This window comes from Nerophis lumbriciformis, linkage group LG14, assembly GCF_033978685.3.
Source record: "Nerophis lumbriciformis linkage group LG14, RoL_Nlum_v2.1, whole genome shotgun sequence".
In the NCBI taxonomy this organism is placed as follows: domain Eukaryota; kingdom Metazoa; phylum Chordata; class Actinopteri; order Syngnathiformes; family Syngnathidae; genus Nerophis; species Nerophis lumbriciformis.
Window position 1 is genome coordinate 23,331,376 of NC_084561.2, and position 72,089 is coordinate 23,403,464.

Genomic DNA, 72,089 nt, shown 5'->3' on the forward strand with positions numbered 1-72,089 from the left:
AGGAGGCGGGATTACTGCGAGCCTCACACAGTGCTTCTTCGCAGCCGTTTTATGATTGCTCAGCACAAGAAATACGTTACACACACAAAGTTGTTGACAAAATACACTGTACATTATATACCTCAGCTAACTAAACTATGGAAATGTATAATATAATTCATATAGCAATACGGTCTCACTGCACAGCAGGCCAGCAGTTAGCCGAGTCATTGCGCAATCCATGGTGAGGCTCAACTGGCTGCTGATCACCGCAAGTCTCTTCTCAGTATTTGAACGGCAAATGTGAAAATTCAGCGATTTTGAATAAAAAATAATCTAAAACTGGTGAAGTTAAATGGAAAATAACTTTATAGTATAATCACTGGATACATAACAATTTAAATTTTTTTTTCTTTTTACATTTTTTTTCTTTCCATGATGGCACGTGAGGCCCCGCCTCACCTGCCTCCCCTGACTGAAAGTCACTGATATACACACATATATACATACAAATGTATATATGTATATATACATATATATATATGTTTATATATATTCATATGTATATATATATACATATACATACATATATATATATATATATATACATATATGTATACATATATATATATATACACATTTGTTTATATATATACATTTTTATATCATTTATACAGCTATACAGTATATAATATATATTTATATATATACACACACACATATATATATATGTATTGTATACAATTTATTTTATCCTGCATTTCATTTACTGGGGACACATGTGGTGGACTTGCAGAGAACTACAGTGCATTTATAAAGGTTATGTTGTTTAAATTATAATAACCTGGTCAAAAAAACATGTATAACATGTACAATTTAGTTGAAAAAGAGTTGGTGGGCGGCCGAGGCTGGAGTCGGCTCTCTTGGTTGCTTTGTTGGGTCTGCTCTTGTCTCTGGCCATGCTCACCCCACACCAGCAGACGATGGCGTGGAACACGGCAGAGGTCACCACAGTGTATATGTTTTTTGTTGTTGTTTTACTTTTGTGGCTGTGTGAAGAGGTGGCTGGTTGCATCAGCTCTGCTCTTTTAATGTATTTAATGTCCTTTGTGTTCTCTGATGTTTCCCTCTTACACACATGTTTATTATGTGTGCTATGGCTATGAGTTTTTTCCTCTTGGCTTCAGTCTGGACCCCCTCTCCAGGGGCCCAGGCTTACCACCTTTCTTTGTAAGGGGCGCCGGAAGTTGGCAGACCCGTCAGCGATCCTGTTCTGTCTCCCTGTAATGTTTGTCTGCTCTTGAATGGGATTGTCCTTAAAATCTTAATTTCCCCTCGGGGATTATTAAAGTATTTCTGATTCTGATTTAAAAAATATATACCGTCATAATAATATTGTGGAAAACAATTGTGATTTGTGTTGAGCGATATGCCATTTTGGTTCATTGCAAACTACAGAACTAACAAAAAAAGGTTGAATAATTTTGAATGCAAATGTTATTGATTACTTCAAACATGTTCATAACAAAGACATTTCAATTCAAACAAAATGAATTCATAGCATGTTAATATAATAAGAATGACACAAAAGCAAAACAATGTTGAAAAGTTTCTTTTTTTCCAATCATAAAATAGCTCTAAAATGCCACTTTAAGATACAACCCATGTGCAACAGCAGCATTATCAAAAAAGAACTGTACAAAAATACAATACATAAAACTGATATTTCACACTCACATTCAATGGTCCAAAAAACATGAAATAAATAATACAACTTCAATATAAGCTTTACTTTGAAAAACCTTTAAAAAAGTATCTCACGGCCCTTTTATTACAGTATATCTTCTCAATGGACAACTATAAGAATTACACTAAATGAAGAGTTGATTGGCAACACTAAATAAAATAAATTAATTAAATGAGTTTAAAGCTTCTGTGAAAGGATTGCAGTCTACCTTGTCTGTATGCATATGTGTTATGTGAGCAAGTTCTAATGTTGTAAATGTGATGTTTTATGTGTTGTTTACTGTTTTTAATGTAACCTTGCTGCTGCCCTCTTGGCCAGGTCTCCCTTGGAAAAGAGATCTTTGATCTCAATGGGATTTTTACCTGGTTAAATAAAGGCTAAATAAAAATCAAATAAAATTGGCCTTTGTGTGTGAATGTGAGTGTGAATGTTGTATGTCTATCTGTGTTGGCCCTGTGATGAGGTGGCGACTTGTCCAGGGTGTACCCTGCCTTCCGCCTGAATGCAGCTGAGATAGGCTACGCCCCCCCCTACCCCCCAAAAGAGACAAGCGGTAGAAAATGGATGGATGGAAGAGTCGTCAGTGTACAGCTTGTATAGCAGTACCGTATTTTTCAAACTATAAGTCGCAGTTTTTTTGCATAGTTTAGCCGGGGGTGCGACTTATACTCAGGAGCGACTTATGTGTGAAATTATTAACACATTACCGTAAAATATCAAATAATATTATTTAGCTCATTCACGTAAGAGACTAGACGTATAAGATTTCATGGGATTTAGCGATTAGGAGTGACAGATTGTTTGGTAAACGTATACCATGTTCTATATGTTATAGTTATTTGAATGACTCTTATGTTAATATGTTACGTTAACATACCAGGCACGTTCTCAGTTGGTTATTTATGCCTCATATAACGTACACTTATTCAGCCTGTTGTTCACTATTCTTTATTTATTTTAAATTGCCTTTCAAATGTCTATTCTTGGTGTTGGGTTTTATCAAATAAATGTCCCCAAAAAATGCGACTTATATATGTTTTTTTCCCTTCTTTATTATGCATTTTCGGCTGGTACGACTTATACTCCGGAGCGACTTATACTCCGAAAAATACGGTATATGTATTTACTACACACAGAAAATAAGTCAACACAAAGTCAATATTTACTAAATAGCTAGCAAGATACTTGTGCATGAGTGCTGCCGGTCGAGGGTAGCTACGGTTCATTGTGGGAAACACGAGTTGACTGGTTTTCAGTGGATAACAACTCCATACTGCTATACAAGCTGTACACTGACTACCGTATTTTTCGGAGTATAAGTCGCACCGGAGTATAAGTCGCACCTGCCGAAAATGCATAATAAAGAAGGAAAAAAACATATATAAGTTGCACTGGAGCCCGGCCAAACTATGAAAAAAACTGCGACTTATAGTCCGAAAAATACGGTACTTTAAAGTGTATCCACGACTCACTTTTACAGTAGTATGCCTTGAGAAGATATAATAGTTCAAATGTGAGGGGTAGTACTCACTTTGCACCCAAGCTGGGATAGGCTCCAGCTTCCCTGTAGTCACCCACAGGACTAAGTGGTACATATGATGGATGGATGGAAGAGCTCTAACCTTGGTTTACTCCTGTATCGCTTCTCACCCCGAGTGTGAACGCAGAAACCGCTGACGTGGTTTAGCCCGGTTGTGGCGTAGAAGGTCTACATGTTTATGGTGACCAGCTGACCCGTGGTCTGAAGACAATGGTCCAGGGCTTCCTTAAGCTCTGTCAGCTGGTTGACTCCAACTCGCAGTTTCTCCCTGGGAAGACAATGAAGTCAAGGTAAGACACACACTCATCAAATACTGCAAAAAGTGGAAATCTTTTTTTTTTAATGCATCTTAATTTGTATTATTATTTTGGAGATATACTTCTTGAAATAAACAAAACTATAAAGTCATCCTGTACAATTCTTCCTCTTGGTCCATCTTACTAGACAAGCAGTTGCATGTTTACCATGAATTGATTAACTTTGACTCCGACTTTAAACAAGTTGAAAAACTTATTCGGGTGTTACCATTTAGTGGTCAATTGTACGGAATATGTACTGTACTGTGCAATCTACTAATAAAAGTCTCAATCAATCAATCAAATGTGTGAATGCTGAGAAGATGAAGACGAACTGAAATGCTAACAGGTAGCACGTTAGCCAGATAGCATCAGGTAACAAAAAATATGACCTTTAGGTACCGTATTTTTCGGACTATAAGTCGCAGTTTTTTTCATAGTTTGGCCAGGGGTGCAACTTATACTCAGAAGCGACTTACGTGTGAAATTAACACATTAGCGTAAAAATATCAAATAATATTATTTAGCTCATTCACGTAAGAGATTAGACATATAAGATTTCATGGGATTTAGCGATTAGAAGTGACAGATTGTTTGGTAAACGTATAGCATGTTCTATATGTTATAGTTATTTGAATGACTCTTACCATAATATGTTATGTTAACATACCAGGCATGTTCTCAGTTGGTTATTTATGCCTCATATAACGTACACTTATTCAGACTGTTGTTCACTATTCTTTATTTATTTTAAATTGCCTTTCAAATGTCTATTCTTGGTGTTGGGTTTTATCAAATAAATTTCCCCCAAAAATGCGACTTATACTCCAGTGCGACTTATATATGTTTTTGTCCTTCTTTATTATGCATTTTCGGCCGGTGCGACTTATACTCCAAACAAGAATGACAAACACATTTCGGGAGAACATCCGCACTGTAACACAACATAAACACAGCAGAACAAATACCCAGAAACCCTTGCAGCACTATCTCTTCCCGGACACCACAATATACACCCCCCCCCCCCCCTACCCGCTAAAATGTCACAGAATATGTGGGATTCTAGGACATGTGGGATTTCCTTTCGCACGCATGTCAAGAATACCTTGAATATTTTGAAAGTGAAATGGTTTGAATTGGATGAAAAATCGTGGTGAAGAAGGCAGTGGAAAGATAGGGTGGAATATTAATTAGGATAGTATAAAAGTGTGTCATGTGTAAATATATACTGTAGTATGTGTGAATGCTGAAAAGCAACAAGTGCTGTCAGCTAATTGACTTCCTCTTCATGCTGACAAAGAGAAACTACAGCAAATCACAAACACTAACAGGAAGCTAATAGAGCTTGACCTTGAGGCGTGCCACAAATAGATTCAGTCCTACCGGTTTGCCCTTGCTCATAAACACATTATAATGGGACTGTGTCAGTATAACTTGTCAGATGTCATGCTTTTAAATAAAGCTCATGTGCACCCTGGTCTGCCAGAGAATACACTACAAAAAGTCAGTGTTCAAAAACAAGAAAAATAAATAAATAATTAGGGGTATTTTATTTGAACTAAGCAAAATTATCTGCCAATAGAACAAGAAAATTTGGCTTGTCGAGACTTTCCAAAACAAGTAAAATTAGCTACCCTCAAATGAACCCAAAAATACCTTAAAATAAGTATATTCTCACTAATAACAAGTGCACTTTTCTTGGTAGAAAAAAAACTGGACCTTTTTGCTCAATATTTTGAAAAATATTCTTAAATTAAGTAAATGCTAGTGCCATTATCTTGACATAATGATACGCGCTCGGCATCATGATTCTTTTTTTCATGCTGGAAATAAGAAATTATTACTTTAAAAAAGTAGTTTTATACTTGTGAGTGTTGATGACACAGCTTTGCAACAGTTGATATTCTAGTTTCAAGCATGTTTTACTCAATATAGGTCATCAAATCTCAGCAACAAGCTGTAATATCTTACTGAGATCATTTAGGACCAAAACCCTTAAAACGAGTAAAACACTGTAACTAATTTTGTCTGTCCTTATTTGAGATATTTCATCTTACTTAGATTTCAGTTTTTGCAGTGTAAGAAGACATAGCAGGAGGGATTAGTGTTGTCAATTTGCACCTTTGGATGCTGTTTTTCAAAAAAGCAAAAAAATCTAGTGCCTTTTTTTTTTTATAGAACACTTTTGGGGAAACTATTATGAAAGTACGTAGGGCTTGCCCCAAAACCCCTGTCTGAAAAAAACTCAAAACAGCTCCATATTGCTTGTGACTAGACATGTCAATAAATGCTTTAAAATGTAATATCGGAAATTATCGGTATCGTTCTTTTATTGTTATCGGTATCGTTTTTTAAATTTATTATTTTATTTTTGTAAATTAAATCAACATAAAAAACACAAGATACACTTACAATTAGTGCACCAACCCAAAAAACCTCCCTCCCCCATTTACACTCATTCACAAAAGGGTTGTTTCTTTCTGTTATTAATATTCTGGTTCCTACATTATATATCAATATATATCAATACAGCCTGCAAGGATACAGTCCGTAAGCACACATGATTGTGCGTGCTGCTGGTCCACTAATAGTACTAACCTTTAACAGTTAATTTGACTAATTTTCATTAATTACTAGATTCGATGTAACTGTTTTTATATTGTTTTACTTTCTTTTTTATTCAAGAAAATATTTTTAATTTTTTTAATTAATTTTTTTAAAAAGGAAATTATCTTCCCCATACCTGGTTATTCAAATTAGGCATAATAATGTGTTAATTCCACGACTGTATATATCGGTATCGGTTGATATTGGTATCGGTAATTAAGAATTGGACAATATCGTAATATCGGATATCGGCAGAAAAGCCATTATCTGACATCCCTACTTGAGAAAGTGAGAGAAGTAAATTAGTTTGTAATCATATTGTTTTTCTTTTTATGTTTAAAACAATTTCAAGCACATGCGTTGTCTCTCTGGAGGGAACCTGATTTGGTACTTCAATAGGTAGGCCTGCCAGCCGAATTGTATTTGTGTCCTTCTATCGTTGCTCAATAGACAGTGTGCTGACATACTGCATGTGTGTATGGTATGCCAGCTGCACGGCGGCAGAGAGAAATGCACTTCAGAGGGTCATAAAAAGTGCCATGAAGATCACTGGCTGCTCTCTCCCCTCCCTAGATGAACTGTACAGTGCCAGGTGCCTCAAAAAGGCCCAAAACATTTGAACTGCTGCCCTCGGGCAGGAGATACAGGACAATAAAATGCCGGACAAACAGACTTAAGAACACGTTTTACCCGAAAGCAATAGTGTCGCTGAACACAAGACAATAATGACTGTGCATGTGAGCTGTGTGCTTGGTATTTTTATGTATTTTATGTGTTTTTATCTATTTATCTATGTTCTTATGTGTTATTATGAATTAGCACTAAATTAGTTTTGCTTACAATTTTGTTGTACAACGTACAATGACAATAAAGATATATTCTATTCTATTCTACCCAGTACTAATTCACATAAAATCAAAGGGTACCATATTTTGATACCTTTGTTGAATGTGTCGTCTTGTCCTGTTGCAGACTCGGCAGCGGCTCAAGCACTTGGTGGGCAAACAGGCGTAGTGTAGCAATTGCCTCTATGTAATGTTGCGATTTTCCATATCAACAAAGCAAGAATGCCTGTTAGAAAGCGCTTAAAAGTAAGGCTACACTTTTTAAAATGTGCAATGTTGATGTTAATTTATATTGGATTTATCATGTACAATGTATTGATTAGCATTAGCGATTTTACATGGCGATTTTAACATTTCCATATGACAAATACTGAGATGCATGTTGCAATCACACAGCTGGTGTGTAATCAAAGAAATACTTACAATATAAACACCTTACGGGTGCAACAAAAAGCAAGGCTGGCACATTCAACTTAATACTAATAGACTACTCTCTGAATACGGCAACTCACTTTAAACAAATGAGACTCCAAAGTAGGAACGGGTACCTTTCACATTTGAACCGGTACCGGTATCGATTCCCAGGTACCAGGAATTGAGATATTTACATATAAACAGTCGTGGTCAAAAGTTTACATACACTTGTGAAGGACATAATGTCATGGCTGTCTTGAGTTTCCAATATTTTTTACAACTCTTATTTTTTTGTTATAGAGTGATTGGAGCACATACTTGTCACAAAAAACATTCATGAAGTTTGGTTCTCTTATGAATTTATTATGGGTCTACTGAAAATGTGACCAAATCTGCTGGGTCAAAAGTATACATACAAAAACATTCATTATCAATTTTGGTGATGTAGAAAAGTTACAATCAAATCAAATTAGCTTCATGGCATGGCCTCTTAACTTCATGTGAGAGATTATGATTGATGACATCTGTCGACTTCTCTGAGCCCATTTAAATAGGGCTCATGTGATGCAGTCATTAGACGCATTAGACGGTTACAAACGCGACAATGGGAAAGTCAGCACAGATCTGAAAAAACGAATCATTGACTTGAACAAGTCAGGAAAGTCACTTGGAGCCATTTCAAAGCAGCTTAAGATCCCAAGGGCAACGGTGTAGACAATTGTTCGTTAGTATAAAGTGCATGGCACAGTTTTGTCACTGCTACAATCAGGAAGAAAATGCAACCTATCACCTGTTGCTGAGAGAAAATCAACCGAGAACCACCGAAAAGCAGGTCTGCAATGAATTGGAAGCTGCAGGTGTCAGTGTCCACAGTCAAGCATGTTTTGCATCGCCATGGACTGAGAGGTTACCATGCAAGAAGGAAGCCCTTGCTCTAGAAGCGACACCTTAAGGCTCGTCTAAAGTTTGCTGCTGATCACGTGGACAAAGATAAGACCTTCTGGAGGAAAGTTCTGTGGTCAGATCTCCAAATTCTTCAGGACAACCTAAAATCATCAGCCCAGAGGTTGGTTCTTGGGCGCATTTGGTGTTTTCCAACAGGACAATGACCCCAAACACATGTCAAAAGTGGTAAAGGAATGGCTAAATCAGGCTAGAATTAAGATTTTAGAACAGCCTTCCCAAAGTCCTGACTTAAACCCCATTGAGAACATGTGGACAATGCTGAAGAAACAAGACCATGTCAGAAAACCAACAAATTTAGCTGAACTGCACCAATTTTGTCAAGAGGAGTGGTCACAAATTCAACCAGAAGCTTGCAAGAAGCTTGTGGATGGCTACCAAAAGCACCTTATTGTGGTGTAACTTGCCAAAGGACATGTAAACAAATACTAACATTGCTGTATGTATACTTTTGACCAAACAGATGTGGTCACATTTTCAGTAGACCCATAATAAATTCATAAAAGAACCAAACTTCATGAATGTTTTTTGTGACAAACAAGTATGTGCTCCAAAAACTCTATCACAAAAAATATGAGTTGTAGAAATGATTGAAAACTCAAGAACAGCCATGACATTATGTTCTTTACAAGTGTATGTAAACTTTTGACCATGACTGTATGTACAAAACCCAAAAGCAATGAAGTTTGCAAGTTGTGTAATTTATAAATAAAAACAGAATACAATGATTTGCAAATCCTTTTCAACTTATATTGAATTGAATACACTGCAAAGACCAGATATTTAATGTTCGAACTGAGAATTTTTTTTTTTTGCAAATAATCATTAACTTAGAATTTAATGGCAGCAACACATTGCAAAAAAGTTGGCACAGGGACATTTTTACCACTGTGTTACATGGCCTTTCCTTTTAACAACACTCAGTAAACGTTTGGGAACTGAGGATGCCAATTTTTGGAAGCTTTTCAGGTGGAATTCTTTCCCATTCTTGCTTGATGTACAGCTTAAATTGCTCAACAGTCCGGGGTCTCTGTTGTGGTATTTTAGGCTTCATATTTTTTCAACTAGAGACAGGTCTGGACAACAGGCAGGCCTGTCTAGTACCCGCACTCTTGCTTGGATGGCAACATATGTTGCTCCAAAACCTGTATGTACCTTTCAGCATTAATGGTGCCTTCACAGATGTGAAAGTTACCCATGCCTTGGGCACTAATACACCCTCATTTAAACTTTGTGCCTATTACAGTCCGGATGATTTTTTTCCTCTTTGGTCCGGAGGACATGACATCCAAAGTTTCCAAAAACAATTTGAAATGTGGACTCGTCAGGCCAGAGAACACTTTTCCACTTTGCATTAGTCCATCTTCGATGAGCTCGGGCCCAGCAAAGCCGGCGGTGTTTCTGGGTGTTGTTCATAAATGGCTTTCGCTTTGCATAATAGAGTTTTAACTTGCGCTTACAGATGTAGTTTCTGAAGTGTTCCTGAGTCCATGTGGTGATATCCTTTACACACTGATGTCAGCATTTGATGCAGTACCGCCTGAGGGATCGAAGGTCCGTAATATCATCGCTTATGTGCAGTGATTTCTCTAAATTCTCTGAACCTTTTGATGATATTACGGATCCTTGATGGTGAAATCCCTAAATTCCTTGCAATAGTTTGTTGAGAAATGTTGTTCTAAACTGTTGGACAGTTTGCTCAGGCATTTGTTCACAGAGTGGTGACCCTCGCCCCATCCTTGTTTGTGAATGACTGAGCATTTCATGGAAGCTGCTTTTATACCCAATCATGACAACTACTTGTTCCCAATTACCGGTAGCCTGTTCATCTGTGGAATGTTCCAAACAAGTGTTTGATGAGCATTCCTCAACTTTATCAGCCTTTTTTGCCACTTGTGCCAGCTTTTTTGAAACATGTTGCAGGCAGCAAATTCCAATTGAGCTAATATTTGCAAAAAATAAAGTTTACCAGTTCGAACATTAAGTGTCTTGTCTTTGCAGTACATTCAATAGAATATAGGTTGAAAAGGATTTGTAAATCATTGTATTCTGTTTTTATTTACGATTTACACAACGTGCCAACTTCACTGGTTTGAGGTTTTGTACATTTATATACATATACATATATATATACATATATATATGTATATATATATATATATATATATATATATATATATATATATATATGTATATTCATATATATATATATATATATATATATATATATACATATATACAAATATATATATATATGCATACACACATACATGTGTATATGTGTATGTATGTATATATATATATATATATATATATATATATATATATGTATATACTGTACATACAAACATACTGTATATATATATATATATATATATATATATATATATATATATACATACACATATATGTATATACTGTACATACATACATATTTTTTTTTTGGTCGGGAAAAAAAACGAAAATAATGAAGCATGGTTGGTTGCATGAACAAAGGCATTTGCGGTCTTGGCAAAGCAGGAAGTGCGCAATGGGTGGAACACGCTAAACAGCCAATCACGTTATAGTATCAACTACCAAGTTTTGTTGCGCCATCTTGCTGTTTCGCTGTTGATTCTCTGCATGGCGTGAAAAGAGAAAGTAAAAATGAGTGCTGTTCAGAGTGAAGAAATTGTGGATAAAATAGGAAAAGTAACCTCGACATTATGACAGTTTTGAAGATTTTTTTTAAACGGACTGTAGTTCTTGACCGCGCTCATCTTTTCTTTTCAAACCTTGTCCGTTCCCTATACGGATGTACAGAAACAACAGGTAGGAACTAAAGTGCAGGATTGTATGAATGAGATAAAACCCAAAATACAACCGATGTGCTAATTTGAAATAATAATTTGGTCCAATAATATTTAAATAATAATGACTGCATAATAAAAATTAAATTCCATACTGAAATAAGAATAACAAACCAAATTAATGTTACACATGCCAAGTAATGTCCTGGTTAGTAAACCTGCAGAAATGTGTTCTTCTCAGGTTTCTTTATGTTTTTATTTTCACACTTTGCACTATTTTGTTACACTTTATTACCGTAAGCATTTCCTACATATTCCTTATTTTTGCACCTTCATTTTAAGAGGCTATTGTTAAGTGTTTGTGATTTTAAAAATGTTGTTTACAGTGATTGTTTGAGTGTTTTCAATGGTTGTGGTGACATTTCCTTTTCTTACTGCCTTAACTCAATGGATTATAATCAGAAGAAGGTTACATTTGAAATAAAATTGTTAAAATTTAATACATTTTTCTTCTGGCGACCATGTCGACTAATAAGAAAATCTTTTATCGTGAAACGGTTTTCAGCCACATCGCCCAGCCCTCCATCTGGCCTTCACTGCCACAAATACATTGCAGTCCAAAGGAAATAATCAACTTGTGTTTGTTACAATCCTTGAGGATGTGTGTTGTACAATCAGTTTACCCTGGAGGAGGAACAGTTCAAATAAATCATTCAAAGTATATGATCACTTATGACCACAGCCGCAGGTCCAGACAGAACGTTTCAAACACACCATGTACCTCATTAGGCAAACTGGTTCTGGCTTACAAAGACCATTGTTTCCATACACTGAGCTGTGAGAGACAAGCAACTAGCAACTCTGCAAGATGCAGGACACACGTGACCTGTTGTCCCGTGACAAAATTCGATGAAAACATCTGTGTGTGCCGATGCTCTAACTGTGCGTCTGTTTACTTGTGGACAATTGGACCATGAAAATTAAATAGGAAGTTATTCATGAACCAATTCCACCTGACGTTGAACATTAGCGCCCAGCGGCCAGAGAAGTGAGGCAATGAAAGGCCATGTTGTCCTGCTGACCGCAGGACGTTCTTGGCAACGGCTGCCGAGCAGCAGAAGCAGCAAGGGAACACGCTGCTTGTTTGCTTACTTTCTAACTTTACATAATTTCAGGGAGGAGAGGAAGGAGGGCTGACCAGAGTGTGTTGGCTGCTCACACTGTTTTCCATCCAGCATTTATTTAACCTTATTCTTCCATTTGTCAACACAAAATGACGCAACAGTTTCATAACCTGTGGTTATTTATCATCTCTTCCACTGTTGGTTTAGGAAAATGGTGGTGCACTTTCCACATTCCAGCGTTCACTGAACACAACACAAGAGGGATCATGGGGAAAAGCTTCTTCTCTTCTACTTTTTTAGAGAGCTCTGATCATAGAAGCACAGTGTCGCTGGTTGATCCACACACACACACACACACACACACACACACACACACACACACACACACACACACACACACGCACACACGCACACACGCACACACACACACAGTGTGAGTGTGCCAGGGCCTCTCAGTAACACAACGGTCAACATGGGACGGTAATGATTGAACGCAAAACCACACCACACACCAATGAGATGACAAAACTTGTTCCAAGTCTCCTACCCCCTCACGACATCTCAAACAGGACACACTCTGATCACTATGGCGACCATCTCTTGGCCAACAGACAAGGGACTATTCTCTACTAGTTAGCAGGACAAAGAAATGGCGATACAATACCGTCTGTAACAGTGGTTCTCAAGTTCCACCTCAGAAAAAACTTGACTCTCCAAGTACCACCATAATGACCAACATTAAAATACTGTAGCGTAGTAGTAATATTCATTAAAAACAATGCAGGGGTTTATCAAAGCAAATCAACTTTATTTATAAAGCACATTTAAAAATTTACCACAGGGGTAGCCAAAGTGCTGTACAATGGGCAGGTTAAAAGATAACACAAAAGAAACGAGCAAGCACACCGCAACACAAACAGAGCACCATAAAAAATAAATAAAACATAAAAACAGGTGCACAGCAGGTGCATTGTGGGACGCCAAAGCAGGATGGAGATCACTCAGTGTTAAAAGCCATGGAATAAAAGTATGTTTTTAACTGTGATTTAAAAACAGGAAGAAAGGAGGCCTGTCTAACACTCAAAGGTAAGCCGTTCCAAAGCTTGGGAGCGGCAGCGGCGAAAGCTCTGTCACCTCTAAGCTTCAGCCTTGTGTCAGGGACCGTCAATAGCAGCTGATCGGCTGATCTTAAGGATCGGGGGGGGCAGTAAGGCTGAAGGAGGTCGGAGAGATATGTTGGAGCGAGGTTGTTTAGACATTTAAAAACAAATAGTAGGAGTTTAAAATGTATTCGGTAACGCACAGGGAGCCAGTGAAGGGACGCTAGTATAGGGGTAATGCGCTCACGGTGTCTGTGTTAACAGACGAGCAGCAGAGTTCTGCACGAGCTGCAGGCGAGCGAGGGAGGCCTGGCTAATGCCTACGTACAGGGCGTTGCAGTAGTCAAGACGTGTCGCAATAAAGGCGTGGATTAATTTCTCAAGATCATGTCCTGACAGAAACGGTTTCACTTTCGCTATTTGGCGTAGTTAATAAAAGCTTTTTTTGCTGATTTGTTTTTCAAACTTAAAATCTGAGTCAAACTTTACCCCCAGGTTTGTGACACAGTCACTAAGATATGGGAACAGAGTATCTTAGTATCTTATTTAACAAGTATATACATTTTTTTGGCCACTGAAACATTTTTTTTTTAACATTTTACATTTTCCTGAGGGAACTCTCCTGAAGGAATCAATAAAGTACTATCTATCTATCTATCTATCTATCTATCTACATTACACACAGTTCAAACAGTAACGCAGTGTTTGAATATAGTAAAATAAAACACTGTATTTTAATGAAGTGATTCTTTAGCGTACCATTAGATGAAGCCTACATACCACTAGTGTACACGTACCACAGTTTGAGAATCACTGGGCTATAAGCTATCATTTGAATCTCTTGTCTGAAAAAACGTTGCCATTAAAAACTAACTAATTCTGTTTTTGGATTGTAAAAATAGCAATTCTATTCAAAGAGCAAAAAAGGGCTTTACTTCTGTGAAGCAATACTCACAGGCTGCTGCTTGAGTCGGTTTGTTCAATGACTAATGAATGCAATGAGGCGCAAGTAGAATAACAATGCTAACATTGAACTTGTTGAGGTGCAGTGGCATCAGGCAGTCAGCTTACATTTAATGCTACCTACACACTTCATTAGGTACTCATTTGCTATGGTAATTGGTATGGTAATTATTATGACAGCTTGGATAATACATTACCTTTTATAAAGATAGGAATGATTGGTTGTCCTGTACAATGTTGAGAGGAATTTGTAATGGTTTGATTCAATCAAGAATTGGTACCTCGGTTTCTATTCAAAAAGGTCCGAAAACCGAAGCAATTTTTACCATAATAATGCAAATTTCAATGCTCATAAAAATATGACCACTAAACACATTTTATATAGAATAGGTACAATGCTACATACAGGAAACCATGCAAAATACATTTAGCTGAGGAGTAAAATTTACAAATAAACATTGAATATCACTTTTACCTTTATTGAAGAATCATGTTGGTGGCCTACGTACTTTGTTAAGAAATCTAGTTTATTTATCGCCATGGAGGCGAGGACTTGTAATTTAAAAGTTGCTCAAAAACTGCCAACTGCGGATAGACGTTAGCCGCAAGTGAGCCATGTTTTAAAGCACCTTTTCCAGAGCGGCGCTTCAGTGTTTAAAGCTTCAACTTTATCCTCAGTTTTAAACCAAAATGCGTCCATTCTCCCTCTGCTATCTCCATGCTGTTATTGCTTGTAAGTACTCCACGCATGTGTGTTGCTTAACTTTAACTTGCGCCTCTGGTCATTTTACATTGCCAAAATAAATGTTAAATAATATTACATCATTTCATAAAATTACAGTAGTTGATTGTCCTACAGCATACTTGCCAACCCTCCCGAATTTTACGGGAGACTCACGAAATTCAGCGCCTCTCCCGGAAACCTCCCGGGACAAATATTCTCCCGAAAATCTCTCGATTTTCAGCCGGAGCTGGAGGCCACGCCCCCTCCAGCTCCATGCGGACCTGAGTGAGGACAGCCTTTTTTCACGACGGGAGGACAACAGGGTGACAAGAACTAAATCATCCAGACTAGAGATAAATTGTATTATTATGTTTATCTTACCTAAAAATAAATATATTTATTAATTTAAAAAAAAAAAAAAAAAACTAAACACGTTTACTATATTTTGCTAAAAACATCAAAATTAATTGTATTTTTATTTGTATTTTTTCTGACTCATTACATCCAGCCATAGAATTATACATTAAAATAAACATATTTGAAATAATTAATTTTAAATGATCATAATAATTAATTTAAAATGACCATATTTAATTATTAAAATAATTGCTTGTTTATCAACAACTTTAGCATTTTATTCATTACATTTTGAAGCTCTCAGAAGCCAAGTTTTGTTATATTCCTTAAGATTTATTTATGCAAGTTTGAAGTATCAATTATCTAAACACAGTTTTGTGTGCATATTTTCAGGATGTAGATATATATATATATATATATATATATATATATATATATATATATATATATATATATATATATATATATATATATATATATATATATACATATATATTCTAGCTGTCAATATACTCCTCCCCTCTTAACCACGCCCCCCACCTCCCACCTCCCGAAATCGGAGGTCTTAAGGTTGGCAAGTATGTGCAACTGTACAAATATATCCTTTCAAAATTTTTGTTTTTCTTTTTAAAAGGCATGTTACATGTAAAAACTGTGGTGTTTTAGGCGGGCCAACCGCAGATTAATTGGCGGGGGTGATTTGAGATACGAGCTCCATCCTGGAATGCAATGTGCTTGTAAGTTGAAGTACCACTGTATTATCACAATGCCCTGTTGAGGTACCTAAAGGTAAGGTAAACATAACATAAGACGCACATCTCAGTATAATGCAGAAGTTGCACACCGCAGAAAACTACAACAATAATAAACATACTGCAGAAAGTGAAGATTGAATACGGTATATATTTTTCACTAACAAAATATTAGTCCGCTCTAATGTAGAATGTATAGGTAACATACATCATAGGAAGTGTTGGTAAGAAAACTACAAACATTTACCGTATTTTTCGGATTATAAATCGCTCCGGAGTATAAATTGCACCGGCCGAAAATGCATAATAAAGAAGGGAAAAAACATATATAAGTTGCATTAGAGTATAAGTCGCATTTTTTGGGGAAATGTATTTGATAAAATCCAACCTTAAGAATAGACATTTGAAAGGCAATTTAAAATAAATAAAGAATAGTGAACAACAGGCTGAATAAGTGTGCGTTTAATGAGGCATAAATAACCAACTGAGAACGTGCCTGGTATGTTAACGTAACATATTATGGTAAGAGTCATTCAAATAACTATAACATATAAAACATGCTATACGTTTACCAAACAATCTGTCACTCCTAATCGCTAAATCCGATGAAATCTTATACGCCTAGTCTCTTACGTGAATGAGATAAATAATATTATTTTATATTTTCAATAATGTGTTAATAATTTCACACATAAGTCGCTCCAGAGTATAAATCGCACCCCCGGCCAAACTATGAAAAAAACTGCGACTTATAGTCCGAAAAATACGGTTATCATGCTTAGATTTCAGTGTTGTATTGTATATTTTTAAATAATATTGAATAATCTGAAGTGTCAATCCAATCCTTCTGTGCAGGCAGTTTTGGGTAGTGAATGTGAGTGTCAATGTTGTCTTTACTTGTGTCCTGTGATTGACTGGTAACCAGACCAGGATGTTTTCTGACTTTTCTTCACTAAGTTGTCTTCACCAATAGATGGGTTCTATATCCCTGCTGTTCATTACAGAATAAGCAGTAGACAATGATAAATGATAAATGATAAATGGGTTGTACTTGTATAGCGCTTTTCTACCTTCAAGGTACTCAAAGCGCTTTGACACTACTTCCACATTTACCCATACACACACACATTCACACACTGATGGAGGGAGCTGCCATGCAAGGCGCTAACCAGCACCCATCAGGAGCAAGGGTGAAGTGTCTTGCTCAGGACACAACGGACATGACGAGGTTGGTACTAGGTGGGGATTGAACCAGGGACCCTTGGGTCGCGCACGGCCATTCTTTCACTGCGCCACGCCGTCCCCGGATGGATGAAAGGATGTTTGTAGAAGTGTACCTAATGTTGCAACTAAAAAGTGTATACCAAAGTTCAGTTATAGATAAATGAACATTAGTAAAACTATGACTTATCTTTATAATTACCTTTCTCTATAGTCATTAAAAGTTTAAGTGTTTGGCAATTGTCCACAAAGACGCCTACAAGGAGTTATCTGATGCCCCGGTTGTAATGGCATCACAACTCTTCTAGCAAGCGGAGCAGAAATACAAAGCAGTCAAAGTGCAAACATCAATGCCAACGCTGTCAGCTCAAATGCTGTATGTATTTCTGCAGACAAAAGCCACAATGGCATGCTTATCACACAAGTTGTTTAAACTACATCAAAACATTGGCAACACTTGGTCTCGACAGATATTTGACTACAAGTAAACGTGGCTTCACAATTGAAATAACAAAACACTCATTAAACCTAATGGTAAAATATTGACTGCTTTCTCAAATATAGAAAAAATCCTACAATCTTGTGGGCTGTGATTATAAAATAATGCGAACCAGACTTTGAAAGTCAGGCAGCAGCATGAAGATAGGAATATACACTGGTGTGGAAGTACATAGAGCTCTGGCTTGTTTCCATGGCAGCTGCTGGGTTCAACCTGCAGTCACACATAACGCTGCGATTTAGCTGCACAAGCATGTGATGAGACTATAATAATAGATGATTTGTTTCTGCATGTAGCATGGGCACCATAATGCTTTCTTGGGCGTGGTAAAACGAACCATGGAGTGATTGTCGGAGGTGTTTATTTAAACTGGCATGTTGTCTTAATTAAACATTACACATTCAGAGTGCTACTATGTTAGAAATATTTTGAGCTTGTACTACACAGTGGCATGGAACCACACTTGCACAATGCAGAGAAATGTTTCTAATATTGAATTAGTTAACACGTGTGGTGTCAAATTTTCAGAAACAGCTCTTAGGATTTTATTGCAAAATACACCCAAAATAACACACTGTTTCCAGGGGTACTTTACCTGAGGGGGGCCCCCAAGGCTAAGGGTTTTTGAGCCCCACCTAACCAAACCTCAACACCCCTCTCGCCTCGAAAACACAGTTTTGAAAGAAAAAAAAAAAGCATGATTTTACATAATTTTTTAAAGCAACAATAAAAAAAAATATAATTCATTTTAAAGATACTTTCGTTCATGAATGCATCTCTTTTGCGACGAGCGCATGCCCGTCTGTGTAAGTGTAACAGAGGCCAGACAATTTCAAGATTAGTACTGGCAATCTGGGAGATTACCTGTGCTTTCAGCTCAGTAGTCAGTACTACTTACAGTAGTAAGTAATCTCACACTTGCACCTAGCTTGGAGCAGTAGGACAAAACAACAACCGAGATAGCGAATACACCAGGGGTGTCCAAACCACAACCCGCATGCATCTTCAATTTCAATAAACAACCTGGCTGTGCAGGGTGTTTTCATATTAAATTTGAATACCTAGGGGACTGGCAGGTGGAAATTTGTCAACATATTGAGGTCAATGTACAAACCCTGTTTCCATATGAGTTGGGAAATTGTGTTAGATGTAAATATAAACGGAATACAATGTTTTGAAAATCCTTTTCAACCCATATTCAATTGAATGCACTACAAAGACAAGATATTTGATGTTCAAACTCATAAACTTTTTTTTTTTTTTGCAAATAATAATTAACTTAGAATTTCATGGCTGCAACACGTGCCAAAGTAGTTGGGAAAGGGCATGTTCACCACTGTGTTACATGGCCTTTCCTTTTAACAACACTCAGTAAACATTTTTGAAGCTTCTCAGGTGGAATTATTTCCCATTCTTGCTTGATGTACAGCTTGAGTTGTTCAACAGTCCGGGAGACTCTGTTGTGGTATTTTAGGCTTCATAATGCGCTACACATTTTCAATTGGAGAAAGGTCTGGACTGCAGGCAGACCAGTCTAGTACCCGAACTCTTTTACTATGAAGCCACGTTGATGTAACACGTGGCTTGGCATTGTCTTGCTGAAATAAGCAGGGGCGTCCATGGTAACGTTGCTTGGATGGCAACATATGTTGCTCCAAAACCTGTATGTACCTTTCAGCATTAATGGTGCCTTCACAGATGTGTAAGTTACCCATGTCTTGGGCACTAATAAACCCCCATACCATCACAGATGCTGGCTTTTCAACTTTGCGCCTATAACAATCTGGATGGTTCTTTTCCTCTTTGGTCCGGAGGACACAACGTCCACAGTTTCCAAAAACAATTTGAAATGTGGACTCGTCAGACGACAGAACACTTTTCCATTTTGCATCAGTCCATCTTAGATGAGCTCAGGCCCAGCGAAGCCAAAGGCGTTTCTGGGTGTTGTTGATAAATGGTTTTCGCCTTGCATAGGAGAGTTTTAACTTGCACTTACAGATGTAGCGACCAACTGTAGTTACTGACAGTGGGTTTCTGAAGTGTTCCTGAGCCCATGTGGTGATATTCTTTACACACTGATGTCGCTTGTTGATGCAGTACAGCCTGAGGGATTGAAGGTCACGAGCTTAGCTGCTTACATGCAGTGATTTTTCCAGATTCTCTCAACACTTAGATGATATTACGGACCGTAGATGGTGAAATCCCTAAATTCCTTGCAATGGCTGGTTGAGAAAGGTTTTTCTTAAACGGTTCAACAATTTGCTCATGCATTTGTTGACAAAGTGGTGACCCTCGCCCCATCCATGTTTGTGAATGACTGAGCATTTCATGGAATCTACTTTTATACCCAATCATGGCACCCACCTGTTCCCAATTTGCCTGTTCACCTGTGGGATGTTCCAAATAAGTGTTTGATGAGCATTCCTCAACTTTATCAGTATTTATTGCCACCTTTCCCAACTTTTTTGTCACGTGTTGCTGGCATCAAATTCTAAAGTTAATGATTATTTGCAAAAAAAAAAAGTTTATCAGTTTGAACATCAAATATGTTGTCTTTGTAGCATATTCAACTGAATATGGATTGAAAATTATTTGCAAATCATTGTATTCCGGTTATATTTACATCTAGCACAATTTCCCAACTCATATGGAAACGGGGTTTGTAAGAAACTAAGGTGAGTGACCATTATGTGTGCTCTCTTGACATCACAAGCACAGAATATTTTTATATGATCCAATCCAAACAACCTTTCCTAGTCATGGTGCAGAAAAAAAAATTCAACCAGCATAAAAAGTCAATAGACACGTTCACAGACAACACAACCTGCTCACCGAACTTTGTGGACCTCATAAAAAAACGTCTCATCACCATTGCAAGGCATGATGGAAAAAATGCAAAACACTCTCTCCACATTTATCGATGTTTGACTTTTAGCTGCTTGATATGTCTGATTGATTGCACAGCTTTAAAGAGGTTGCCGCAGAAGTAAAGAAGGTAGGAGTTGAACTTTCACATACGGTACTCCTGATATGCATTTATAATAATATTAATATATATGTATATATACACACACATACATACAGTATATGTATATGTATATATATATATATATATATATATATATATATATATATATATATATATATATATATATATATATATATATATATATATATATATATATATATATATATATATATATAGTCGAAGTTTATGTGGTTTATCCGTTATACAGTGCTCAATACCGGGGTAGAGCAGAATATACGTTAGGTCAGGAAAAAACACAGAGGCTATATCACCCCTACAAGCCTGTTTCGCAGGTTTCCCTGCTCCTCAAGAGGTTTTAAAACTTGCGAAACAGGCTTGTAGGGATGATATAGCCTCTGTGTGTTTTCCTGACCTAACGTATACATACATATATATATATATATATATATATATATATATATATATATATTGTCCACTACTCTTTTCCTGAACTTTGAACCATGGGGCTTATAAAACGGTGCGGCTAATTTCACGGCTTGTTCTTCGCTAACAACCATGATGTTTTATATTTAACAAATTGTTTTTTAAATAAGACCGACAGAGACACTGAAACGGTGTGTTATTGTTTTTGCTATTGCACTATCTTTTAGACAAGTTCGCTTACTGCAGGTGCTGCGGATTGAAAATGTACTTCCTGTTTTGTGCCTTGAACCAGAAGTATAATCGTCCATAGGGTTTCTGCTCACTCCAAGCAACGTTTATAAGTTTTACAATATAACTAAAACAATTCATATCTACTAAACCGTCTCATGTGTGATGTCTATAGGAGTGTTTTTATACATTTTTGTACGTGCTATCGTAATGTAATCAAGCAAGTGTTGTTAGCATCAGCGAATACTAATACGTTTAGAAGTGTCTTAGTATTAATAACTTAAAATGGCATTTTTTATGTATCGTTTCAGTTTCGTAAATTCACCAAAACGTCACCGTGTTGTTATTGAGTCTGTTTAGCTGATTGGAAAGCTAGCTTCCGCAGCTAGTGGGTCCATGACAATGACTTCTGTTTTGTCTGATCAGCCGCTATACTGTCGTCTGACAGGCACAGTTTGGAAAAAAATAAGGTATGTAAATAAACATTTACAAAATCTTTCGTATCGGTATATATCTGTGGCTTATATCGTATTTTTCGGACTATAAGTCGCAATTTTTTTCGTAGTTTGACCGGCGTGCGACTTATACTCAAGAGCGACTTATGTGTGAAATTATTAACACATTACCGTAAAATATCAAATAATATTATTTAGCTCATTCACGTAAGAGACTAGACGTATAAGATTTCATGGGATTTAGCGATTAGGAGTGACAGATTGTTTGGTAAACGTATAGCATGTTCTATATGTTATAGTTATTTGAATGACTCTTACCATAATATGCTACGTTAACATACCAGGCACATTCTCAGTTGGTTATTTATGCGTCATATAACGTACACTTATTCAGCCTGTTGTTCACTATTCTTTATTGATTTTAAATTGCCTTTTAAATGTATATTCTTGGTGTTGGGTTTTATCAAATAAATTTCCCCCAAAAAATTAGATTTATACTCCAGTGCGACTTATATGTTTTTTCCTTCTTTATTGTGCATTTTCGTCAGGTGCGACTTATACTCCGGTGCAACTTATACTTCGAAAAATACGGTAGTCCTGTGCGGATAATATATTTGTACTTAAATTTGGTGAGTGCGGCTTAAAGCCCTGAAAATACGGTAACAGTTTTCAAGTCAGAGCTCTAATGTCATCAGACCTGTGTTTTATAGAGTGCCCAAGATGTAGACCGAAGAAAAGAGGAGACCAAACTCTGGAACAGAACAGAACACTAGAACACTTTCCCTCTAAATCTCAGAGCTGCTCCATCTCTCGAAACTTTTGAAAAAAAAGCAGTAGCACCAGCTGACTGACTGGCAGCACCCGTCACTGCTTGCTGAGGACAGTGACTGCTGCTTGCTTTCACCTCAGAGTCTCCAAAGCACAAAAAAGTCTCCAATATCCATAGAAAAAAATCGGTAGATGTGTCGCTGGTAGCTGTTTACCAAAAATAGTCGCCAAGAGGATTGGCAACACTGTTGTCGCCATCTTCGAGTACATGTATCGCTTTAAGATGGTATTTTAAAATTGATGTGCGCCAATGATAAGAATGTTTGTCACTGCAATACCAACAAGTTACCTCAGTTTTATCTAAAGTTCTGTTTTGAAACAAAATTGGCTGCCTCTCATCACGATCACAGACCGTGCAACAACTGTGCACGTCTTCCGGGTTAAACCTTAACCCGGATGTGATTAATTTTCATTCGTATTTGATAAAGCGATAATTTATTTTTATTCATCACGTTGACCAGCCCTACTTTTTTTATTTCCCTTTTTTTAACATTCTATTGTTTGGTTTGTTTTTTTAGCTGTCTGTACTAATTTTCTCTTTCATTTGTACAGCACTTCGGGGCAGGAGTGGCTATTTTAAAATAATGCTGTAGAAATAAAAAATAACCTTGACTCACAGGCAGCTCCATCTTACCTGTGACAAAAAAAACAGAAGAAGAAACTGAATAGAGTTAATTTCTAAATCTAAAAATATCTGTTTTGCTTTTAAGGTTCCTTGCTCACTTTTTGTCTCTCCTACAGTGTCTATAGAAATTATGTGCACATGTGTTATGGCCAACTATGCAAATTTGCAATTATATCATCCACCCCCCCCCCCCCCCCCCCCCCCCCTTCCCTAACACTAACAGCCACATATATCCACATCTTGTACTTGTGTGCAATACAACCAGTGACCTCAGAGTCATGGACATAGGGCATCATTTATGAAAAGTTACATGATTTATTTTCTGTTGCTGAGCAGCTACTACACCAAAAAAGGGCTACTAAAATTATGAAATGATGCTACACTGACCCTGACCCTTGATCCTTGTATAACAAGCAGCATCACACCATGATTTGTCTCGATAACTTGTGAGCATACATATTTTTCTCGGTCAACGACCTTCACGCTTGGCTGGAGGATTCTAATCAACTCATCCTTGAGCACAAGTAGACGTTTGTGTCGGATGGAAAGAAATTCCCTGCTTGTGTTTCTTGGACATCACATTCATCAGCGAACTAAATGCCTCCAGTTAGGGCTGTTACTAATGAAAAACAGGTAATATTTGTATTTGAACAAGTAATTAGATAATTGGCACCAAAAATTATCAATTAAATTTAAATTTAAAACAATTATTTTTAGTTCAGTGCTTGAGTACACTATTATTCAATTATTTGACAGCAATTGTTTATTTACCCTCTTTTGCAAAATAAATATGAATATTGATCATGTAACATTGTTCTTCAATAAGTTTAAAGCTTATTTAGATTCCAACATGGTTCTTGACATTTTGTCAGTGTTACAACCAGCCATGAATCCAAATAAATAAATATATATATATATATATATATATATATATATATATATACACACACACACACACAGGTAAAAGCCAGTAAATTAGAATATTTTTGAAAAACTTGATTTATTTCAGTAATTGCATTCAAAAGGTGTAACTTGTACATTTTATTTATTCATTGCACACAGACTGATGCATTCAAATGTTTATTTCATTTAATTTTGATGATTTGAAGTGGCAACAAATGAAAATCCAAAATTCCGTGTGTCACAAAATTAGAATATTACTTAAGGCTAATACAAAAAAGGGATTTTTAGAAATGTTGGCCAACTGAAAAGTATGAAAATGAAAAATATGAGCATGTACAATACTCAATACTTGGTTGGAGCTCCTTTTGCCTCAATTACTGCGTTAATGCGGCGTGGCATGGAGTCGATGAGTGTCTGGCACTGCTCAGGTGTTATGAGAGCCCAGGTTGCTCTGATAGTGGCCTTCAACTCTTCTGCGTTTTTGGGTCTGGCATTCTGCATCTTCCTTTTCACAATACCCCACAGATTTTCTATGGGGCTAAGGTCAGGAGAGTTGGCGGGCCAATTTAGAACAGAAATACCATGGTCCGTAAACCAGGCACGGGTAGATTTTGCGCTGTGTGCAGGCGCCAAGTCCTGTTGGAACTTGAAATCTCCATCTCCATAGAGCAGGTCAGCAGCAGGAAGCATGAAGTGCTCTAAAACTTGCTGGTAGACGGCTGCGTTGACCCTGGATCACACTAGGGCCAATTTAGTGTTGCCAATCAACTTATCCCCAGGTGCATGTCTTTGTCAAAGACATGTTTGAAATAAACTAAACCTAAACAATTTTTGTAATCATTATAAATAATGACCCTTTTCCGATCGTGTAGCTTTCACATACAAGACATTTAGAAATATGGGATACATAAACTTTATTTGAAGGTAATTTTTTGGGGCGGCGTGGCTTAGTTGGTAGAGCAGCCGTGCCAGCAACTTGAGTGCTTCCAGTGCCACCCACACTGGTTTAAACGTAGCTTAGAGATGTAGATAATGGGTTTCACCATGTAAAGCGCTTTGTGTCTCGAGAGAGAAAAAAACACTATGTAAATATATTTCAATTCACTTCACTTCTTTTCCGGGAAAGCTGACAAGGCTCACAAACATGAGGTGAAAGTTAAAAAGAAGGAGGACCCGTTGGTATTTGTTGAAGAGACGTACACCAATCAGGTCCAAAAACAACTTGACTTCTTGGACACATGCTTAAATAAACAGCTACATTATGTAAGAGCCAATAAACAACCACAACGGGTATGATGGTGGTAATGGAAGCACTGAATATTTTGTTGATGTCAAGTGTAATTTATTAATTAATGTTTAAACTTCTTAAGTAACAAGTGTTTTTTACTTTTGAATTCCAATGTTTCTTGTGGATATGGGATGTTTTATGTGACTTAGATATGTGATGTATCATTATATAACTGCATGCATGTTCAAAATAAACTAACACTATAAACCATAAAAAATAATATTTATACCTGGAGTAAACAAGAAAGTAGCATAATTCAATGTTGACCCGGGTTGAATAGCTGCGATCTCTGCTCAAAGGAAGGAAGTATAATTTACTTTTACGCCACTGTGGTAAATACAAACAGACAATGATCCAAAAAATAAGTCAAATCGGTGAATGCAAACTCAAAACAGGGGCGTTGGAAGTTGGCTGACCCGTCAGCGTTCCCGTTCTGTCTCCCTGTAATGTATGTCTGCTCTTGAATGGGATTATGATGAAAATCTGAATTATACCTCGGGGACTAATAAAATGTATGATTTATTGATTGATGATTGATGATTGAAAACACTTAATCAAACTTGTCAGCGTTATTATAACATAATGTCTTGACATAATTTTGTCTGATCATATTAGTGCACTATAGATGCTTGCACTAACACAACATTGGTCGGGTCTTGTTTACACTCCAGGCCTCAAGTGTATTTGTGTCATATTCAGCTTGATTTTATGTGAAATTTGATTCAAAGCATGCGTAACATTGGATTTAAAATGCGATTCAAAACTTGACTAAATATGCGCCTTGTGTCTAGACTCCCAGGTCTGTCAGCTTTTAGAATGTGTCACTTGTAGCAGGACACATACACACACACCAATGACATCAAACAGAGACGCATACGCAGGTGCAGACACAACTATGAAAAAAACCTACTCTGACGACATCAGCATTTTGCGCATGTCACCAAACCTCTCGCTACATGCTTAAGTCTGCTTGTGTCTGTGTTTGTAGCAGCCGCCTTAACACGGCACCACGACTTGACAGCACGAGTATTTGTACGGCAGGATCAGGGGTCGGGAACCTTTCTGGCTGAGATAGCTATGAAACACAAATAGTTTAAATTGTATTGTATTTTCCTGAGAGCCATATTATTTTTTTAAGACTAAATGTGTGTATTTTTAAAACAAATAATTTTAGAGTATAATAAGTCAAAATGTATTCTTCATAATAATGTTATACTGAAGCAAACCATTAATAACTCTTCAATGCGACTTCTGGTGCTATATTGTTTTGCTGCTAGCGTTGTAGTCTGGTTGATAGGTGGTGAAGTTAAGCTTTATGCACCTGTTGAGGCTTCCATCCGTTAAATGTTATAGTGAGTTGGTTTTGACGCATTTCAGATGTGAGAATGTTTTAAGGCGCTACGATTTATATGCGAGCCGGATGCAGTTATCAAAAGAGCCACAGGTTCCCGACACCTGCACTGGATGTTGTAATGGATATCTTTGGGCACCTCACGATTCGATTTGATTCCGATGCTTTAGGTGACAATTCGATTCAGAATCAATTTTCGATTTGACACAATTCTCATAATATAACATTTGGTATAAAAATTATAATCAAACCTTCTCAAAACAAGTTACTGGTTAGAAAAGCTCTTTTTGGCTGCTGACTATGTACAACTTTCACAGTATGCGCAGTGTTGGCCTAAAAACGTCTTTTTAAAAATGTATTTTTAATTTTTTTTTTTTTTTTTTTTTAAATCTAAGAATGTTAATCAGTCAAATAATATAAGAAAATAGAGCAACCCTAACTCCAACCCAGTCCCAGTTTTTTTTGATCAATTATTACAAATTATAGATAATTGGAATAAATGAAAATTGCAATTAGCATGTGAATCGATTCTTTTGGGGCACCTCATGATGTATTTGTGTTTTTTTCACTACACATACTTTGTCATCCTGTCAGCGTATGCAGTAATGTCTACATTGTTTACTACTGCAATCAATTTAGGTAACACCTAACTGAGCAGTGATGTGCAGGCACAACAAATCTGAACTGGCCAGTTGCAAATGACAGTGTGGACATTAATGCCTAGTAATTTAATTTCATGAAAAAAATACAATCGCGATCAAAAGTTTACATACACTTGTCAATAACACAATGTCATGGCTGTCTTGAGTTTCCAATACTTTCTACAACTCTTATTTTTTTGTGATAGAGTGATTGGAGCACATACTTGTTGGTCACAAAAAACATTCATGAAGTTTGGTTCTTTTATGAATTTATTAAGAGTCTACTGAAAATGTGACCAAATTTGCTGGGTCAAAAGTATACATACAGCAATGTTAATATTTGGTTACATGACCCTTGGCAAGTTTCACTGCAATAAGACACTTTTGGTAGCCACCCACAAACTTCTGGTTGAATTTTTGACCACTCCTCTTGACACAATTGGTGCAGTTCAGCTAAATGTGTTGGTTTTCTGACATGGACTTGTTTCTTCAGCATTATCCACACGTTTAAGTCAGGACTTTGGGAAGGCCATTCTAAAACCTTCATTCTAGCCTGATTTAGCCATTCCTTTACCACTTTTGATGTGTGTTTGGGGTCATTGTCCTGTTGGAACACCCAACTGGGCCAAGACCCAACCTTCGGGCTGAAGATTTTAGGTTGTCCTGAAGAATTTGGAGGTAATCTCATTTTTCGTTATCCTATTTAAAGCCATTGGCAGCAAAACAGGCCTAGAGCATAATACCACCACCACCGTGCTTGACGGTAGGCATGGTGTTCCTGGGATTAAAGGCCTCACCTTTTCTCCTCCAAACATATTGCTGGGTATTGTGGCCAAACAGCTCAATTTTTGTTTTTTGTGACCAACAAGTATGTGCTCCAATCACTCTATCACAAAAAAATAAGAGTTGTAGAAAGTATTGGAAACTCAAGACAGCCATGACATGTTCTTTACAAGTGTATGTAAACTTTTGACCGCGATTGTATATATTTTCTTCAACTCTGAATGGACAGTTTTATCTACTGTATTTGTAATGGCCAGGTGTCCCAATACTTTTGTCCATAAAGTAAATATAAGCACAGTATCAGTATAGTGTGTATTTTACCTGTAGTCTTGCTGTGAAAAACAACTGAGGAGGTCTGTGTCTGCCAGCCTGCAATCCACAATCTAAGACAGTGCAAAAAAAAAAAAGAATGAACAATCTTTGCATAAAATAAGATAGACGTGAATAAGCACGGACCTTATTGGATTTGATAATGCCGAGAAGCACTTGCACATCTTGTAAACCAGGAGAGGAGGACAGAACACTAAAACAACAGAAGAGATACATTACAAAAAACTATATACAGTATATATACAGTATTGCTTGGATTTTACTGATGTCACATCCGGCTCACGGCCCGCCAATTAAATATGGGTGGTGGTCAAGCTAGCTCTGTTCTCAATGGGTAAAATGCTTGTGTTGTGTTCGGCTGTATGAATTGTTCAAATCACAAAAAGTATAAAGGTTTCTTCAGAGTTCCCTGAGAGGTAATCAAAAATGGTGGAAGGGTGCAAGATTTTACAAAACAACAACGAGTGAAGCATGCAGCTCACACTCCATTCGAAGGGGGCAGAGTCGAAGAATGCAGGATTTTGCACTGATCACTTCGTTAAAAGTTTGTTTGATATACTTTTAATTAGGGATGTCCGATAATGGCTTTTTGCCGATATCCGATATTCCCATATTGTCCAACTCTTTAATTACCGATACCGATATCAACCGATACACGTATCAACCGATATATACAGTCGTGGAATTAACACATTATTATGCCTAATTTGGACAACCAAGTATGGTGAAGATAAGGTACTTTTTTTTTTTAATTAATAAAATAAAATAATATAAATAAATTAAAAACATTTCTTGAATAAAAAAGAAAGTAAAACAATATAAAAACAGTTACATAGAAACTAGTAATTAATGACAATTAGTAAAATTAACTGTTAAAGGTTAGTACTATTAGTGGACCAATCATGTACTTACGGACTGTATCCCTTGCAGACTGTATTGATATATATTGATATATAATGTAGGAACCAGAATATTAATAACAGAAAGAAACAACCCTTTTGTGTGAATGAGTGTAAATGGGGGAGGGAGGTTTTTTGGGTTGGTGCACTAATTGTAAGTGTATCTTGAGTTTTTTATGTTGATTTAATAAAAAAAAAAAAAAAATACCGATAATAAAAAAACGATACCGATAATTTCCGATATTACATTTTAATGCATTTATCGGCCGATAATATCGGCAGGCCGATATTATCGGACATCTCTACTTTTAATGTTTATTATTTCCCATTTAAATATTATTTTGATATTATTTGTGTTTCTTAAACATACGACTGTTTTGAAAAGCACCAACTCGGCATGTCTGAATAAAAGAAAGCAAATGTGAGCAAAATCTGAAAGAGTTAAGCTTCTATCAAATGCAACAATCAGATTCCAGAAGCTTTCAGCCCATACACAATGTTGAAATCCATAGGTATATTTTGATAAAAATGGGGGAAAACCCGCTACTTGTAAACAGCGCATCCCACAGCAACAAACATGGCAGTAGACACGTAGTTAAATCATGAAATGCAACCTTACCCGAGCAAAGACGATGCATATTTATCCGGGAGAATCTTGTTACCAATTTCCTTGACGCGGCCACACACAAAAAAATTGTAGATTTCCATCTGTTTTGTCGTGTAGAATGGCGTCTGGAGCACAATAGTTCGATATGTCTGGGAACGTGACTGGCGTATGCCGTATTTTCGAATTATAAGGTGCACTTAAAAATTTTTTCTCAAAAAGTGACACTGTGCCTTATAACCCAGTACGCCTAATGTACAGAATAATTCTGGTTGCGCTTACTGACATGCGGCATAGAACAAGGACAGATGGACAGACTATATAGAAAAAAGACTATTAGAATCATCATCTCAGTACAGCGGACCCCACTACTACAGAACCCAATCATACTTCAAAAAAGGGAGGAGGATGCATTTCTTTCTAATTATTTCATACCAGTCATTGGCTGGAACAGCTTCTTGTTGCTCATACTGAATCTGTCATTCATATACAAAGTAAGTCTATGAAAAAAGGTAGATAGCTATTTCTTGCATGCAAAACCCAAAACCCAAAACCAGAGAAGTTGGCACATTGTGTAATTTGTAAATAAAATCAGAATACAATGATTTGCCAATCCTTTTCAACTTATATTCAATTGAATAGATTGCAAAGACAAGATGTTTAATGTTCGAACTGAGAAACTGAATTTTTTTTGCAAATAATCATTAACTGGCAGCAAAAAGTTGGCACAGGGGCATTTTTACCACTGTGATACATGGCCTTTCCTTTTAACAACACTCAGTAAACGATTGGGAACTGAGGAGACCAATTTTTTAAGTTTTTCCAGGTGGAATTTTTTCCCATTATTGCTTGATGTACATCTTAAGTTGTTCAACAGTCCGGGGTCTCCGTTGTGGTATTTTAGGCTTCATATTGCGCCACACATTTTCAATGGGAGACAGGTCTGGACTACAGGCAGGCCAGTCTAGTACCAACACTCTTACTATGAAGCCACGCTGTTGTAACAGTTGGCTTGGCATTGTCTTGCTGAAATAAGTAGGGGTGTCCATGATAACGTTGCTTGGATGGCAACATATGTTGCTCCAAAACCTGTATGTACCTTTCAGCATTAATGCTGCCTTCACAGATGTGTAAGTTGCCCATGCCTTGGGCACTAATACACCCCCTTGCTTTTTTGAAACATATAGCAGGCATCAAATTACAAATGAGCTAATATTTGCAAAAAATTACGTTTTCCAGTTCGAACGTTAAGTATCTTGTCTTTGCAGTGTGTTCAATTGAATATAGGTTGAAAAAGATTTGCAAATTATTGTATTCTGTTTTTATTTAAGATTTACACAATGTGCCAACTTCAATGGTTTTGGGTTTTGTAGGTAAAATATAGGAAACATTGAATAAAAGATAGAAATGAGCAAGATATACAGTATGTATTGGGCGTTTCAAAAATTAGCTCAAACAAGTGATGATAAGACTAGCCGTCTTGTAGGCAACTGTACTTTGCCTCAGTTCACGTGTTTGTTGTTTAAAAAGTGCAGAAGTGCTGAGACATACAGTGTACGAAGCATGAATCATGTCGAGTCCGTCAGAGAGAGCAGAAGGTTGTACAATCTAAGTCCGATATAATGAGGTTGTTGAGGTCCATAAAATACCACTCATGTTATTCCTAAAATCGCGTTATATAGAAATCCTTATATTTTACCCTTTTCTTTTTGAAAGAATACAATAAAGTGATCCCCAAACCAGATGTGACGTGAATGGTGGATTGTGCTCCCACGTCACAGAATGGGGCGGGTACTTTCCACAGTAGGCACTATCAAGCACAGCCATCCATCCAGTCATCTTATTCCGCTTATCTGGATTCACGTCGCGGGAGCAGCAGCCTAAGCAGAGAACCCAAGACTTCCCTTTCCCTAGTTACTTTGTCAATCTCTCCCTGGGGGATCCTGAAGCGTTTCCAGCCCAGCGAGGAGACATAGTCTCTCCGACATGACCTGGGTCTTCCCCATGGCCTCCTACCGGTTGGATGTGCCCTAAACACCTCCCCAGGGAAGCGCCTGGGGGACATTCTTACCAGATGCCCGAACCACCTCATCTGGCTCCTCTCGATGTAGAGGAGCAGCAGCTTTACTCTGAGCTCCTCCCAAATGACAGAGCTTCTCACCCTTTCTCTAAGGGAGAGCCACGCCACAAAACGGAGGAAACTAATTTCGGCTGCTTGTACCCGTGACCTTGTACTTTCTGTCATAACCCAAAGCTCATGACCGTAGGTGAGAATAGGAACCGGTAAATTGAGAGCTTTGCCTTCCGCTCAGCTCCTTTTTCACCACGACTGACCGATAAAGGGTCCACATCACTGCATACGCCGCACTGATCCGCCTGTCAATCTCACAATCCACTCTTCCCCCACTTGCGAAAAAGACTTGAACTCCTTCTTAGGTTGATATTGTGTTATCTTTATTTAGTAATATTTTTTATTAAATACCTCCCAGTTTCTTCAGACAAAAAAAATTGTTCACGCAGTTGCTCATTCATGCTGCTGTTTGTTTGGATGTGCTCCTTCACGTTGCTTCATTGTCAAAGTCAAGTGCTATAGTTCTATTTGGTGTGCTTCTAAATATTGTATAGCCTTTTTTAGCCCTTTTTCAACACACTTTGGCAGTCTTATCGAACTTATAAAGTATTTGCTCTCTTTGTTTCACCGCTTCCCTTTCAGCTAGTGAGCTGCTAAGCTGGCAAAACTAAGCGTAGCCCGGTCCAAAGCCACCATTCTTGCACCCTTCCCATTGGGAGGTTGTCCCTGCTAGAGAGACGTGTCCACCAGTTAGAGCAGAGTATAACTTTTTAACTTTAGATGCATAAACAAGCTTGCTAGCGTTAGACCGTATTGAGTTGACTAGCCCAGTTTGTAGCAGCCTGAAACTGCAGACAAGCGACGGTGAGCCGGCTAAGATGCATAACAGATTTAGCTCGTTAACTAGTCCTACACCCCAGTCTACCAGCCACCACACCATAATGTAAATGGGGTCAATGGCACGATCCCTTTTTTACAGATTATTGTGTTATGTTGGGCCGCGTTATGTCGATTAGGGTTAGTAATGTGAGCTAGACAGTTACACACATACAATACATACTGGAACAAGCTGTAACATTTAGAGGAAATGTTTTGCATATTAATACACAATTTCTCACTCCAGCATGTGTGAGTTTAATGTTCACAATAAAGCCTGGAAGTATTTGGACAATATTCATGTTTTTTTTGTTAAAGACAACCACAATCAAGATGTGTCTTAAGTGTAGAATATATTTCTTTATTTTAAGAGGTTTCGCTAACCATTTAGGAATTACTCCCATTTCCAGGGGCTGGCTGAACTTTGATTGACCTATAAAATAATCTTTAATAACTCAGAAATGAAAACAACCATTTCAACGGCATAAACCCAGCACAAACGAAAGAGCCTATTTCAACAGAGTTTTCGAGGGGTGAGGGTACAACCTTACGCCAGTGTCTTTTTGCGTTTGTGATGTGTCTTTCTCTTTCTTTACGTGTGTAACATTCTACTCTTGCTCCTCCACTGCAGACTACCTCCTTGATCGACATCTTTGCAATTGAGCAAGAACAAGGATGCAACAAACACGGCGAAACATATAGGCCAAGGGTAAAATACAACCACATATTTGTAAAAACGTCACTGTTCTGTAGAACTTTGTTGTGAAAATCTGCCTCTGTCTGACACTCACTATTAGGCTTTTTGCTGTGTAAACAAGCCCCGCACACTCTGTCCCTGCATGATTCTAACCATTGGAATCATTTCTATAGTTTGAAACTATCCAACGGGCCGCATTGAAATGTTAATTATGTTGTATAATGCCCCGGTAGCCCAGTTAACTGCCTTTATTATACTGTTTTGAAAGACCCGTGTCACGTGACTTCAAACTTGACACCTCTTTGAATGGTTCTGAGACAGGATCAATTGCTTCAGTCTTAATTTACCGGAAGCGAGTCTTGCTTTTTGAAGCAGCAAATTTTTCAACACTGAATTTTCAATGAGGTTGTTAGCATAATTTGATGTAAAAAAATTCAGTTCACAAAATTTGAACGCAAAAAGTTCAGTTACATTAATTTTGTGTAAACAAAAAAAAAAAAGCATTCGTAATAAATACACAAATTAACCTCCATATCCTCCCGTCATGATGACTTGCCTTACTCTGAAAAGAGGGGAGTTGCTGGGCCCTGTATTCAATGCCTGCCCCTTAGGGCCAAAACGGTGGAACATCGCACACGTGGAGAAAGAGAAAGACACAACGCGAGCGCAAAAAGCTGCCACACACATGCAAAATGAGTCTGTGCACACGTAGAGTGAGTTTTTTATGCCCAATAATTTTGGCCTGTTCTGGCGGCATAAAAACGTTGCGGATTTTTTTGCAAATCAATTGTGTCGAAAATTGTCTCAGAGGTGAGTCTTAGAAAACATTTAATTCATACACTGGCCTGATTTTATTTGTATAATGTTTTGTTAGCAAAATCCAAATCTGTAACACATATACTACGGGTCGATGTGAAAATACATGCCCAGCAGCGCTTTGTGTGACACGAGTGCACATAAGAGAGTCTGCGCGGTCATAAAATTTTAACTACATTACGCCCAAACATGTTTGGGCCTTAACTGTACTACGACACTACCAGTGCATCCTAAAAATGTATTAAAAGTCAAAATCATCCATCCATCCATCCATTCTCTACCGCTTGTCCCTTTCGGGGTCGCTGGAGCCTATCTCAGGTGCATTCGGGCAGAAGGCGGGGTACACCCTGGACAAGTCGCCACCTCATCGCAGGGCCAACACAGATAGACAACATTCACACTCACATTCACACACTACGGCCAATTTGGTGTCGCCAATCAACCTATCCCCAGGTGCATGTCTTTGGAGGTGGGAGGAAGCCAAATCATAAAAAAGTACATTATTGTCCAAATACTTCTGAACCCAACTGCAAAACAATTCTTTGATCAACTTCCTTTTTTCAACTAAAAACATTATAAGGCACAACAATTTATAATGCAACTTAATGTTAATGCAAATCCTGTGTGGTGAGACAAGTTTTAAAAATGTGATTCCTCATATTCTCCTGAGAACCAGTGTCTTCTGCAGTGGACATTTTGGGTCTTTTTTGTCAGAATTACACATTTGCGTAAAAAACACAAATGTCTACTGCAAAAGATGCTGGCTCTCAGACGTAAAACAGCGCTGGAGTGAATATTGTGGTCTGTGGCATTGTGGGAAAGGTGATAAGACGCAGTTAGAAGGTTGCGGTGATTAGAACATATCTAAAATCCCACGCCTAAGAGACGTATTGCAACGACAAGGGAGAGGGAGTGGTTTAAGCACAGGCCAAGGACTGCGGGGAAAACAAGAAAACACCTGTGAAGGCATGAGAAAATCTTAATCCCATGTTACTGTTTGAAAACTGACAAGGACTGACAATGACAACTTGATTCAGAGAGAACAATGGCTCACTGTATAGCACAACATTTTTTTCTTTTTGGTTTTCTGTGTCAATGCAATGGAATCCAATTATGGTATGTTTCTCAGACTTTGTCATTCAGATTTCCATGCAAGACTTTAAAGAGAGGTAGAATGTTAATTAGTGAGCTGGAGCTGGGAGCAGTGAGATGAGTGGACTGAGACCAAACTACCTGATGAAGCCTTGCAGCAGCTGTGAGACCATAGAGGACATTTGGCTCAGATAAGCCACAGCATCCTGTGGGGGTGGAGGACCTCCGACTGGCAAAGAACTCTGTCTGGTGTGAGGGTCAAAGGCCAAAGCTTTGAACACTTCCAAGCTGCAATAATGACAGACAAAATGACCTGCCGTGTCAGAATACCTCATTTGACTTGTTTTGTTTTGTTTTTGTAAGTGTATGAGGGGCTTTTGCAGTCTTTATGTGAAGAACACAGCAGGACACCATCGTGTACTGTATGCTATGTAGCAAAATACAGGTGAACAAAGATTACACGAGTGCATACCTCTGCTAAGGCTTCAACACTGGGACACATGTATTTCCATTTTGTTCTAGAAGGCTGGATTTGGATGTAATTGAAATGCTTTTGTTACACTAAAATGTTACCTAATAAACCCCAACCTAATAAATGAGATTAAACAGATCTAATCACATCCAATTGGTTTTGCTATGCTAAATGTAAATGGCCTGAAACTTGGTTTGAAATTACACATTTAAGACACACAGTTATCTGGTAATACAATTTTAAAGGTTTAAAACATTGTATTTTATTTAAAAAAATGCAAACACAGTAAAAAGTCAAAATTGTTATTTACATATACCGGTACACTGAAAGCTCCAGGCAAACAAATATATCTATATGAAATTTAGTACAATGCTTACTTTTGATTGTATTTTTTGCACAATGGAGCCTGCGCATAAAAAAGTAAAACTGCTTACTATGCTCACCTTATTTGACAAACGTTACACCAGATGTTCTCAAACATGGCCCAGACTTCATGGTGAATGACATGAGAGGTAGGGAGTTGTTTGGCTTCTTCATCCTCATTCATGACAACATCACTGCTGACAACTGATTCAGCCTAGACAAAAGAAAAGGTGAATTATAAGCGCTTGTTTCTTGGTTATCAACAAGGAGAATAATTTCATGCCTAAAGCAGACCTTATGTTTCAGCTTATTGAGAATATTGTCCATTGCAGTAAGGGCCATGGGAACAAGGCTTGAACTTTCCCCAAATTCCTTTACAAACTCCTTAGCTTCTTGAAGTGTTCTCAGTGTTGAACTGCGGTCCCTTGATTGTCCTGAGGAAATACATACAGAATATCTGAAATCAGATCATCCACATGGAGGCAATCAAGCCATTGTGTGTGCTTAAATGGGCTAAAAACTATTTGGTCTGTAGTCCTACATGTAGCATTAAAAACAAATAGATGATTTTCCAGTTATTAGCATTGTGGAAAAGAAGGAAAACAGACGGGATACACTCTTGTTGACATAATACAGCGTAACCTCGATTTACAAATCCCTCTATATGCAAACTTTTCGAGATACAAACTTTTAAATCAGGCAAAATATGCCTCTGTGTGCGAACAATGTCTCTGTGGATGAACGCTAGGTGCCTTAAGGCATGAAAGCAAGGCGAAACTTTGTCAGGAGGCAGAGCATTACACTTCACTTGCTGTGTTGGAGAACTCACATATCATATGTGCCTTTTCTTTGTTTTTCCGCCTTTTGGACAAGTTTTGTCCATTTTGCTAACTCAATAGGAGTCCCAAAAACTCAATAGACCAGCATGGCAAGTAGGGAACTGCTGTGGTGGTTTAAAAAAAAAAAAGACTATTTGCAAGGAATATATATATTCTTGGCACTCACAAGCATAAGTTTAAATTGTGATGAAGCCGGTCTTTTCTTGGAAAAGATGTCAGATAAAATTATATCACAGCAGAGGAGAAGACAATATCTCTACTGTCTTTCCAGAGCGGCCTCTTGCTCTTCAAAAGCATAAACACACAGATGTGTACGGCTCTCCTCTCTCCCTCCCCGTTTTTCCCACCTTCCTCTGTTTGCTCCTCTCGTCAGTTCTCTGTCATTGCTAATGTGTGTGTATTTTACTTCTTTAAAATGTTATTTATTGTAGCAATATGGTTGTTGAAGTTAAGGATTTTTGTGAATTTGTTTGTGAGAGGGCACCATAGTGACTTATGTGTGAGCGCCTCTTGGCAGAGCAGAGCATACAGCAGCTTGATGTTGTTATTTTCACTTTTTTATTGCTTGTATTCCGACAAGTGATTTCTTTCCGGAAGTGAAAACAGGTTATGGTCAACCAAGCAAAGATGGCTGTTGTACAGCAAGCAGCACATGCACAATCGGAGTACACAAGGGGGCCTATATCTTTCTATATCTTCCTGCAAAGAGCAGACACAAGCAAAAAATCCAACTATGCAATGGAATAGATCGCTATACTTTATCAAATAAAATATTTTTAGAGTGAGAAATGTTCGATATGTTCCCAAACATATCGAACTATTGTGTGCTCTAGACGCCATTCTACATGACAAAACAGATAAAAAGTTGGAAAAGCATGGATGTCTACAACTTCTTTGTGTGTGGCTGGGTCAAAGACATTAGTATCAAGATTCTCCCGGCTAAATCATGCATCGTAATGTTGCATTTCATTATTTAACTTCATGTCTACAGCCATGTTTGTTGCCTGCCCTTGCTGTTGCACGCGCCGTTTACGAGTATGCGTGTTTTTCCCATATTTATCAAAATATAACTACAGATGTCAACATTTCTTCATTCATTCATTCTTTATTTATGGTTGCTGCCTATGGTAAAAGCTTAACTCTTTCAGATTTTGATTTATTTTATTTAGACTCACCGAGTTGGTGCTTTACCGAACAGAGCAAACATGTGTTTTAAGAAATAAAAAAAATATTAAGATAATACTTAAATAGGGAAACACTAAACATTAAAAATATATAAAACAAACCTTTAACGGAGTGATCACTCAAACGTGTGCATTCTTCAGCTCTGCTCCCTTGGACTAAAATGTGAGCTGCATGCTTTTCTCGTCGTCTTTCATAAAAACTTGCACTCTTCCGCCCTTCTTGATTACTTGTAGAGGAACTCTCAAGAAACTTTTATCCTTTTCACGATTTAAACGGTTCGTACGGTCGAAAAAAACGCAAACATTGGGCAATTTTCTTCGAGAAAGGCTAAATGGTGCCTAGTACCCTTTGAGAACATACACTGGCTTGACCACCACTCGTATTCAATGAGCCGGACGTGACGTCATTTTAAATCCAAGCAATTACATAGATTGTTATGTTGTTTTCATATACAGTACTGTATATCACTTACCGGTAATATTGTGTTCCAAGTGTACAAACCTTCACTAAAATACAGGTTTTTGTCAAGATTGGAACCATTATTCATATTCACATTGTTTCTTAAGGGAAACTCTGCTTCACTGTACAAACCTTTCTATTTACGAACCATGTTCACGAACCAATTAAGTTCGTAAATCGAGTTTGCACGGTATGTCTTAATAACTTTGTAAACAAATAGAATCAATGCTTTCAAAGGCGCAAAGCACACAGAGCTTACAAGAAGTTGAAAAATGCAGCTTACAGCAGAGATGTGACTGAAGAACTGATTTCCAATTTGGCCACCAGGGTCTTCAATGTCAGAATTGTAACATGGCTGTCTGTTTATTTTAATGTCGCATGTCAAAATAAAAGTGTGTATGTACACAAAAGTGCACTCTACTAATGTCAAAATAAAGGCCTAAACAAAATGCACTATAGAAAATAGAGGGCAGAACACTCCCTGCCTGGCATGTGGAGATGCCATATAAAAACACATCTGTACCACCTAAGTTACTTTAGAGTACAAAATAATATCCTTTGTTTTTTTCTAATTTTAGAAGCAGGGTGATCGACACAGGCCTAATGAATAAACGTCTTGCTTGAACCTTGCTTGGTCATCGTGAGCTCAACTTTGCGAACACTTCCGTCGCACCTGCACAAGATGATGGTAATCATAGTGATCGATCAGTCGTTTCTTACTGCATTGGTGTGATGTTTGGGCATGCTTCTTGTCACTTGTTCCTGACCGGAAGTATCTGCAGTTATTCACTCCATTGTGCTTGTTGTCTGGCACATATTCCCACACGATGCACTGTGAGAGAGGCAAGCGAGGCTGAGGCACTTCATGCCTCGTGACTAAGGGTAATTTAATTAGATATAGTAAAGGGATTGAGAGCCAGAACAAGAAGTGGTGCAGAGGGCGACTCAGCAGTATACTGACACATATTGGAGTGTCCTGTTTTAGCAGGTGACCTAATTCTATCTGTAGTTCCGGGGAGATCTGGCGCAGTGCAGGGCAGAAAACGTCATTCCTCAGCAGAGAGGCTTTTAGCAGGGGATGACTCAGACATTTTCCTCCTGTTCAATCAGAAGGCAGTCGGATGTGTGTGAGCAATCGAACGCGTCATCTCCTCTATTTTGTGAATATTGCAGATGGGACCAACGCCAGAGTAGTGTTCAGAAAATGAATTCAATACAATTTATATTTGTTTATACAGCATATTATAACGATAAAATGTTCTTATGAATGAAATGTTGTATTGCCATCCCATTCATCCATTTTCTACCGCTTGTCCCTTTCAGGGTAGCGGGGGATGCTGGAGCCTATCTCAGCTGCATTCGGGCAGAAGGCGGGGTACAAACTGAATATATATTATTCAAATTAGGTATGATTTTTTTATTTGTTGGAAAAGTTAAGGATGTATAACATTTTTGAACGCTAATATGCTCCCAGCCACCACATGAATAATTATATATTTCAAATACCAATACATTTAAGAGCCAAATGAGACGTCCATACCTCGTTTGAAGAAGTCAATGAGATTTAAAACTGTTTGCAACATTGGCCGTGGGACAATGAAGCCAAACACTGCCCTCCAGTGCTTTTTAAAACAATGGAGGACATCTAGAAAAGTCCAGGGAGGCTTCAGGTAGACAATCTATTGAAAGGAAAGAAACCATTAATTAAACATTTGTGTTGAACAAAATAACAAGCACAAATGTGTGTTTCGATTCTAATATTTCAAGATACCGAGCATATTTCAATTGGGGTGTGGGGAGGAATAAAAATACATCACTATCTTACCTCTTGCCACATATCATCATAAGCAGCTTTCATCTCCTTCTCAAGCACATTGGACAGCACCTCCTGCAGGCAGTCTTGAAGCTCAGAAACACATCTGTTTATTTTCTCATCTTCTTCTTCTTCTGCACTCTGCTTTTTGCTCTCTGTAATTATATGCATCTACATGAGTGGAGGAACAAGACTTGCAGACAATCACAAGGACAGAAGCTATGCTTACTGTATATGCACGTAGTATACTAAACAGGATAGAAATAATTGAACATACACAGTATACATTAAAGTTTTAAGATAACCGGCTATTAAAACTGTGGTTATGGTTTTAATTCATTTTGAACATGCATACAGTTACATGGTACAGCACATATTTCCAATTTCAAAAAGGAGTAAAAAGAAGTTTCATAGCCATTTCTAAAACACTTGTTTGTTCACTTCCTGTGCTCAAATTGTAACACAAACACATTAAATAAATAAATAATCAATGACGTTCTCATGAACGAATAATTTTTTATAAGTTGTGATTCACATAATGGAAAGAATAAGATTATCTATTTTTTCAGTCAGGTTCAAGATGATTATCACGATTCATATTAGTTAATTGTTTGACTTCTTTGCCTAATCTATTCCATAATTTAACTTCACATACTAATAAACTAAATAATTTAAGTGTTGTACATGCATTCAAAAAATCTTCCCTTATGCAGCATTTCTCCTCATAGGTAAGAATAATTGTTTAACATTTTTGGGTAGCAGGTTATTGTTTGCTTTGTGCATCATTTTAACTGTTAACTGTATGGAATGCCCTATCGGTAACAGCTAGAGATGCTACCTCACTTAAAACTCATTTGTATACGCTAGCCTTTGAATAGACCCCTTTTTAGACCAGTTGATCTTATGTCTCTCTTTTCTGCTCTGCCCCCCTCTCCTGCGGGGAGAGGTTATCCGGTGACCACAGATCAGCCTCCACGGAGCTGTTCAAAGTCGGGACCCAGGATGGACCACTCCTCTTTGCATCAGTTGGTGACGTCTCTGCGCCCCGACGTGTCTACATGCTAGAGGATCCCCTGCTGGCCCCACTATGGACTGGACTCTCACATTATTAACCGCATCCACTTGGCATCACCCACGGGGCGGGGGGGTCCCTTCCAAGGTTTCTCGTTGTTCCCATTGGGTTTAGTTTTTTCTTGCCCTGATGTGGGATCTGAGCCGAGGATGTTGTTGTGGCTTGTGCAGCCCTTTGAGACATTTGTGATTAAGGGCTATATAAGTACACTTTGATTAATTCATTGATTGAATTGCATACCGTTCTATTTGTTAGATCTTATTATTAATTGGGGCAAATGCTTTTGTTAAGTCCATGAACACTGCAGTAGAACACTTTTTACCATCTACTGCATTGGTAATTTTGTCTGTTATTTCAATTAATGTCATCGATGTTGAGATGTTTGCTCTGTATCTGTATTAGTTGTCCATATGCGATCCACTTTTATTTATGAATTTGTCACATCTGTTGTAAAATAACTTAAAGGACATACAATTAGAAGAACACATGGAGCTTGTCTGGGGGAAACTTTGTCCATTCATCTAGAAGAATGTTTATGCAGTCAGAGATCATTGATAATGGACGGACAATCACTTTTTAGTTTTTAGTTAAATTTATTTAATCATAAAGGTGTTTAACAGGCTAGGTTATTGCGTTCTCCCAGACCAAACTCATCCTTTATGGATAAGCATGTTTTTATGGACCTTGCTTTATGCAACAGGGTAACATTCTTGCTGGAACAGAAAAGGGACTTTGTTTTAAGCTTTACCAAAATATGTCAAACTTATTACCCCAAGTGACTTTGGGTAATATAGAGCAAATGCATGAAATTGTGGCAATGGCTGTAAAGAAAACTGTGGGGCAAAAAATTCCCCAGTACATTTCATTAATAGACAAGATTTGTTATGAAGTTGAAAAAGTATAGACTAAGAAGACTATCTTATCTTAATTCCTGTTCTTTATAAGAAATACTTTCTTACCTTTCTCCCTAAGACTTGAAGAAAGACTTGCTCTGTCATGAGTACAAGGAAGAGGTGGTGTAAAACTCCTTCTTGGCATGGTTGAGGTCATTGGGAGGTCATTTTGAGGAAGCCCCTGGAGTAGAATGCTTTGTTGGTGGTTATGGTCTTGCCTTGCTTTCCCAACCTCTGCCTCCAGGTCAATCTTACTCAGGGCCTTGACGCCACTGAGGACAGCTTTACTGCATAGATTTTTATCATTTCTACAACAGAAAAGTAAAGGGATGGAAAAGGGTGTGCATGTTAATAGAAAATTAAGGATGTGGATAGTGATAACTTTCAATAAAGGTTTTCAGTATAGTGGAACCCCCATAATTTGCAGGAGGTTTTACAATTCTCACTTCAACCGAATATAACTTTGCATATGTTGGGCTACATTGGATTGGTTTTAGCATCTTTAATGCACAGAATGTGTCAAAGCAGTCTAGCATTGTTCAATTTGTCTAAATGAAGCTCTCTGTGTTGGCCCTGCGATGAGGTGGCGACTTGTCCAGGGTGTACCCCGCCTTCCGCCCGATTGTAGCTGAGATAGGCTCCAGCGCCCCCCGCGACCCCAAAGGGAATAAGCGGTAGAAAATGGATGGATGGAAGCTCTCTGTGGAAAAGGTTTAGACACTCCTGATCTAAAAGATAAACACAGAAAGTGTTTTTCACTTTAGCTTCTTAATGTTATCTGTAATGCCAACAAATGGAAATGGAGGTTGAATATAATGTAGTAGTAGTGTACTGTAGGGGACATGTCTCTGTCCTGTCGGCTCAGTTTGGCCAGGGTGAACTCTTTCCACACTAACCCATGAAGCTAAACAGGAAAAGCGGAAGAAAAGTGGTTAAAAAAAAAATTAAAAAATGCATGATTTGAAACTGTGAACTATTTGTTTAAAACAAAGGTCATTACGATTTCAGGGTTTAATGAAAACCTTGACAATTAAGCCACGTCAGTCCGATTGAATTTCTTGCTAAAATAATCAATCAAAGAAAAGGAGAAATCACAATAAATAATGTATATAATAAAATAAAAGGCCATCCATATGCTAATATGACGAAAACATGCCGAGGCACAGGATTCCAAGCTCTATTCTGTCCCATTGACTCTGTCTGGCCTTTCTCTCATGCCAAACTGGAACAATCTGCCTGAAGCCACTCACAGTCACATGTGTGCGTACTATCTGCAGAGGACACAGGCTGCAGAAGCAGCAGTAGCACTTGGGGGAGGGGAAACTCACGTGCACAGGATGAGAGCACTGCCTGGGTACAGACTCTGGTACTGGAGGCAGCACTGCAGCACTTTGTCATCATTATTCTCAGCCATCAGACTGTCTGAAGACAGTGACGCAAACAAATTGACAGGAGACAAGAAGCGAGATATTTGATCAAATCGCAGGCATGTGATAAAGCATTTGAAAATTTGCAACACGGCACAAGTGTTCTAAATTCAATAGTCTGATGACGGTTGGAGTAAGAGAACAAAATAAAGATACAGATTTTACTTCAGAAGTCACTATGCTCTCATATACACTTCTGATCCAAATCTTAAAACCATTTGAAAAATTGCTAAATGTGTTCTGTTGGATATTAAGAAGGCTTGAAATAAAGCTTTAAAAAGAAGAAATAGGAGTAAGATACAGAAAATGAACATAAGTGAAGTGATTTATATATATATATATATAGCGATTTTTTTCTAGAGACTCAAAGCACTATATATTGAGAAACCTATGACTGAATCTATATTTTAAGCTATATTTACATCAGTGTGTCTGGTACTGAAAGCAATGTGGGTGAAGTGTCTTGCCCAAGGGCAGAACAACAGTGACTAGGATGGCGAAAGAGGGATTATATGGTGAACATTTATTAAAAACAATTTTGCTGGTATCAGAAGCTCATCAGCTGATCAAAACCTTAAAACTATTAAACAGAAACACAATGTGTATAAAGGGACTTGTAGTTCCACCATTCTTGATCACTTAAAAACGTGTTCTAGTCATGATGCAGGCAAGTGTTTCAGGAAGGCAGTAGGGGAACATTCCTCCAACAGTTAAATACAGTATGTCTTTTACAAAGTGCATCCACTGTCTAGAACTAATGTCTATTTTTGTAAACTTCCCTTGACATTCATGTTCTCAATTGGAGTTGTATTAGGGGCACATGCAGGGTGGTGCAAAAGATAGATGCTATTCACCTGGAAGTAGTCCTTCGCCAGGTAAACCGTACTATTGTTCTGTTTGAAAACCCAATCATACCACACAGTCGAAAATTCAAAATTGATGATGAAATTTACTGTATCCAACTTCGGCCGCGATGGGGTATATTTGAGAGGCTTTGCTTATGGAGCTTAATAATTCTACCATGTAAAGACAACGATTGTTTGCTTTTTCCATCAGAAAGTCATGACAATCAGTACGTTTCCATGCACTAAATGAGTCTGATTTCTCCGATTTTCACACCCACAGTACATGAGAAGTCCCAGTTCTCATGTTCTATCTCTAATGCGACTGTTGGCCATACGGTGTGTGCCTCTCGAACACTAGGGGGTGATTGAGCTTGTTAAGCTACATGGTAATATGAGTAAAGGAAGACAATGCTACAAAATAGATCTAATAGCTATCAAGCTTTAGAATCTAACGGATAACTACAATTTCCCACCGATATTTGGTGTTGTTAGTAATTATTTAATGTGTTTAAATGACATCTGCATTGGTTCTTGTGGTTATTGTAAACTACAGAGTGAATTATTTTTAATTGCTGGTTTGATAACATTGTCTAAACTGTTGTATAGAGACGGTCAATCCTTACATTACAGAATAAAGTATGAATAACGATGTTGCTTACGTGGATGTACAGCACTTTGGCTACCCCTGTGGTACATTTTAAATGTGCTTTATAAATAAAGTTGATTTGATTTGATTTGATGTACAGAGGTACAGAGGATGAGGCAGAGTTACAGTACTTCATGTGATCTTATTATTGTTGTCTACTGACTAACAAAACACACTTTATTCTTACTTTGTATTAATATCATTGCATATACAAAGATGTTTTGGTGTCAAAATATGTCTGTTTATGGGTTTCTGTCCACCTTATAAAGTATCTCCACCGGCCGGTATGTGCTGGTATCATGTCACATATATAAAGGGTCTTCTTTGAGAACATTCTGGTACTAATTATAAAAGGTATGTTTTTATTTTATCATATACTTTAAAAATAATGACTTATTGGCAACACTAAAATTGGCCCTAGAGTGTCAATGTGAGTGTGAATGTTGTCTGTCTATCTGTGTTGGCCCTGCGATGAGGCGGCGGCTTATCCAGGGTGTACCCCGCCTACTGCCCGTGTGCAGCTGAGATAGGCTCCAGCACCCCCGCGACCCCTGAAAGGGACAAGCTGTAGAAAATGGATGGATGGACTTATTATAGCTTCTATATCTTTAATTGTGCGCTTGTTGGTATAAACAGTCCCACCGTCTTGTTCTTCTTCGCCTGATACTTCACTACATGCCAAAGAGAACTGCTTTCCACTTACATAATCCAAGTGTGGTTATCCTATTTTTAAAAAGACAAACAGAACAAGTTGTTTTTGCAAACATGTTGTATTTTAAAGTTTGTGGTCTTTAAAGTGTGATCAGCTGACAAAAGCGTGTTTGAGTTTAAAAGCAGTTCTAAATAAAGTGTCAGCCAAAAATGTCAATGTATTTCATTATTTTTACCACTTGCTCCCATTTCTTCTTCTTTTATGCATGTCTTGCTAACTGACATAATTCATGTTATAGTAATGGATTATGAACAATCAGCATAGTGCTACTGCCACCAATTGGCCATACATTGAAGTACAGCCAAGTACAATAAATAATAGTAGGCCCGTTAACAGGTCCAACAATGTTTCTTGAAAAAAAAAAAGTAATAATTAGGTATATTATCTTCATACATCTCCAACAGTAAAATTAGAGCCCCACCCTATCAAGGATATGAATAACTGCACACTCACTGTTACTTTCAGCAGCCTGCTGCATTGACTGGCCCCAAAGGTATTTCTCTTTGCTTTTCAGAGAGTTGTAAATGTAGGAAATGGCGGGACAGGCCAAATGAGCGACCGATCCTGTGAGACCTTTCCCCTTTTTTAGAGAATCCAGCTCCTGAAGAACCACCCAGGGAATCAGGACAATTGGTAAACCCAAAGCTACAAACACATAAAATATGAAAAAAAGATATGTAAGATAACATGCAAAACTCAAAGTGTACTGTAGCTCTAAGGACTTGGAGGTTATATTTTGATTAGCACTTCCACAACAGTTATAGAGTCTTTGTTTGCAAGCAAAATAAATAAATGTGTACTAAAACACAAGTGTATTAGGTAAATTCATTACCTCCAAAGCCGTGATATTTCATCTTTTTCACATAATCCAAGTGACTGAGGAGAATGTTGGTGTCCAGCACAAGGATTACATCTTCTTGAGCAGGTTGTTTGCCTGTAGAAATACATATGTTTGAGATGACAATGAATTGCCCCCAACTATTAAATCAAAAGTGCAAAGGGGTGGAGCTAAACATCAGTGTATCGCTTGAATTTACATGATGTCATGACCGGCTCATTAAATATGCGTGGTGGTCAAGCCAGTGTCTGTTCTCAATGGTTACTAGGCGCCATTTAGCCTTTCTCGAAGAAAAATGCAGCTATGCTTGCATTGTTTTCGGCTGTACAAACCTTTCTAATCGAAAAAAGGGTACACACTTCTTCAGAGTTCCTCAAGAAGTAATCAAGAAGGGTGGAGAGTGCAAGATTTTACGAATGACGACGAGAAAAGTGGCACGCGATACAGTCCAACTTAGGGAGCAGTCGAAGAATGCACAGGCTTGCAGTGACCACCTCGTTAAAGGTTTGTTTGAAATATTTTTAATGTACTTTATTTGTTTACTATTTCCCATTTAAGTTTTTTCCTGATATTGTTTGTATATTATTTTTTAACAAACAGAAACCAGAATGTTATGGTCAATGATACTTTGTCAGGAAAGGTACTTCTACGTCTCCATCCTTATTTATTTTGTACACAAATTTATCAGAGTACATATGACAACAGGACAAAAATCAGTGATGATTCAGTAATTGTTGAGTTTGTTAAATGGATTTGCAGTCCTGGGTGTCAGCTGTTGAGTGCTCGTCGCCGCACTACATAGACACAAAGTTGAATCATGAAATGCAAACTTACCCAAGCAATACACAAGAGCACAAGATAGTTTGACATGTTTGGGAACTCCACAGACGGATAATTCTTGGTATCACTGACCGACAAATCTTTTTTTTAAAAAGTATAGGGATCTATTATATTGCATAGTTAGATTTTTTGCTCGTATCTGTTTTAGCAGGAAGATCGAGGCCTATTGCATACTCAGAGTTTTGCGCGCTGCTTGCTGCACAACAGCCATCTTGGCTTGGTTGACCACCACTGCTTTCCACTTGCGGGAGGAAGTCACATGACGGAATACAGGCAATGTACTGCATAAAAATGCAAATGTCATATTGTTTAAAATCCTTGTTTGCTGTATTAGGAGTTGTCCTTAAGATTATTTTCCATTAAATGTTTGAGTCACTTTAACACTTCCTTAGATACACTTAATGAACCAAGAGGATGCATAAAAAAAACATGTCTTTTAAAGACCCTGTAATTTTACAAAACAAAACAAATCTAGAAATTAATCTTTGCCACCCACAATATCGTCCACTAGTTATCTTTCAATTGTGTAATAACCAGCGTTTGCCAAAGCACTGCAATCTATATGTGCCATAGGGTGCAGGTTTTTTTTCGAATTTGCATAATTGGCAATGACACATCAGCATGTTATTTTCATGGACAAAAATGAGCTAAAAAAACATAAAAAGCAAAACAAAAACGTTCTTGTTGAGAAGAACGATACTATATGTGCTTTCATGTTAGAGTAAATGTCCAGTAACCCTAATACAAAGGTTTTTGTTGATAGTCACTTTTTCGGAAAAAAATGATCGAGAGGGGTCTGAATATTCGCTTATGTCACTAATTTAGGAACACTAATCCCTATGTGTTAAGGAATAGAGTTACAATATAATCTCCAGTACGGTAGTTGGAATGGTTTATGAGTAAGAACAACAGGTAAATCTTTCATCAATCATACAAGCCAAATCTAGTTGTGGCAGGCTGTCAAAAATAAATGAATGTATGAGATACACTGATAATGTACAGTATTTTAGATGTATACAGTACTATAAATACTGGTCAACAAAATAAACTGAGCTCATATAATAAGGTCAATTAAAATGAAACCAAACTTTGAAAGTTTAATCTATCTAGGTGAGGAAAATATATCAGTGGAAGAGCAATGATGTGCCGTTTTGACAGACAGGTATTACATGAATTACATTTAATATTAATTTATTATTGTGGTTATAGTTTGCAGACCTATTTCCGACATTGTGGTTAATTAATTTAAATACATGAGAGTTAAAAAATGTTACAAACACCTCAGGGTATGTTTAGGAATCTGGAAACCAACCATGTTGGCACTAAAATACCAGCAATATTTTTTAACTGAAACCTCTATCATATCCCATTAATTTTCTTGGATTTACATGACGTCACATACGGCTCACGTCCGGCTCATTAAATATGTGTGGTGGTCAAGCCAGCGTCTGTTCTCAATGTCGCCATTTAGTCTTTCTCAAAGAAAAATGCCCTATGCTTGCATTGTGTTTGGCTGTAAGAACCGCTCAAATCGCAAAAAGGATCAAAGTTTCTTCATAGTTCCTTGAGAGGTACGGTAATCAAGAAAGACGGAAAATGAATGCAAGATTTTGCCAAAGACGACGAGATAACTGGCCAAGGGAGCGGAGTCAAAGAACGCACAAGTTTGCAGTGATCACTTTGTTAAAGGTTTGTTTGATACATTTTTTAACGTTTAGTATTTCCTATTAAAGTATCATCTTGATATATATATTTTTTTAATCTTATTTCAGAGTTCTTAAAACGCATTTTTGCTAAAAGTTTTGCGCAGCACCAACGCAGCGAGACTAAATAAAAGAAAGCAAATGTTAGCAAGACCTAAAAGAGTTAAAACTTTTACCAAAGGCAGCAATCATAATGAAGCTTTCAGCACATACACAACGTTAAGATTTATGGATATATTTTGATTAGGACGTGGAAAAAAATGCGTACTCATGACGGCGCATGCAACAAGTCAACAAACATGACTGCAAATGTGAAGTTAAATCAGGAAATGCAACTTTACCCGAACAAAAACAATGCATGATTTATCCGGGAAAATCTTGATACCAATTTCATTGACCCAGACACACACAAAAAAGTTGTAGGCCTCCATGCTTTTCCAAGTTTTCATTAGTTTTTTCGTGTAGAATGGCATCTGGAGCACAAGATAGTTTGATGTGTCTGGGATCCCATCGACGGATAATCCTTGGTATTACTCGACACATTTTTTTTATTATTAAGTACAGGGATCAATTCCATTGCATTTTTTTGCTCGTATCTGCTTTTTGCAGTAAGATCTACATCTCTTGCGTACTCAGATTTTGCGCGTTGCTTGCTGCACAGTAGCCATCTTGGCCTAGTTGACCACCACTATTTTTCATTTCCGGTAAGAAGTCACGTGACGAATGCAAATGCAAAGTTGTAAATACAATTGTGTGTTGTTTTATGACATTTAATTGAAATATAGTGAGAGGCCCCACAAAAACCATACAACTCACATAATGTATAGGTAGTGCTCTCCTCTGGCGGGTCAATGTCCATACAGGTGAGCTCTCCGTAGCTCTGCATTACATCCACCTCCAATCTCCTCTCAGAACGGGCAAGGTGAAGCTCCTCCGCCACTTGCATCTGGAGTCCAAACTATTTCAACATGCAAATACAATGAACCCGCTTTAGTTTGATTAAAAAACAAATTCATGTTGTATCTCACCTGGTCACTCTGCTGCTCAGGGATGGCATTGCTATTGCTTGGGGCGACACTTGAAAAAGATGGACTTGTGTCTTTCCTTTCAAATGTAAAGCTTGGAGGAACATCCCCACAGTGAGGTTTCAGGTTGCTTGCTGATGTCTCTGAGAAAGAGTGCTCGGTCTGACATGTGTCAGTTATGCTTGTAGACGTAGCGTCAGACCTCTCACCTGTGTTGGTATCCACGGGCACTTGTTGAACCTTTTTTGGTATCTTAAAAGTGGAATGTACTTTTGTTACTGTTGGCCGATCATGAGATGGCTTAGCAATTTTAAAGGACACTTTAGTGTTGGCTGGAATAGAAGACGGTTGACTGGTCAAGTCAAGCGATGTTTTTACATTTTTATCTAAGCTCTCATTTTCCTTAAGCAGCAATTCCTCTTTGACCAGTTTTGTTTTCTTGTTTCTTTTAAAGTCCAGGCTTGGTTTCTTGGCCTCTTTTGCGTTGCTGTCATTTCTAGTGTTAGACATGTTCATATCTTGACATTTACTCTTCAGCAATTCCAGGCATTGTCTCTTTTTCTCCTGCGAAACAAAAGTGGGACTGCTATGCTTTTTTTTCAATGTAGGCAGGCTCGTGTGGCAAGATTTTTCCTCTGAACTGCGCTTTGAGTTCCTTTTTTCTTTTCTCCGATCATCTTTGTCTAAATCACTAATTCTCTGGAATCTTGAGGGTCTACTTTCTTTTATTTCACTCCTGACTGCATCATTATCTTTCTTTGAAATATTAGGCTCTTTTTTATGGGAACAATTGCTGTGGATTGTTGCAGAGGAACTTTTTGTCTTTGATTCAGCCACACCTGTCTTAGAGATGTGTCTCTTATCTGTTTTAATTCTTGCAGACAGCTTGTGGACAGCCGTTTTGATTTGCGGGGTTTCGGTAACAGCATGTTCTTTTTCTTCTGTAGAACGGCTTTAAGTGGAAGGAGAAAACAGTCAATATTGTTTTCATACAAATACTGGAACATATTTGCGATTAAAAGTAGAATACAGTATAACAAACCTGGAGTGCCTGTTTCTCTTGTGTTTCCTTTTGGATCTGTCACTCCTACAGTGTTCTTTGGATGTCTAAAATTTAAAAAAAATAAAACAATTACTTTCAGAGAGTCTGTATATAGCTTTTTATTTAAGCACTATAAACTAGTGACACACTGAAAATTCGGCAACAGAAAATAAAGATGAGTGATTTCACTCAATGAAACAGCACTGCCGAAACAGGATGTTGTGATAACGTAGGCAAAAACGCACGCGATTGTCTGGAGCGGGGGCAGCATGTCTGCAATGTGGATGTATTTTAATATATCTGTGATATACAGCGATCTACAAAACACCCAATGTGCAAATATTAATAACAGTGGTGCTCTTTCAAGGAGAGAAAGTGCAGCTGGAGTGTCATCGCAGAGCAAGTCTGACGTCAGTAAGTGTTTTGTGACAGTAGAAGCTCGCTGTAGCTCTTGCTGTTTGTCATGTACATTGAGTGACATAAGTAAAGAGTTTCTAAACACAAGTACAGTCACCAAAAAAAGATGCTAGATTTGTTGCTCATCATTGTTGATAAATAAAAAGTCTCTAAAATGATTGGAGAAGTTTTTAGAAACTTGAAAAATGTTCAACAAAGTGCAGCCATTGTTAAATTGTACAATAAGCAGCAACAATCGAAAAATAAAGCAACACGATATTATATAAATAGATAGATATTCATTAATAATTCATACTAATTACTAATAACACAAATTTGTTTTTAAACATATGTATAATATATTTACCAGTAGCTGTTATTACAGAAAATATACACGATGCATCATCGCAGATTATGCAAGTTATATGGTGATGTCATATTGAGGTGCAAAACCCATTCTAACCCAAATCTTTTACCTGAATAGCTTCGAGGAGACATTATCAAACCTTATTTTAAAGTGCTGGTATCAAAATTAAAGAATCATGAACGTTAATTTTACAAGATGAGCCATTTTTAGATTGTTTTTTTTTTAAACACCCTCAGCAGTAGATAAACATGTGTAACTTTTAAACACAAGTAAGTTGAACCTAATTTATCATCCAATTTCGCCAAATAAGATCCAGTTTTATGTTTGTGTATTTATAAAATATGTGTGGGTTGTTCACTTCAATGTGTATGTAGGTGCAAGTATAAAACAATTTGTGGTTACATATGTTTACCTTATAGACACTCAATGTCTTTCTATTCATAACAATAGTACTGAAATATGGTTATGATATAAGCAAGGACTAAAATCCTAACAATTATATCAAGCTAATTGTATTAACAGCAGACTAATAACATTTACAAAAAATATTAAATGCATGTTTTACCTCCTCCTCTCTGGATGACTTCTTGTGCTTCCTTTTTCTTTCAGACATTTTTCCTGCAGCTTATTTCCAGATCCGAGAGTACCAGGTCAGTCAAAAGAATCCCGAAACTGAACAGTGTGGTATCACAGGGTTTCTGCAGGTATCAGCAAATCAAATGTAATGTTTTTTATTGCCTTTTTAATGCAACTTAAAACAAATATCATGCCTATGCCCAACTACATATCATTATTATATTTAGTCAAAAGCATCAATCAGTCAATCAAAGTTTATTTATATAGCCCTAAATCCCGAGTGTCTCAAAGGGCACAACGACATCCTCGGCTCAGATCCCACATCAGGGCAAGAAAAAACTCAGCCCAATGGGCTACAATGAGAAACCTTGGAAGGGATCGCCTGATTGGCAACACTAAATTGGCCCTAGTGTGTGAATGTGAGTGTGAATGTTGTCTGTCTATCTGTGTTGGCCCTGCAATGAGATGGCGACTTGTCCAGGGTGTACCCCACCTTCCGCCCGAATGCTGCTGAGATAGGCTCCAGCGACCCCCCGCAACCCCAAAAGGGACAAGCGGTAGAAATGGATGGATCGATGGAGGGGATCGCAGATGTGGGGACCCCCACAAATCATGCCATTGTCTGCATGCACAAAATTCTAAGCATTTGACAAACATAATGTTGAATAGTTGAAAATATTACATTATTGTGACCAAATTGAGCACTAATGTAATCATAACAGTATATTAATAGCCATGCAAGTAACTATTTCAAACGCAATAACCATTTTCATTGTTGCAGTATTGTGTTCATTGTAGTTGGAAAGTGAATAACTTAGTTATCCTAAATAAGTAAACAAACATAACATCAACAACAAACATCTTGAAGTGCAGTTTTTCCCCTTTGAGTGCCTCTGGACATCGTCTTTAATCCTTTTAATGCCATTTAAAGCCTTAATTTTCGTGAAATTAATTTAAAGGCTATTAATGTTTTTTAATGACCCTTGGGTACCCCTCCATCCATTTTCTACCGCTTGTCCCGTTCGGGGTACCCAGTAATACATGACACATGCTAACAATAATAGCCATTTGCTATACAGTGGCTGATTTTAATGTAGAATAACTATCTTCACTGTAGAATTCAAGATTACGTTTTTTACGACGGCAAATTGAGTTCCAAATGGAGTGTACATTTAACTACTAATACAAACATAAATTAGACTTTGACCTGTATTAGTTTTATTTATAAATGCCTGCATACAGTAAGTAAACCTCACCGTGAGTTAAACTTAAGACAACGCCACGGCAAACCTAGCAAGGTTATGCTATACATGAATGTAAAACAATATTGTAGTTTAGCCCCGATGAATACACAATAATATGTAGTTTGGTAAAGAATACATTTCGATAAATGATTTTGCTCGATACTGTTTTGACTTACCAAATCAGCTGCTCATCTTCTTCTACGGTGGCCGGTTTGAAGTGGTTTCGTCTCTTTGAGCGTCACATTACTGCATCCTAGAGGTCATAGGGGAGAAGCGCAGGTAAAACGGCATCAAATCCCAATGAGTAATCGCTGATTAACCTGCTTTCCAATGTCCCTGCTATAGAAATTAAATGTACCAGTGATGTGGCTTCAGGGCCAGCAAGGCCTTCTCTGCTGGCCTAACATAACCAGAAATCATGATCGTAATTAAAGATACAATATTTTTTTTATTTACTTTCCCTAAATATCTAAAATGATTTATATTCTCTTCATGTCATATTATGCTCCTTCCAGTGCTGTTGTTTTTAGTTTTAGTTTGTATCCAATCAGAATTCAGCTGGTTTATGTTGCCATGCTGTACCAAATCTGCCAGAGGCCTTCAGAATCAACAATGCGGGCTCCCGTGTACTGTAAGCGAATGGGCACATACAGTTGATAGACAGTTGCGATAGCCAATCATATAACGAGTTGTTGTCAGTAATCAATCAATCAAAGTTTATTTATACAGCCCCAAATCACGAGTGTCTCAAAGGGCTGTACAAGCCACTACGACATCCTCGGCTCAGATCCCGCATCAGGGCAAGGAAAAACTCAACCCAATGGGATACAATGAGAAACCTTGGAGGGGACCGCAGATGTGGGGACCCCCTATTTTTTCAGTAACAGTCTCTGTTTGTTACTTTTGGTTAGCTGTTTCCACCTGGTTGGTTACATTTTCTCAGCATTGCGCGCTGGTTGCACCAAAATTACCCTCATAACATTGTAATCTTTGCAGAATGTTATTTTTTGGTTGTTTTCCCATACAACCTTAAAAAATATCATCTCAATTGTATACATTGATTACTTGTACTGCACCTACATCAGTGTTTCTCAAATAGTGGGTCGGGGTCACGGTCTGGTGTCAGCGAGCAGCGGGGGAGATTTTTTTTATTATTTTTGTCTAACATTCTTGTATTCATGCTAGAATGTTAGAAAAACGTGCAGACTCGACATCCATTGCATTCGGTCTCCCCTAGAGGTGGGGGGTGGGGGGGTTACCCACATATGCGATCCTCTCCAAGGTTTCTCATAGTCATTCACATCGACGTCCCACTGGGGTGAGTTTTTCCTTGCCCTTATGTGGGCTCTGTACCGAGGATGTCGTTGTGGCTTGTGCAGCCCTTTGAGACACTTGTGATTTAGGGCTATATAAATAAACTTTGATTGATTGATTGATAGGTGGCAGACAGGGTCAATCTAATCAACAGGCTCCCTGTTCTACCCAGGAGAAGAAGTAAATACACAGGAACACATTAGTACACAGCTAACGGAGGCAAAGAAATGGGGAAGTTTTTGACAGAAATAAAAAGCCCAAATGAGTTGTCATCAGTGGCATGTATGACAAATGTTACTCACACAGTGCTGATACAGATAAATATTATCAAGTTCTCAAAAAATAATTGCAGAAGCACTGACCGGCAAAATGGTTTGATTACCCACTAAATCAGGGGTGTCAAATTCATTTTATATCGGGGGCCACATGGAGAAAAGCTACTCCCAAATGGGCCGGACTGGTAAAATCACGGCACGATAACCTTAAAATAAAGAAAACTTCAGATCTTTTTTTTTGTTTAAAAATAGAGCAACCACATTCTGAAAATGTGCAAATCATAATGTTGGGTTTTTTTTACACTTACATGTTGCGGTTAATAGTATTCTGTCTTTATTTGTCGTTATTTATACTTTCTTAATAAATGATGTGATAATGTTCATCAGTCAACTCATTGGTGTTAATTTTCAATCTATCTAGATAAAATAATATCAAAATCAAATTACAAGATGTTATTTATGTAGTTTGATCATTTTCCTCGACTGGTGCACTAACATCATGTGGTTTATTATTTTTGTTACATATTTAGCATCATCTACAAAGATACAAATAATTGCGACATCTAGTGGACACATTTAGAAAAGCAGTTTCTTTCATTCAAAAATTTCTGCTCATTTTTATACTTAGCAAACTCATCCCACGGACTGGATAAAACCTGTTTGTACGTTTGACACCGCTGCACTAAATAAAGCAACAATGTTGCTCAATTGGCAACACTGACATTCTTGCTACGTTTTCTTATTCTCTGGCAGACCAGGTGTGTTGTAATGTGTTTATGACGCTTTAAATCTATTTACCTGAGACTGATCATCTCACATTGGACAATTTGAAGCCCTCAATTGGTCTAACAGATATGTGTTTGGACTGTACCTATATTATTATATAGGTACATTTCTAACATTATGCATGTTAAAAATAAACTGAAACTGAACTGAACATTGATTTATCTTTGATAAATGCATTTTTTTGAATGACCACAAAAGGCCTTGCACTTCCTTTACATGCCACACAGTGACGCTGTAGCTCTATTGAAGACTATTCTGCAGAAGGCCCAACCACAGTATCATAACTTACCAGACCACATTTAGGCTGCTGAAACAAAACCTGAAAAGCAGTTTTCATTGAAGACTTTGAAAGTGACAGATATTTTATGAGTAACATATGGGCCGTGTTGTTCCAGCTGTCGGGGATAAACTCAGACCACTTCAATAGTCTTGAACAGGAATGCTAATAATTTAACCTGTGACATAAACAATGATATGCAGTAAAGTTAAATACATGGCCCACATTGGATTAGATAAGTGGCGTGTTCAAAATAGTAAATACTAACTGTTTGGTGGTTCATACAGAGTGACAATGTTGTAGGGTTTCGTTGTTCCTAACAGTTTTTTGTGGTATGCACTGACCAGGGTTGCCAACCGTAATAATATGACCACTTTAAGCTAACTTAAGAAGCTGTTTGTTAGTTTTGTTATTTCATACTAAACAATAAGTTATTAAACACTTTGTTGCCCAAGTACAAACCCCAAAACCAGTGAAGCTGGGACGTTGTGTAATTCGTAAATAAAAACAGAATACAATGATTTGGAAATCCTTTTCAACCTATATTCAATTGAATAGACTGCAAAGACAAGATATTTAATGTTCGAACTAAGAAACGTAATTTCTTATGCAAATGATCATTAACTTAGAATTTAATGGCAGCAACACATTGCAAAAAAGTTGGCACAGGGGCATTTTTACCACTGTGTTACATGGCCTTTCCTTTTAACAACACTCAGTAAACGTTTGGGAACTGAGATCCCTAAATTCCTTGCAATAGCTAGTTGAGAAATGTTGTTTTTAAACTGTTCGACAGTTTGCTCACGCATTTTTTCCCAAAGTTGTGACCCTCGCTCCATCCTTGTTGGTGAATGACTTAGCATTTCATGGAAGCTGCTTTTATACCCAATCACGGCACCTACCTGTTACCAATTAGCCTTTCCAAATAAGTGTTTGATGAGCATTCCTCAACTTTCTCAGTCTTTTTTGCCACTTGTGCCAGCTTTTTTGAAACATGTTGCAGGCATCAAATTCCAAATGAGCTAATATTTGCAAAAAATAACAACGTTTTCCAGTTCCAACTTTAAGTATCTTGTCTTTGCAGTCTATTCAATTGAATATAGGTTAAAAAGGATTTGCAAATCATTGTATTTTGTTTTTATTTATGATTTACACAACGTGCCAACTTCACTGGTTTTGGGGTTTGCATTTATATTATTCCAAAATTGCAGGTCCAAGTTAAAGAGTATAAACATGTTCACACAATTAAAAAAAGGCACACAGACACAAAAGCAATGGCAGTGGTTAAGACGTCACACAAGATCTTCTCCTGTGATAAAAATATATATTTTTGTGAAAATAAAAGAAAACAGTTGTTGCACAGCTGGAGCTGTGTTTGTTGGCAGTGATAAAGGGGATTGTTTAAAAACTAAATAAAACAAAACTATTGTTAAAAAAAAAGTCTTATAGTGTTCATGTTCTCTGATACTTTTTGTTTTGAACTTCATAGTTGACAGCACAGTCCTGCTAAGGGACTCCAATGTCCCTTTTCTATTATAGAAAAAAACCCTGAAAAAAGGCTTATCCAAACCCAGGTGAAAGTTTGCTTTTGGACGTCTTTGCTGGACTTGAACTCGCCATTTCATTTCAAACACTGAGTTCAAACATTAAGGTAGTTGAAAAGTACATATGGCACCAGATCACCTTCCAGCAAAGATCAATGAGTATATTTATTGTCATAAACTCAGATCCAACGAAAGGAATATTACATTCCTGAGCCACCTGCTGAAAGCCTATGCCAGGCGGTGTGTGCTTGAAAGTAGTTGGTTGACTGTCAAACCTCTGATCCAGGAGGAACAATGTAGCCTCCTGGCCATGGAACAGTAGACCTGCTCTTTATTCTACACACTTGTATCATTTTGAAGTTTGGCAAGGTTGATTTGCGAGATCACGTACCTGTATTTTAAGGAATCCAGCTGCCTCAACATTTTAATGATCACTATACAAACTGAGCAAAGACTATGGACATATTCTTTACCAAGTATAATACATGTTTCCAGTGAGTGATAATATCTGACGTAATTATATTACGTAACTCACCTGGATCAGCCCAAGGCTCGAACCCAAGTCACCCAAGTGAGAGTCAAGAGCACTAGCTAATGAGCTAAAAGCCTGTTGGTTCAATGCAAGGCTGAAGGCGTCACAGAGTGAGGTATACCAACATACTTTTGCACAACTGCACCAGCTGGAGTTCGGTACACTCATGCCGCTAAACTCTTAGCCAGGTCACAGCATCAGTATAACCCGACTGGTCCAGAGTCTGGAACGCTAACCAAAAAGCTAAAAGCCTCAGCTGTCAGCTCATGGTCCAGCACAACTCTTAAGGCTGCAGGGAGTCAGGCTTACTTAAAGGGGAACATTATCACCAGACCTATGTAAGCGTCAATATATACCTTGATGTCGCAGAAAAAAGACCATATTTTTTTTTAACCGATTTCCGGACTCTAAATGGGTGAATTTTGGCGAATTAAACGCCTTTCTAATATTCGCTCTCGGAGCGTTGTGACGTCACATCGGGAAGCAATCCGCCATTTTCTCAAACACCGAGTCAAATCAGCTCTGTTATTTTCCGTTTTTTCGACTGTTTTCCGTACCTTGGAGACATCATGCCTCGTCGGTGTGTTGTCGGAGGGTGTAACAACACGAACAGGGACGGATTCAAGTTGCACCAGTGGCCCAAAGATGCGAAAGTGGCAAGAAATTGGACGTTTGTTCCGCACACTTTACCGACGAAAGCTATGCTACGACAGAGATGGCAAGAATGTGTGGATATCCTGCGACACTCAAAGCAGATGCATTTCCAACGATAAAGTCAAAGATATCTGCCGCCAGACCCCCATTGAATCTGCCGGAGTGTGTGAGCAATTCAGGGACAAAGGACCTCGGTAGCACGGCAAGCAATGGCGGCAGTTTGTTCCCGCAGACGAGCGAGCTAAACCCCCTGGATGTCTTGGCTCACACCGTCCCTTATGCCACCGAAGATGATCAAGAGAAGAATATCGACCCTAGCTTCCCTGGCCTGCTGACATCAACTCCAAAACTGGACAGATTAACTTTCAGGAAAAGAGAGCGGATGAGGGTATGTCTACAGAATATATTAATTGATGAAAATTGGGCTGTCTGCACTCTCAAAGTGCATGTTGTTGCCAAATGTATTTCATATGCTGTAAACCTAGTTCATAGTTGTTAGTTTCCTTTAATGCCAAACAAACACATACCAATCGTTGGTTAGAAGGCGATCGCCGAATTCGTCCTCGCTTTCACCCGTGTCGCTGGCTGTCGTGTCGTTTTCGTCGATTTCGCTTGCATACGGTTCAAACCGATATGGCTCAATAGCTTCAGTTTCTTCTTCAATTTCGTTTCCTCCACACTACAACCATCCGTTTCAATACATGCGTAATCTGTTGAATCGCTTAAGCCGCTGAAATCTGAGTCTGAATCCGAGCTAATGTCGCTATAGCTTGCTGTTCTATGCGCCATGTTTGTTTGAGTTGGCATCACTATGTGACGTCACAGGAAAATGGACGGGTGTATATAACGATGGTTAAAATCAGGCACTTTGAAGCTTTTTTTAGGGATATTGCTTGATGGGTAAAATTTTGAAAAAAACTTTGAAAAATAAAATAAGCCACTAGGAACTGATTTGTAATGTTTTTAACCCTTCTGGAATTGTGATAATGTTCCCCTTTAAAGTAGTTTTACACAGCTTTGCACCAGCTAACGCCGTTACAATAACTCCCCTAAACCTCACTTTCATTCAGGTCACAGCACCAATGTAACCTACCTGGTCAAGCCCAGGGATCAAACCCAGGTACACTGATTGAGAGTTGAGATCACTAGACAATAAGCTAAAAGCCAGATCTGTCAGCTGATGGTCCAGTACAACTCTCATTTCATCAGGTAGTGAAGCTTACTAAAAGTACCTTTGCACAGTTTTCCACCAGCTTGCATTCACGCACTAACCCACCTAAACCTAACTTTAAATCCAGGTCACAGCATCAATGTAACCTACTTAGTCCGGCCCCGGGCTCAAACCCAGGTCCCCTGATTGAGAGCTGAAAGCACTAGCCAAAGAGCTTGTGGTACAGCACAACTCTTAAGGCATCAGGGAGTGAAGTTTACTAAAAGTATTTTTCTGGATAACAGCACCAATGTAACCTACCTAAAGGGGTTTAAACCCAGGAATCCGGGAATTACAATAGCCATGCCACTGAAATGAGGAGAGTCCAGTTTTGGGACCTTGGGGCAATCTCCACTCTCTGCAGATGATGTGGTTTTGTTGAGTCTCCAATGACATTGTTTGCAGTCAAATCCAAAGCAGCAGGATAAAAGTCACAACTTGATGTCATGGCTGTCTGCTATAAAAATACCAAAACAAAACCTACTACTACTTAACAACTTGCCCGTCAGGTTGTTGCTCTTAATAAGGTGCAGGGGAAGCTCAAGTAACGTTGACAGGGAGACAGAAACAGAAGGTGGAACAGTCGGGTGTTTGGGGAGTGATATTGTCACCCAGTAGCATTTTATAGTTATTGCTTGAAATCATGAGTCTGTAGAGATGTTTGTCTGTAGAGCAGACAATTACAACTGGCGGCCATGCAGGCCAAATATCGGCCTGCCAGAGCTTTCCATCCAACACTGAGAATCAAATTACGGAATTCAGAATAGAGTCCTGGCACTAAATCTATCACAGGTAGGCGATTTTATTATAACCTCCACGCCTCCACCCACAGAGACAACGAGAGCAGATAATGACAAGACGGTTCAGTCATCGCTCAAAAAGCTATAAGCGGATTTTTTTTTTTTTTTTAGAATATTTTTTTATTCATTTGATAAGGCAATCATAATACAAGTACTGAGAGCACAGAAAAAATTTTTTTGCCCGCACCCACCCGAAAGAAAAAATAATAATAATAATTTTAAAAAAATACAAAAATACCAAAAAAAATACAAAAATAAAAATAATTACAGAAAAAAATATATAAGTAAAATAATAACAACCCCCTCCCACCCCTGTCCTACATTTCAGTCACAGTGAGGAGCAATGTCCTGTCTTCTTCTTCACCACAAACAGATAAAGAATCACAATAACTGATTAAAATGAGAAAAAAAAGGTAACAGCAAAAATAAAAATCAAACATACAGAGAAGTGTCATTGAATAAAAACAACAACAACAAAGAGAGTTGAGGTAAGTGAAAAGGTTCATTGTCAACAGAGAGAATCACATTTATCCTATAGTGTCCTTAATTTAGCTATGTAACCAATTATGCAGCCCCAGGTCAAGTCAAATTGTTTTGGTGTACCCCTCAGATTATATTTAATTTTCTCTAGATCTAAGAAAAACATGAGGTCCTTAGGGGCAAATTATGATTTCCACTTCAACAAAATCCTTCTATGCGCTATTAATAATGCAAAGGCAATACTATCCCTAAAAGTCTGCTTAATTTTTTGATAGTTTGGTGGGATTCCAAAAATAGCCAATTCTGCAAAGGCGTCAATTTAAAATGTAATGCATCTGCAAGATGTTTAAAAATATTAGTCCAGTAGGCTCTCAGACAGGGACAGGACCAAAACATGTGTGTCATGGGCGGATTTTGATTAAACTTTCAGGAAATCTTTGAAATGGAATAAGGAACAAGTGATACGAATCTGGGGGTGATCCGGATACCCGTTGGGATTCAGGATTTGTTTAAAGGATTGTGTACTATTGGGAGATATACTGTAGTGTATGGCCTCTTTGAATGCTTTTCTAGCTGTTGATGCAATTTGGTGTCATGTTGTATTTCCGCCATCAATCATAATGATCATTTGATGGACTGATTTATTTAAGAAACAAGTTGGCTTGCACCTTTTGAAAGTGATACGGGAGTGAAATAGTTATGGAATGATAAACAGGCACTTTTAAAAGTGATGTACAGATCAAAGTGTTGGTAGAAGGACATATGTAGAATAGGTTAGGCTTGATACAAAATGAATTGTGTGTGTGCATGCGTGTGATTGTGAGTAATATGACTTAATGGACAGTATCACATCCCTATTTGAGTCTCCAGTTCTCAAAGCCCCCAACATGTGCATACCGTAGCTCAAAAGTTTGCGTGCTGGTACGAACATTTTCCAGCCAAATTTTTTAAATAAATCACAACATTGGAATAAAATGTGATTCAGGCTCTGCTTGTGCGTAAACCTTCTTTAGAAATGTGGATTTGTGAAGTTGGACCTCTGCAAGTACTGTACTGCAGAAAACATGAGTCTGTTAACACTGACAAAAGTCTATAAAATAATACAATTATTATATCAATAATCTGTGATGAGGTGGCAACTTGTCTTTTTATTTTATTTTTTGTCCTTTCCAGCTACTCAGGTAAATCATATTGTTGATGTAGATGTCCATATTTGCTGTACAGATTTACTTTACAAAAGAGAAGTGTGGGATACTTTTCTTGTTGTCTTATTTGTATTTGACTTTATTAAATGCCATCCATCCATCCATCCATCCATCTTCTTCCGCTTATCCGAGGTCGGGTCGCGGGGGCAGCAGCCTAAGCAGGGAAGCCCAGACTTCCCTCTCCCCAGCCACTTCATCCAGCTCCTCCCGGGGGACCCCGAGGCGTTCCCAGGCCAGCCGGGAGACATAGTCTTCCCAACGTGTCCTGGGTCTTCCCCGCGGCCTCCTACCGGTCGGACGTGCCCTAAACACCTCCCTAGGGAGGCGTTCGGGTGGCATCCTGACCAGATGCCCGAACCACCTCATCCGGCTCCTCTCGATGTGGAGGAGCAGCGGCTTTACTTTGAGCTCCTCCCGGATGGCAGAGCTTCTCACCCTATCTCTAAGGGAGAGCCCCGCTACCCGGCGGAGGAAACTCATTTCGGCCGCTTGTACCCGTGATCTTGTCCTTTCGGTCATAACCCAAAGCTCATGACCATAGGTGAGGATGGGAACGTAGATCGACCGGTAAATTCAGAGCTTTGCCTTCCGGCTCAGCTCCTTCTTCACCACAACGGACCGATACAGCGTCCGCATTACTGAAGACGCCGCACCGATCCGCCTGTCGATCTCACGATCCACTCTTCCCTCACTCGTGAACAAGACTCCGAGGTACTTGAACTCCTCCACTTGGGGCAAGATCTCCTCCCCAACCCGGAGATGGCACTCCACCCTTTTCCGGGCGAGAACCATGGACTCGGACTTGGAGGTGCTGATTCTCATCCCAGTCGCTTCACACTCAGCTGCGAACCGATCCAGTGAGAGCTGAAGATCCTGGCCAGATGAAGCCATCAGGACCACATCATCTGCAAAAAGCAGAGACCTAATCCTGCAGCCACCAAACCAGATCCCCTCAACGCCTTGACTGCGCCTAGAATTCTGTCCATAAAAGTTATGAACAGAATCGGTGACAAAGGACAGCCTTGGCGGAGTCCAACCCTCACTGGAAACGTGTCCGACTTACTACCGGCAATGCGGACCAAGCTCTGGCACTGATCATACAGGGAGCGGACTGCCACAATCAGACAGTCCGATACCCCATACTCTCTGAGCACTCCCCACAGGACTTCCCGAGGGACACGGTCGAATGCCTTCTCCAAGTCCACAAAACACATGTAGACTGGTTGGGCAAACTCCCATGCACCCTCAAGGACCCTGCCGAGAGTATAGAGCTGGTCCACAGTTCCACGACCAGGACGAAAACCACACTGTTCCTCCTGAATCCGAGGTTCGACTATCCGGCGTAGCCTCCTCTCCAGTACACCTGAATAGACCTTACCGGGAAGGCTGAGGAGTGTGATCCCACGATAGTTAGAACACACCCTCCGGTTCCCCTTCTTAAAGAGAGGAACCACCACCCCGGTCTGCCAATCCAGAGGTACCGCCCCCGATGTCCACGCGATGCTGCAGAGTCTTGTCAACCAAGACAGCCCCACAGCATCCAGAGCCTTAAGGAACTCCGGGCGGATCTCATCTATCCCCGGAGCCTTGCCACCGAGGAGCTTTTTAACTACCTCAGCAACCTCAGCCCCAGAAATAGGAGAGCCCACCACAGACTCCCCAGGCACTGCTTCCTCATAGGAAGACGTGTTGGTGGGATTGAGGAGGTCTTCGAAGTATTCCCTCCACCGATCCACAACATCCGCAGTCGAGGTCAGCAGAACACCATCCTCGCCATACACGGTGTTGATAGTGCACTGCTTCCCCTTCCTGAGGCGGCGGATGGTGGTCCAGAATTGCTTCGAAGCCGTCCGGAAGTCGTTTTCCATGGCCTCACCGAACTCCTCCCATGTCCGAGTTTTTGCCTCTGCGACCGCTGAAGCCGCACACCGCTTGGCCTGTCGGTACCTGTCCGCTGCCTCGGGAGTCCTATGAGCCAAAAGAACCCGATAGGACTCCTTCTTCAGCTTGACGGCATCCCTCACCGCCGGTGTCCACCAACGGGTTCTAGGATTACCGCCACGACAAGCACCAACTACCTTGCGGCCACAGCTCCAATCAGCCGCCTCGACAATAGAGGCGCGGAACATGGTCCATTCGGACTCAATGTCCAGCACCTCCCTCGTGACATGTTCAAAGTTCTTCCGGAGGTGGGAATTGAAACTCTCTCTGACAGGAGACTCTGCCAGACGTTCCCAGCAAACCCTCACAATGCGTTTGGGCCTGCCAGGTCTGTCCGGCATCCTCCCCCACCATCGTAGCCAACTCACCACCAGGTGGTGATCGGTAGAAAGCTCCGCCCCTCTCTTCACCCGAGTCTCCAAAACATGAGGCCGCAAATCCGATGACACAACTACAAAGTCGATCATGGAACTGCGGCCTAGGGTGTCCTGGTACCAAGTGCACATATGGACACCCTTATGTTTGAACATGGTGTTCGTTATGGACAATCTGTGACGGGCACAAAAGTCCAATAACAAAACACCGCTCGGGTTCAGATCCGGGCAGCACATTCTTCCCAATCACGCCTCTCCAGGTTTCACTGTCGCCGCCAACATGAGCATTGAAGTCCCCCAGTAGAACGAGGGAATCACCCGGGGGAGCACTCTCAAGTACTCCCTCGAGTGAATCCAAAAAGGGTGGGTACTCTGAGCTGCGGTTTGGCGCATAAGTGCAAACCACAGTCAGGACCCGTTCCCCCACCCGAAGGCGAAGGGAAGCTACCCTCTCGTCCACCGGGTTGAACTCCAATGTACAGGCTCTGAGCCGGGGGGAAACAAGAATTGCCACCCCAGCCCGTCGCCTCTCACTGCCGGCAACGCCAGAGTGGAAGAGAGTCCAGCCCCTCTCGAGAGAACTGGTTCCAGAGCCCTTGCTGTGCGTCGAAGTGAGTCCGACTATATCTAGTCGGAACTTCTCAACCTCGCGCACTAGCTCAGGCTCCTTCCCCCCAGCGAGGTGACGTTCCACGTCCCAAGAGCTAGCTTCTGTAGCCGAGGATCGGACCGCCAAGTGCCCTGCCCTCGGCTGCCGCCCAGCTCACATCGCACCCGACCTCTATGACCCCTGCTATGGGTGGTGAGCCCATTGGAGGGGGGACCCACGTTGCCTCTTCGGGCTGTGCCCGGCCGGGCCCCATGGGGACAGGCCCGGCCACCAGGCGCTCGCCATCGTGCCCCACCTCCGGGCCTGGCTCCAGAGGGGGGCCCCGGTGACCCGCGTCCGGGCAAGGGAAATCTGGGTTCCTTAGTCGTTTTCTTCATAGAGGTCTTTATTAAATGGATTTATATTAATGTTTTGCACAGCAGGGGGGGATAGAAAAAGAAAAAAAAGAAGACAGAGGTGAAATTGTGGGGACAAGAGGGGGATAAGACAGACAGAAAACAACAACAACAAACACCAACACAACAGAACAGCATCAGCAAATAGGATATGTACAAATATGATACAAAATTGATAGCATAGAAGCAGTTAGTGAAGTAAATATTAATAACACAAAATGACAATGAACATTATTGCACTACAAATGGAGCAATAAAAATACCAATAGAAATAGCACTGTTGATAATGAATAATAACAATAAATAATCTCTATTATCAACAATGCAAGAGTTTCAAATGCAACAATACATGTATGTAATGATAACTTCAATAACAAAAGAAAGGAGATAAATGGAGGGGAAGAAAATCAAAAGCAAACTTTATTAACCTTGTAGATTGTTATAGTAAGCTTTGTCAGTGTGCCGTGTTTCACCTAGTTTCCCCTTCTCACTCAAACAGTAGGGCGGGCCCTCCTGGGGGGTGCGTTGCGATGCCAAGGGGGGCGCGTGTGATCTCGGGGAACCAGTGACGTGCGGTGAGGTTCATGGCTGGTGAGGCACTGACTTCATCACAGTCAGATTTACAAACATATGAACCCTAAAGAGTATCTTATTCACCATTTGATTGGCAGCAGTTAACGGGTTATGTTTAAAAGCTCATACCAGCATTCTTCCCTGCTTGGCACTCAGCATCAAGGCTTGGAATTGGGGGTTAAATCACCAAAAATTATTCCAGGGCGTGGCGCCGCTGCTGCCCACTGCTCCCCTCACCTCCCAGGGGGTGATCAAGGGGATGGGTCAAATGCAGAGGACAAATTTCACCACACCTAGTGTGTGTGTGACAATCATTGGTACTTTAACTTAACTTTAACTTTACACATACAAACTGTAGCACACAAAAAAGCACATTTAATAAAAAAACGTTATTATGGTCTTACCTTTACTTATAAATGAAGTCCATGCGCCGCTCCTTTTGAACAAAAGCATCGATAACTTGTTTATATAAGTCTTCCTTATCTTTCTTCAGTTTTAAAAGTCTCTCTGTCTCGATGGAGATCTTCCTTTAAGTATAACCTCCTGCTTCCATTGAAAGTCCAGTTTAGAAAACTGTTTTATTTTAGATATGTAATCCTCCGTGTTAAACGTCCAGGCACGAGGAAAAAATAAACGATCGCTGCTAACTGTTGCTGCTTGTTGTCACTTCTTCTGCAGCCGTGTAGTCGCAAGTATGATCTCTGGGATCACTAGCGCCCTCTACCACCAGGAGGCGGGATTACTGCGAGCCTCACACAGTGCGTCTTCGCAGCCGTTTTATGATTGCTCAGCACAAGAAATATGTTACACACATACAGTTGTTGACAAAATACACTGTACATTATATACCTTAGCTAACTATACTATGGAAATGTATAATATAATTCATATAGCAATACGGTCTCACTGGCAGGCCAGCAGTTAGCCGAGTCATTGCGCAATTTATGGTGAGGCTCAACTCAGTGACATGCCTCAACTGGCTGCTGACTCACCGCAAGTCTCTTCTCAGTATTTGAACGGCAAATGTGAAAATTCAGCGATTTTGAATAAAAATAATCTAAAACTGGTGAAGTTAAATGGAAAATAATTTTATAGTATAATCACTGGATACATATAACATTTTTTTTCTTTCCATGATGGCATGTGAGGTCCCGCCTCACCTGCCTCGCCTGACTGCACGTCACTGCGGGGAACATACTTTTTTTTGCCATACCAGAATATGATGAAGCGTATGAAGCACTTTTGCTTCACTGTGACCACGGTGGGAGACGAGGAAAGACCGGTGTGTTTCCTTTAATGTTAAAAAGCTTACAATGTTATGCAGAGGTATAGTTATAACAAATTATACTATTCATAGTTACAATGGAGAGTGCGAGGAGGGGCGCCCAATATTTTCTTCTTCCAAGGGGGGCGTAACAGAAAATATTTCAGAAGCGATGCCCTACAAACTTTTGGCTATATTAGAGATTTACATGACACAAATGCTAGCTCTTGAAGGATTTGAATATGTTTAATGCTAACTACATATATTGCTAGCATACACATACACCTAATGAAATGAGCATATTGGTCTTACCATTATATTTCTGAATGCTATTATAGTATATCATTAGGTATTACTGTAAATGGTTAGCTCTAAAGTAACACATATAAATGGACGCACAATAGAGCCCTGCACAAGTGTGTGGGGTATTTGCGAGCGGCAATAATCATCAAGATAAGCCAGCAGAGGAAGAGTTACCATGGGAACCGGAGTCAGATTGGACATGAATAACCCAACCCTCCTTTGGAACAGTTTGTCAGATATTTTGGAGAAGGAAAAGACAGATACTTTACTTGAAGCCAGAGGAAGCAGGGTGTCTGGTCTTGCTTGTGGTCATGAGGGAATTGTACTCCTTTGCTTCAAATAATCACACTGTAAAATAAATCTAAGATGGTTCATTTGAAAATTGACTATGACTTGGTGAGCTTTATTAGAGATTAAACAAACACGCGTAGGGGAAAAAGTTGTCCTCCCTTCAAACTTTTGGCAAATTTTGCAGGTATAAACAGAGTCAAATTATAGTACTTGACACATGTTTTTAGCCCATTTTGCAGATACACACCAAAAAGGAATTGTCCAAAATATTTTGGTATCCCGGAGCATTCAAAGTTCCTTTCACTGGAACTAAGGTCCTGAAAAACAACCCCACACCATAATTCCTCCAAGTGATTAGGACACCTGATTCTGATCATTTGGATGGGTGCCCAAATACTTTTGGCAATATTGTGTATGTACTGATCCCTCACATGACCAAAAACATGGCCATGGTCCACAAAGCCTATTTTCCTTCATTGCAAATAGGAGTCAGTTGAGATGGTTTTGGCCTCGGATCACGTCACTGGGGAGAAGAACACTTGGGTTACACTTCTCAGATATGAAGCCTGTCGTTTTGCGTTAATGTCTCCTTGTACTGTTTTACTTTCTGATATCCCTGTCTATTTTCATTAGGGTATTACACAGTTTCTATAAATAATTATCTTGTAGTGGGAGTGAGTTAAAAAAAAAAAGAATGACATGTAGTCTTTATTTACATTCAGGTTGTTTTCTCTTGACAAATGTGGAGCTTAAAAGTTGAGAATCTGTAAGCACTTCTCTTAGCTCCTGTCTATCTTTCTCTATCTGTCCAAGTTAAATCCCCGACATTTGGCTTTAATCACTGAGCGAACTTGGACAGACAGTGAATGCTTCACTTGAGTGTATGTGAATGATCACCAGCCCATATGTGTGTATGTGATATTAAAGTATGTGTCGGGAAGCATAGGCGCCGATCTACATTTCTGCAAGTGAGTGCTCGATGTGTGTGTATTAGTGTTGTCCCGATACCAATATGTTGGTACCGGCTCCTAATTTAGCTGCTGACATATGCAGTAACATATAGTCAACATTATTAAGGACAAGTGGTAGAAAATGAATTATTAATCTACTTGTTCATTTACTGTTAATATCTGGTTATTTTCTGTTTTAACATGTTCTATCTACACTTCTGTTAAAATGTAATAATCACTTATTCTTCTGTTGTTTGATACTTTACATTAGTTTTGGATGATACCACAAATTTGGGTATCAATCCGATACCAAGTAGTTACAGGATCATACATTGTTCATATTCAAAGTCCTCATGTGTCCAGGGACATATTTCCTGAGTTTATAAACATAATATAATTTTTTTTTTAAAGAAAGAAATTTTTGTGATGTTGAAAAATTTCAATGTAATCATAGTAGTATCGACTAGATACGCTATTGTACTTGGTATCATTACAGTGGATGTTAGGTGTAGATCCACCAATGGCGTTTGTTTACATTGTAGCGTCCCGGAAGAGTTGGTGCTGCAGGGAATTCTGGGAATTTGTTCTGTAGTATGTTGTGTTGCGTTGCAAATATTCTCCCAAAATGCGTTTGTCGTTGTTGTTCAGTGTGGTTTCACTATATGGCACATATTTATGACAGTGTTGGCATTGTTCATAATGCCACCCTTAGTGTGACATTTATGGCTGTTGAATAAGTATGCAATTCATTCGCTCATGTCAAGATAATCGAGTCAGTACATTTTTGTCGGGTACAATGAAATCTTAGTCAGTTTTTGTCAATTATAGAATATATGTGAACGATGACTTATTAATAATGTAAGAAGGTTTTAACACGTCACAAAATTAGCATCAATGAGATTAAGTTTGCAAATATTAAATTAAAGGTTGAAAGTTGCCACTAATCCCACGTGGCTACTCAGCATTGTCCGTGGGTGCTCGGGCCACGAAGCACCCACGGGATCTGCGCCTATCCCGGGAAGGTTCTACTTCTTTATGCCACTGATGCCTTATTCATAAACCTAAGTACAGTAGTCTGATATGACCACAACCCTTTGGATATTTGAATAACGGGCAACTAATTGTTATAGTGTGTTACAGTGACATGCGGTGAGGTTCATGGCTGGTGAGGCACTGACTTCATCACAGTCAGATTTACAAACATATGAACCCTAAAGAGTATCTTATTCACCATTTGATTGGCAGCAGTTAACGGGTTATGTTTAAAAGCTCATACCAGCATTCTTCCCTGCTTGGCACTCAGCATCAAGGGTTGGAATTGGGGGTTAAATCACCAAAAATGATTCCCGGGCGCGGCGCCGCTGCTGCCCACTGCTCCCCTCACCTCCCAGGGGGTGATCAAGGGATGGGTCAAATGCAGAGGACACATTTTACCACACCTAATGTGTGTGTGACGATCATTGGTACTTTAACTTTACTTTAACTTTACACATACAAACTGTAGCACACAAAAAAGCACATTTAATAAAAAAAACCTTATTATGGTCTTACCTTTACTTATAAATGAAGTCCATGCGCTGCTCCTTTTGAACAAAAGCATCGATAACTTGTTTATAGAAGTCTTCCTTATCTTTCTTCAGTTTTAAAAGTCTCTCTGTCTCGATGGAGATCTTCCTTTAAGTATTACCTCCTGCTTCGATTTAAAGTCCAGTTTAGAAAACTGTTTTATTTTAGA

At 38.8% G+C, this 72,089-nt stretch overlaps 1 protein-coding gene across 3 annotated transcripts; it reads right to left on the reverse strand.

The window, feature by feature from the left end:
• Positions 1 to 1,575: 1,575 nt before the first annotated feature.
• On the reverse strand, positions 1,576 to 54,790 carry swt1 (SWT1 RNA endoribonuclease homolog). 3 transcript variants are annotated; one of them, XM_061975783.2, is made up of 17 exons: positions 54,753 to 54,790; positions 53,322 to 53,454; positions 51,994 to 52,058; positions 50,955 to 51,903; positions 50,743 to 50,872; positions 47,378 to 47,479; positions 46,999 to 47,190; positions 44,244 to 44,337; positions 42,982 to 43,223; positions 40,963 to 41,105; positions 40,678 to 40,816; positions 36,949 to 37,088; positions 36,735 to 36,868; positions 35,961 to 36,107; positions 28,891 to 28,957; positions 28,756 to 28,817; positions 1,576 to 3,534 (listed from the first exon to the last, which is right to left on the reverse strand). In XM_061975783.2, the coding sequence occupies exons 2-17, from the start codon at positions 53,367 to 53,369 to the stop codon at positions 3,435 to 3,437; spliced, it is 2,754 nt and encodes a 917-aa protein (XP_061831767.2). In that variant the 5' UTR covers positions 53,370 to 53,454; positions 54,753 to 54,790; the 3' UTR covers positions 1,576 to 3,434. The 3 variants fall into 3 exon arrangements, with proteins under 3 accessions (XP_061831767.2, XP_061831765.2, XP_061831768.2); XM_061975781.2 differs by having other exon boundaries at positions 50,743 to 50,884; XM_061975784.2 differs by lacking the exons at positions 28,756 to 28,817; positions 28,891 to 28,957 and having other exon boundaries at positions 50,743 to 50,884.
• Positions 54,791 to 72,089: the final 17,299 nt, after the last annotated feature.

Excerpts from the sequence above, each read along its gene's own strand:
- swt1 (XM_061975781.2), bottom strand. The coding sequence starts at position 53,369 with ATGTCTGAAAGAAAAAGGAAGCACAAGAAGTCATCCAGAGAGGAGGAG. Across the intron at positions 43,224-44,243 it reads AGTGCTCTCATCCTGTGCAC|AAATGATAAAAATCTATGCA; the intron begins GTGAGTTTCCCC and ends TTTCTGTTGTAG. Across the intron at positions 3,535-28,755 it reads TTTTCACAGCAAGACTACAG|GGAGAAACTGCGAGTTGGAG; the intron begins GTAAAATACACA and ends TTGTCTTCCCAG.